This window comes from Arvicola amphibius, chromosome 9 (genome assembly GCF_903992535.2).
Source record: "Arvicola amphibius chromosome 9, mArvAmp1.2, whole genome shotgun sequence".
Taxonomy (NCBI): Eukaryota; Metazoa; Chordata; class Mammalia; order Rodentia; family Cricetidae; genus Arvicola; species Arvicola amphibius.
This window is the reverse complement of record NC_052055.2, coordinates 43,108,637-43,164,313: the sequence shown is the minus strand read 5'-3', so window position 1 is coordinate 43,164,313 and position 55,677 is coordinate 43,108,637. Positions and strand designations below refer to the sequence as shown.

Here is a 55,677-nt window from a genome sequence, read left to right as displayed (position 1 = left end):
GGACCCTTGAACTGTCAGGTAACCCATGGATTGTGACCAACGTACAGTGTGAGTCACAGGTCGGATGGCCTGTCACATAGAGACTCCTCTGGGCCCCTTGCCCACACATTCACATTCCCTTGAGGTCACATTGCACTATGGTTCAAAACAGCCACTCACCCTCACACATGTATTTCATTTCAGCCATAGGCTAGATCCATGATGGACCCAACAATCAGAACCACCAAATTCTCACTAAAAAGTTCTGGGTTCATTTAATTCCTGTGTCTTCTTACAGACAATAAGTTCATAGGACAAACAGGGACACAGATGCAACCCAGGCTGCAAGGCGGCATCTCCAACTTGAAGTGTCTCCCGCCAGTCAGGGGACACGGAGGCGCGGCAAGTATGGTGAGGCCCGGGGCGTGCCTGTCGGCGTGAATCCTTTGGTGACAGGACCAGCCTGTTCTACTTCCACGGTGTTCTGCGTGTGCTCCCTGGGGGCCTCCCGGGCACTGAAGACTTTGTCGTAGTACTCAATCAGCAGCTCCGTGAAGAGGTTCAGAGGCACCAGGGCGCTCAGGGAAGCCACCCCCTGAGATGGCCAGATCAAGTTCAGCCCGAACACACATGCCAGGTTTGAGCTGGTCATCTTGTTTGAAATGCTCTCCTGAGATACCTGAAAGAGGACACAAAGGAAATGAATGAGAAATGAATCCCCAGGCATCAGCAGCCTAGACTGTCCTCACCCTAAAGAAGACTAGTGTGGTAGGGAGAGTTCTCGAGGATTCTGTCCTCACCCCGAGGGGCTAGTGTGGTGGAAAGAGCTCTGGAGGCCAGAGGGAGCGGGCTGGGGAGACGGTTCAATTCATCTCGCCAAGTGCTCGCCACACCAGCCAGTTTGGTCCCCCGAATAATCTAGTGCACACGTGTAATCCCAGCACCAGGGAGGCAGTGACAGGTGGATCCCTGGGGCTCACTGGCCAGCCAGCCCAGCCTACTTGGTGAAGTCCAGGCCAGGGAGAGACCCTGTCTCAAAAAACAACAATGGAGCCAGTGACATGGCTCAGGGGGTAACGGTAGCTTCTGCGGAGCCTGGCAATCTGAGTTCAATCCCTGGGGCTGACACAGATGTCTGAGAGAACCTGTTCCCTGCAAACTGTCTTCCAACCTCCATGTGTGCATGCTGTAGCCTATGTACACATGTGTATGCATGCACACACACAAACAAACAAACAAACAAATAAATAATAAGCAAACAAAAGAGTTCTGGAATGGAGGCCGCAGGTAATGTCAAAATCCTATGTGGCCACTCCCCCACTTGAGACCTCAGTTTCACAGTTTTTTCCATCTGAAAGGTTCTGCCCTTGGTGCTGTGATGACCCTCTGACCTCCCCCCAGCCCACATTCTGACTTCCAGGATCTCAGGAGTACCCCATCAACTCCCCTTCCACTTTGGCAGACTCAGGGAGTGGGGACCCAGCACTATAGATCTTAGCCAGGTGCACTCTGACTTCTGTCATATGGTTTGATGAACTGAACTCAGACTTGTGGGTACGGGGGTGAAAACCAAGTGCTTTCTACTTGGTGGACAGGGACTCCCATCCTTCTGACATGGCTACCTGGATAAGTAGGATTCGGTACTCCCCATTTTGTAGATGAGGAAACTGAGCCCAGAGGGCACAGAAGACCTGCCTCTGAGCCCTTATGTAGGAGCGACAGAACAAAGACCAGCCCACACCAGTGCCTGAGGAGGAAGCCTAAGAAATCTGCTCTCCATAAGAGGGTCTGAACACATCCTCGCTCGAGTGAAAAGTCACCAGGCAACAGCAAGAGAGGCAGAATTGTTTGTAGTGGATGTGGGGTAGGGTAGAGGGCAGGTGGTGGGGGGGGGTGGCTCGGTAGCTGAAGATCTTGCCACAGGACCTGAGTTCAACTCCCAGTATCCACAAAAAAAAAAAAAAAAAAAGTGTGGCAGCCTATGCCTCCAATTCACACCCTGGGGTATGGGAGTATAAGACAGGACTATCTATCCCTGGATCGCACTGGCCAGCTAATAACGGCTGGCTGAATAAATGTGCTCTAGGTAAGAGTCTGTCTCAAAACATAAGAGTGACTGAGGAAGACCTCTAACATTGACATTTGTCCTCTGCACGTACATTCACACATATTCATGCACGCACACATGCATGAACATGTATATGAATATATACCATACACACAAAGCCAAGAATGTGACGTCATATGACAAGACTGTCCCCTCTGTCCCTCCTGGCTCCCATCCCTGGGCATCACATCAGACTGTCAAGCTTCTCAGAGGAGCCTGGCTGGACCTTGAGTGACATCCTTTGGTGGTTAGAGTGGAGTGGGCGTGACTTTGAACCTGGGAAAAAATAGTGTGGTTCTGTGCTGATGAGAGGCCCCAGGGCCAGTCCTGGGACTGGGCTTCCTCATCCTGAGAGGCAGCTAACTCTACTTACCTCATGCAGGAAGCCCATGAGGTAGCGGAGGACGGTGTAGTTGTGCTCCGGCAGGCTCTGCAGGATCAGGCGGCAGTGGGTCACACGCAGGCTGCTCTCCACACCTGCAATGGCATGAGGCTGCTGGCCCGGGCGGTACAGTCCTAACAGCAGTCTGGCCGTGTAACTCGCTAACACCCTACTACTTCTGCCAGGCTCCTTCCTCCTCTGTGTAATTGCCTCAGAAACGACTGATCGCTGGCAAGCAGGGCAGTGTGTCACTCTGCAAACAGGAAAAGGCTAGACCAGGGCCAGCAATTAACACAGACTGCAGCCCACATCTGGCCCAGCATGTTTCTTTGTCAATAAAGGCTTTATTTGTTCTCTCTACCTCCCAAGTGTTGGCATGAGAGGCGTGTACCACCATGTCAGCGATCAGCAATGTTTTACTTGAACACAATGTAACCGTGCGTTGACACATTGCCTGGGGTGGCTTGAGGCTTACAGCGAAGGGGCCAGCAGCTGCCATGGAGACTATGTGGCTGGGAAGGCTGAAACATTTACTCTCTGGCCTCCTCTAGAATAAATGCAACTTCCTATGAGTCTTAATACACAGATCACCACGCTTTGCTGTTCTTGGGGAAAGCCCCACATTCCGGGGTGGAGACAGGGGGCTGGATCTAACTGTTTTCACACATAGACCCTCAGTTCCCACCATTGCCCTCAATTTGAGTTTTGTTTTGAGACAAAGCCAGGCTGGCTTCAAACTTGTCGTATAGCTGAGGATACCCTTGAACTCCTGGTCCTCCTGCCTCCATTTCCCAAGTGCTAGGATTACAGGTGTATTCCTGGTTTATCTAGTGCTAGGGATGGAAGCCAGGTGCTCTACCAACCAATCTACACAATCAGACCCTCCACCCACAGACGTGTGCACAGCCCTGTTCCTGAGACCCCAGCCTCTGACACACCACTGTCCCCCTGCTAATCATGTGCAATGACTAGGAGACCCTGGAGCTGTACAAACACTCCTGCCGGGACCCAGGATTCCCGCCTATGAAGCCTGAGGGCTTTCTAATAAAAAAGGGAACCGAGCTGTGGTTGCTTAGTCATCTTGGTGGATGGTGGACAAGGAGTGTCCTTGCCATTCCCATTTCCAGGGAAACGAGTGGCGGCCAGCTCCAGGCTGTGGTGACACGGTCTCAAGCCCCTCTTCAGAGAACAATGGCCTCAGAGAGGACATGGGAGGAACATAAGCCACCTTGGCTATTATGGTGGTCCCCCTTACCCTTCCCGGGGAAGCAGGCAGAGCGGCAGAATGTCACAATAATGGCTCTGTGACAGCAGTCAGCTGAGTGTATTCTTACTTGTTCTGAGCCAAGGGTGACCTTGAGGTCCTGATCCTCCTGCCTCTGCCTTCCAGAGGAGGAGTTACATCTACACAGCACAGTGCCTACTTTATTTGGCACTGGGGTGGGATCTGGGGCTTCCTGCATGCAGGTGAGAGCTCTGTTCACTGAGCTGCATCCCTACCCCCTGCCGTGCTGTCAATCCTCAGAAAAGCCCCAGTGAATGCAGAGGGAAGTGAGAGCAGAGGGGCTGCAGGGCTTTCCCAGGTCACACAACTGGTGACAGTCAGCTCTGGACAGGGGCGACGATTCTCCTGACTCCTGGGCCACCAGTGTTCTTGTCTCTGGAGACTATGGCCATCAGGAAGCTTTCACAGGGCTCCCAGGAAGGGCCTGCATAGTTTACTTGAAGGAGAATTATTGCCACCTGAGTAGGGCCACCTGCAAGCTAGGGTCACTCTCCCAAACCCTAAGGACAATATGGCCTACTCAATGTCAGCAACAGCCTACAGCCTCACTGAATAGAGGGTGACCCCAAGTTCCCCTCTGCTGATCCACAGGGCGGGGCAGAAATGAGGCCAAGGTTAGGCAAACACTGCCTCAGCCGAGACAGAGGCCGGAGTTGGCTCAGGTACATACTGGTGATCCCGAGAATCTGCTCATAAGCTTGGAAGGTCAGCAGTGGCTGGGGCAGCTCGCGCAGGAAGGTCTTCAGGATCACGGCTGGGACATGTATGTCTCCGTAGTCATCAAAGTTCACCGGCTTCCCTGAACACAGGAGGGCACAGCTGAGCAGCTCACTCAGCCCACGGCTTGCGAGCTGGAGGGGGAGGTCACAGCCGTGTGTCCCAGGGAGGCCTCTGTCCCCACTGCCTCCCTCTTCTAGGGTGCCCATGGAGCCAGCCATTGGTTTCCTCCAGGTAAGATTTGGCTCTGCATGGAGATTGAAGCTCCAAGGTCAGGGCCTTGGCTCTGGGACTCCACACAGGACCAGGTTGGTGTCTAATGCCCAGTTCGGGACTGTGTGGACCTAGTATTTGATGACTGAATGTACAATTATAGGAACATGGCGGGCTCAAAGCAGGGCTGGGGGCAAGTGTTCCTGGGAGCAAGACAGCTACTTGCTTAGTGATATTTTGGGGGTACCCCCAGCTCAGATGCCAGTTCGGGGCTGCCTATGGAAAGCCATAACATGATTCCCCTACCTTGAAGTGTTAGTTCAAACCATGTGACCACGTGGTGTCAGTGGAGAAGGTACACGGGCAATAGGGGCTGGGGCAGCACCTTGCCTAGCAGACTGGTGTCTGGACACAGGATCCCCTTGCTCTACAGTGGGATGGTGGCTGGAGTTCCCAGGCAGCAGCCTTGCCCAGATCTGTCTCTAGGGTTAGGTGGGATATGGAATTACCGAGAACTGGGGAGTGGCAGTCGAGAATCAGGCAGGAGGGAGGGGTCTGGGGCATCACCTTGATCATACAGTCGCTGCACCTGGCGGACAGTCTGGGCGCTGGCTGATCTCCGGAACAGACCCTCCGTGTGCAGCCCTGCAGGAAGAAGAGACTAGACATCTCAGTTCCCAGAACTCCGGCCTGCCTGAGATTCTGCGAATCCCCTCTCTGCGGCATCAACCTCCCATGGCCACAGGTCAGGCTTTTCCTGATGTCCCACCTAATGGTCCTCTCTCCCTAAGAGGAAGGAGTGCAGAAACACACAAGCCTGAGCTCCAGTTGCCCCTGCCGCCTAGCAGCTTGTGACCCTGATTCTGCACCAACAGTTTCTACATCACCAGGCCCTGGCTGGCTTCACAACCAGGAGAGAAAGTGAGGCCCGAGCCTGCACTACATGGGGAACAGCACCCTAGAACACAACAGAACACTAGGCAGCAGCCTGGAAGCTAGAGTCCTTCTGGCCTCTCCTGCATCTCCTTCCTAGCTTTTCCACAGACCCACAGTGATGCACACATACCCAAGGAGGCTACATTGTACATGCAATGCTTCTTTCTGCCTTCAAGCCATGATCTCAGAAAGCTGTGAGGCCCAAGCCTTCCAAGTCAAAGGGTATACCCACCCATGGGCCATAGAGCCTGCAGACTCAGGCTCAGCCCAGTCAGTGAACCTACTGCTCACAGGGATGCACACACCCAAAACTCTGTGAGTCAGGCATTGGTATTAACCCCACTGGACAGACCAGGGGAAGGTGGCCCAGATAAGGTAAGCAGCTGGCTCAAGGTCATGCAGCAAGCACACAAAAGACAGACAGACAGACAGACAGACAGACACACACACACACACACACACGTGCACACACATACACACAGGTATTTAAAGTCAGATCATTTAAGGCCACACCTGGGGCCACTGTGCATCTCATGCTTGCTCAGGTCTCAGCTCCAGCAGTTTGTAGGGTGTTCAGGATCTGAAACAAAGCCCTTCTAGAAAGGCGCTGTTGAGTGACCTAGCCAAAGCTAGCTCCTTACCTTTCTCCCTCAGGTATGTCACTGTCCACCGCAGCACAGGCGGGATGAGTTCACCTTGATTTTTGTCTTTGAGGCTGAGGAGGAAAAGAGTACTGGCTTATTCCAGACCTTGATGGCAGGCACAGCCAGCAGAAGGCCCTTGGATTCCCCTTTCTGAGAAAATACAACATCAAGGATTGTCCAGGGAGAGACACAAGCTCAGGCTCCACAAACGGACATGAGAGTCCAAACATTTGGAAGGACAACACAATGCTGTAACTCAACCCAGAATAAACTGAGGAGAACCTCAGAGACTGGAGGCTTCCCAGAGGATACTTCAAGGCGGAGGTTTTGAGGGATGAGTAGGAGCTTGCCAGAGGGCAAAAGAGTGAAAGGGAAAAACAGCATTACAGACAAGAAGACACACAGAGAGACACAAGAAAGTCTGACTGTGACTGTGAGCATGGACCTAGGAGACCAGACTAGGTGTTCATCCAGTTTTAAAATGCACTTGCTGGGGATGGTGTCACACGCGTTTAATCCAAGCATGCGGGAGGCAGAGGCAGGCGGATGGATCCTGGTCTACATACATAGTGAGTTCCAGGACAGCCAAGACTACAGAGAGACTCTTCTCAAAAAAAAAAAAAAAAAAAAAAAAAAAAAAAAAAAAACAGAGAACAGGGAGGTGGAGTGTGCACAGGAGCCCTGATGCTGCCAGTCAAACCCAGCACTGACCTTGCTGAGCCGCTCCTTCCCCTTCTGTTGAGTGAGTGTGGTACGAGGCTTGTCTTGTGGGCTGGCTGTGAGATTAGCAGGGGACACATGAAACATCAACAAACCTGCTCTCTTCCCACGTGGGCGGTCCTTGGATGTAGGGATGAACCTATGTGGGTGGTCCTTGGATATTAGGGGTGAACCTATGTGGGCAGTCCTTGGATATTAGGGATGAACCTATGTGGGTGGTCCTTGGATATTAGGGGTGAACCTATGTGGGCAGTCCTTGGATATTAGGGATGAACCTATGTGGGCGGTCCTTGGATATTAGGAGTGAACCTTAAATGCTTGGCTCAGTTCAACCATGATGCCCATGTCACAGCAGTGATGGCTGCCACACACCCTGACTCTGTGCGTGGTTTGGTTTCATGGAAATCTTTCTCTCTGCTAAAACCACACGGGTAGGACCCTGGAGAGGCACCAAGTAGCCTCTCCAGAGATGTCCAGGAATGAATGGACCTTCCCAGCCTGTCCCATGTCAGCTTCCCCTTAGCCAGCTCTCAGGAAGGAGGTGATGTCCTGGGGATGGGGAGGAGGGACAGGGTGGCGCCTGCTGCAACACTACTTTCTAGGGAGCCAGATGGCCCATGCCAGGCCTTCCCAGAGCTATGCTACTGCTAACCAGATCCCTACCCTCCTGAGCCCCAGGATCCCTGGTTCTGGAAAGCAAGGGTACTGGGAGAACCTCTCCAGTAGGGATTGTTGTTAAGCAAAAAGTGGTGCTGGTGGCAGAAATCATCCTCATGCCAGGACTGAGTGGTGTCCCCAAGCAGAACACAAATAGCCCATGGCAGAAGGACACATTTGGACCCAGTAAACTGTGCTGACTGTCCAGCTCACACAGCAAATGATCAAGCTGGCCATCATTCTCAGAGAGTCCCGCTCAGCACGAGACAAGGCTGAGCCACTAAAGACCCCTCTGCCCGGTGCTTTGCTGCCCTTTGCTATTTAAAGCAGAACCTTCAGGGACCCGCAGTGCCTTCGGGACCATCCAACCAGGTCCCCAGGGGAGAGATTTTCCCCAGCCTCAGGCCCACTGGCCTGTGGATCTAAGGAGTGGCATTCTACCTCTGCCTATCAGGGCTTCCAGCAACTGGAGACCTGACCAGAAGTTGCTGCTACCTACAGGGCATCTCCAGTTCTGAATTTCTGCAAGTACCCCACAGTCCCATGCCATCTCTCACTCCTCCAGTCCCTACTTGCTGGCCCAGAGAATGACTTCCACCATGGACTCAGAGAGTCAGTGGCGAGAATAACAACTGCGTAGGAGAGCAGATGGACTCACTTTTTCCCCAGGCAGCTATGATCAAGGTAATGTGGAAATGTCACACCATGTCCCTCCTGAGCACCTCAATGGCACTGCCCAGGAACAGGTCTTTGTAAAGATTCTTGGGCACATTAAACCCATCCCCTGAGCTGAGGTTCCAAGAGGCACCTGCAGAAGCGGCGTGGAACACAGAGCAATGTCCAGGAGGATGGGGATACTTTGCTCATAAGCCTTGCTTGTCCCCTGGGAGAAGGGCTTGGCGTCAGTCAGAGCGAGGTTTTCCTGCTTTTGCATGCATTGTACACATTGAATGCATAAACAGGAGTGCAGGGTGGGGAGGGAAGAGCCGTCGCAATGAAGCGGGTTAGCAGGTTGCAAGCAGAGTGAGCACCTGGGTCTGTCCCAGGGTGCTGGCTTTCAGCCCTCCAAGACAGTCAGTGTCTTCTGAGCCTGCCCCAGACCTCTGAGATGGTCATTTAGTTCCCAAGATGGGAAGGATGGCTGCAACTCCCACTACCATAGAGCCCCTTGGCCACAGGGTCAGGGCCAGGGAGGTCCTGGGTGCCAAGGCAGCTGGACAGTGCCAATGGGTTGGTGGCAGCTGACTGCATCACACGTCTTTGTTGGTGACGTAAACGTAAAAGGGTAAATGATGTTAGTGGCATCATTCCTTGCCCATTTTGATGGAGGACAAGCTGAAGCTCAGAGAGGTAAATTATTTTTCTTGAAGTCACACTGCTTAGTGTGGGCTACAGCTAGGGTTGAAATCAGGCTAAGCGATGGCTCAGCAGTAAAATGTGGGCACTCTCCTTCCCAGGGGATCTGAGTTCAGTTCCCAACACCTATATACATATATGTGTGTCAGTTTGTAGCCCTTGGAGCCTGGAAAATAGCACCAGATATTATATACAAAAACAGACGTGTGTGTGTGTGTGTGCGCGCATGCATGTGTGTATTTTAAAAGGACTTTTCTGCATATCCCTGGCTGTGCTGAAACTCACTATATATACCAGGCTAGGCTGGCCTTGAATTCACAGATCTCCACCTGCTTCTGCCTCCTGAGTGCTGGGATTAAAAGCATGTACCACCATACCTGGCAACACACAAAATGCACAGACTACAGCTTGTTTATTGAGTTGGGGTCTGGAGGCTGTGGGGGTGCTAGGAGGTGACAGGACAGCAGGACTCAGAAATGCTGTGGCCTCACATCTATGGAGCCAGTCTTCTCTGGATGAGGAACTAGAAATGGCTGCACAATTGTCTTGAAACTCTGCTGCTGTGGAGGGCCCATTCCTACTTCTGTTGCTATAGCAAGAGGCCTGATGCTGTATCATTTACTAATAAAACATATTCCTTTCTTATAGTTCTGGAGGCAGGAAGTTTAAGTGGGGGGGGGGGGTCCTGCATCTGCCTGGCTCCTAGCCAGGGCTTCTCACAAATCATAATGTGGCAGAAGGGGGCTGAGCACAAGAGAGGAAAAAGCATGAGGGGCTCCTTACCTACCTTCCCGCAGGCAAACGCACTAGAGAGAACACCCAGGTCTACTCATGAGGGTGGAGCCTGTGTCTGGGTGCCTCTCGCTTTGTCTCATAGCTCTGCAGAGAACAGCAATTCCATCCAACAAACTGGCTTCCAGGGATGCTGATACCATAGCCTGGGGCCTCAGCAGGTTGAGCCAGCATGCAGAGCACAGAACCAGGGTCCAGGGCAGCCCACTCCCCACCACTAGGCCAGTCAGAAGGAACCAGGTCAGATACTCTCAGGACATCAACAAAGCATGACACAGGGCTGGGGATGAAGCACCCAAAGGCAAAGCTCCTGATGTGTAAGCCCTGGAACCTGGAACAAAAAGCCAGGCAAGTAGGATGTGTTTATAATCCCTGTGCCAGGGACACAGAAACAGGCAGATCTGTGGGCCTCACTGGATAGCCAGTCCAGTCCATAATCATTTGAGCCCCAGGCCAGTGAGAGATCTTGGCTTGAAAAATAAGGTGAGTGATACCCGAGGAACAACACCTGAGATTGTTCTCTGGCTTCCACATGCGCGCGCGCACACACACACACATGCACACACACACACACACACTCACACTCACACATCAAGACAATCTACAAAACAGGAGACTATATTTACAAAGCATATTTTATAACAATCCAGCATCCAGGGGCTGGAGAGGTGGATCAGTGATTAAGAGCATTAACTACTCTTTTAAAACATCTATCTGGTTTTGATTCCTGGATCAGAACCATCCTAACTCTGGTTCCAAGAAATCCAACACTTTCTTGCATCCTCCACAGGTGTAATGCATAGACATACATGCAAGCAAAACAACCCATACACATTTTTAAAAAAGGCAACTTGGCCGGGCGGTGGTGGTGCACGCCTTTAATCCCAGCACTCGGGAGGCAGAGGCAGGCGGATCTCTGAGCTTGAGGCCAGCCTGGTCTACAAGAGCTAGTTCCAGGACAGGCTCTAGAAACTACAGGGAAACCGTCTCGAAAAAACCAAAAAAAAAAAAAAAGGCAACTTTATTTTTTAAAAACCCTAGTATTTAGACTGTATTTTATATCTATCTATCTATCTATCTATCTATCTATCTATCTATCTATCTAGTGTCTAAGCATTTTGCCTGCATATATGTCTGTGCACTCTATGTGTGCAATGCCTGTGGAGGCCAGAAGAAGGCTCTAAAGCCCTTGGAACTGGAGTTACAGACAGTTGTGAGCTTCCATGTGAGTGCTGGGTACTGAACGTGGGTCCTCTGGGAGAGCAGCCAGGACTCTTAACCACTGAGGCATCTCTCCAGACCCCTAGAATATATATTTTTACAGCCTTTACAAAAATAAAAAAGACAAAAAGTCAAAGGATCCAAAAGACATCTCTCCAAAGAAGTGATGTGAGCAGCCATTTATATAAAGAGACACATGGCATTGCTGGTCACAAGAATGAAATGAGAGACTCAGTGGCCTTCCTTCCACACCCACCAGAAGGCCACAGTGAAGGAGGAAGACAATGATGAGTGTTAGCTGCTGATGTAGGAGCTGGAACTCAAACTGCTGGTGGGAATGGGAAGTATTGGGGCCACCTTGGAAAATGGCCTGATGGGCCCTCATGTGGATCATCTACTTTTCCCTGTGACACAATCCCTGAGAAAAAGCCACTAAACGGAGGGGTGGGGCATTTGGGCTCACACTTTGAGGAGACACAGTCCGTCATGGTGGAGAGACATGACCACAGGACCAGCTCACAGTGGCAGTGGGAGCCCACTGTGCCTGCTCACACCACCAGGGATCAGGAAACAACAGGGACCGGTAGTGGAGCTGGATTATAATCCTCAAGTCCCTCTCCCTGGTCACCTACTTCCTCCAGCAAGACTCCACCCCTGAGGGTTCCACAAACTCCCCAAACAGCACCACCAGCCAGGGACCAAATATCCAGCACAGAAGCCTGGGTAGGGGTGGAGGTGGGGTGCATTTCTCCTTAAAGCCATAACGTTATGCAACCCCGTGACTCGGCTCCTAGCTGTAGATCCAAGAGAACAGACACCCAGAAACTATAATCTTGTGTGTCAATTTTTAGAACACCATCATGCATAATAATGAAAACATGGAAACAACCAAAATATCCAGTAATTGCTGGAGAACCAACAGAATCTGCTACGGCTACATAATAAATATATCCAGGCTACACACTCTATGGACCTCGGATGTGACGCCAGGCCAGAGAACACAGCTAAAAGGGCCTACGCTTGGTGCGGTTCCATTTCATGTCTAGAATTTAGAGATGGAAAGTGGGCTTGTGTCTGTGAGGGGCTTGTGAGGGAGGAAGGGCAACAGATGTGGACAGAATGTTCTGGCATTAGACAAGGTAGCAGTACCCATGGCTGTAACAACCTCACCCATAGAACGGTATACTTAGAACAGAGAAAGCTTACCCAGTAATCCAGGCCTGGACAGTTCCTGGAAGTGCATGTAGGTCAGCCCTGCAATGGTCACAGTATCCTACTCTGAGAAGCAGGTGGGGGATGCGGGGTTTGTACATGCGTGTGTGAAGGGGAGGAGTCTATACATCCTATTTTGTGTGGAGCCAACAGGGAATGCTTCTAGAGGAGGGGATAGCGAAGGGACCATATTCGGCATGCTGTGTGGCAAGGCCCACGGTCACGAGGAGAGCAACAGTTCATCTCTGGACTTGTCCTCTTTCCTAGATTCACGGCTGCCCAGAGGGGACTCACATCTCTCTCCTCGGGAATGACAAGCCAGCCTTTATGTTTCTGCAGTGTCGGGGATGGAACCCATGGCTTTGCACATGCTAGACAAGCTGCTCTGAGCCCTGGCTCAGCCTGAGTGAGACCTCTGACTTCCTGACTCTGCCTTCCTCTGTTGGCTTAAGCTGCTCGTTCCAAGTGATGACTTTCTGTTGTGAACTTAAATCAGCGAATTAACATTGGCGAATAGGCTTTGGTTATGAATTTTAATGTCTTCCATTCATTCGCAGTCCAAACAAATTAGATATCTGGTGCTTTATTTAATACGTTTATTGCCATTTTATTATAGTCATTGGCAATGAGACAACATAAAATATTAATTTAAAGGAGCAATCACAGATTATCTCTTAAAGTGGCGTGTACGGAATGTATTCAAAGGCATCTGATGCTGCTTGCTGTTCCCTAAAGAGATAACGAAGTGGGCTTTTCTGCGTGGTGTTAGAGTGGATCGCGGTGGTAACGCAGACTAGGCAAGTGCTCACCACCAAGCTGCACCCCAGCTCTGTCTGTCTGATGGACCAATTGTCAAGAGCAGTAACTGGCCCTGGGACAGGCGTAACTAGCAGTGTGACAGTCCCAACAGTGTCCTGCGCACTGACTCTATGTCGGTACACCCGGCAGGTGCTCAGGTCACAAGACCAAAGGCGTCCCTGGTGACCTGGCTGTGTAGCTGTTTGCTTAGGAATGAAGCACCCCCTCCTGGAGAGGGGAGGAAGGGGGAGGAAGGAGGAAGGTTCCCAAAGCTCATGACATTCACTAGAAACTTACAAGTTTCTGTGGTTTGTGTAAGATTATGTAAACAGTGAACAAGGCTGGGAAGGGAACACTCTCGGAGATTTCTACAAAATCCCCAGGCGCTCCAAGGGATGTGGCCTGGGCCATCACCCATGCTGGCTGTGGGGCTTCTCAGTGATGCAGTTGCCTGAGTCATCCACGCTTCTCATGAGTGACCCCATTGACACATTGGTCTGCAGACTAGACTTGGACTGAACCTCCTCTTAGTCTGTCAACCCCTCCCATCTGAGGTGAACAAAAATAGGCTCCTCCAGAGCTGGAGGGACGGCTCAGCAGTTATGGGCATCGCCCGCTCTTCTAGAGGACCCAGGTTGGATTCCCATCACCCGCCTGCCATCTCACAACCATCTGCAACCCTGGCTCCAGGGGAACTGACACACTCTACTGGTCTCCATGGAGACCAGGCACATACATGGTGTACAAACACATGCTTACAGGCAAACCACCCCCCCACGCACTTGCAACCAAACACAAATCAAGTCTTCCCCCAGGAAGTCAGTAACACAGCAGAGTTGAGGGCGATGACAGCCACCAGCAGTTTCCTGTCTACGTCGCTCAGACGCACATTGTACAAAACTGTCCGTTACGCTTGTTTTTTTTTTTTCAAGCGGTTGCGTGTGCGCGTGTGTGCTTATGAGTGAGTGTGAGGTGTGGCTAAGGACAACCTGGGGTGTCATTCTTCACTTCACACGCCAATTAGACTGGGCCAGCTGGCCAGTGAACCCCAGGTATGTTTCTGCCTCCACAGTGTTGGGATCACAAGAGCACCATGGTATACGGTGAAATACAGCGTGCTCTGGCAATGGGGCAAGTGCTCCAGGCCCCAATTTTTTTGTTTTTGTTTTTGTAGATGAGGAGACAGAGGTGGCCCCGCTGGAGCCTCTACACTACACTAAGGAACTCTGAGTGGCAGAGCCACTGGGGACATCAGCAGCCGAACCATGGAGGAAGGATGGACACAGAGAGGCCCCAGAAACATTGTGAAAACTGTCACCAGATAGCCTGGGTCTCCCAGGGACATGCTCTCACTAGCGACACCTAGAGGGACTCATGTTTGCTGTGGGTACCTGCCTTGTCCTGCCACTGGGGTGGCAGCCAGGGGCATCTATAATGTGTGGACCACCAGGGAGCCACAGCAGCATGCATTCACAATCCATGACCAGGAAAGCACTCTTCAGTGGCGAGTTTGTGCTCCAGTTTGAGGGCCAACTATTTCACCATTTTCCTCTAAGAGCGTGTGTCTGGTGGGGAGGCACCGTGTGGTCCAGGAGAAGCAGTCGTGGATGCTATTCATACAGGATGTAGCCATGCACTCATTCCACCCGGACTGGGCTCAGCAGATTGTGCCCATCATGGCAGAAAGCACCATCGGACAAAGCTGATCCAGGGACACACACATAGGGAGTAACCATCCTCTTGGTAATATCCCAAGATGCTCCCCTTCTCCCCTGCAGGCTCACCCTCCTCTGTCCACTAGGGTCACCAGAGGCACCACTGCCTTGCTCAGGGAACACTGCTTTATCCTTGCTGACAGGTACAGAACCACGTTGACAGCCGCCCCACCACCGCCTATTGCTTCCCAGTGGCTGTGATGACTAATTAGCTTAAAACCACCCTCTGAACTGCCTTACAGTTCAAGTCTAGAATAGGTGTGGGGCTGGTACCTGGAGTCTCCAGGGACATACTCTGCTTTTCCATAGCCTCTTGTTTATAGAACCCAAGGGCTGTCCCAGGCTCACCAAGGTGGCCCAGGGAGCCACAACTCAAGTCTTTAATCACATCTGCAGAGTCCTTCTCAGAAGCCACATGCAGCCACTGGTTCTAGGGGTTAGGATGTGACATGCACTGGGCATACTTTGCCTTCCACGCATACCCTCTGCATCATAGACCAAGAGAGCATGCTGATGGGTCTTACCCCAGAGCCCACACGAGGACATGAGGAACTCCATCCTGATGATTCAGGAAGGGTAGAGGCAAATTTAAACCCCACCAGACTTCTTTTCAACTCTTCCCAAGGCTCCCAGCTCTTCATGGACCTTAAAGACAGCCAGTTTATGAAGTGGAACACACAGCAGGTCTCAGGCACCTGCAGTGCAGCAGGCCCAGTTCTTCCTGAGAGCACAGTGTGGGCGATCTGACCACCTGGAGGGGCTGGAGAGATGGCTCAGTGGTTCAGAGCACTGGCTGCTTTTCCAAAGGACCTGGGTTCAATTCCTAGCACCCACACGGCAGCTCACAACTATCTGTAACTCCAGTTCCAGGGGATCTGACACCTCCACAGACATACATGCAGGCAAAACCCCAATGTACAATAAATAAATACTTTTTTTAAAAAAATTGCCTTAGGTTTTCATTGGCAGGTCTACTAACAGGACAGGAGACCCAAAGAGGGACAAACTCCCAACCCAGAGGGTGAGGCATATAGGAACCTGGACTGGAGCTAGGCTAAGATGCCTATGTGGTTGGGAACCAGGGAAAGCTTCTGGAGGAGGGGTAAGGTAAGATGGCAGATCCACTAACTGTCAAAGTCCAGGAGCACATCTTACTTGGGAAGTGAGAGGAGGGGTCCTAGCCAGAGGCAGGGAACCAGAACCGATGGGTGACCAGAAAGCTCTCGCCTTCTGCCTACACACACACAGAGCAATGGGCAGTCAGCCTCAGGGAGCACTTGGCTCAATCTCTCCTGGAGAGTTAAGCTTAGCCACTGCGGGCAGAGGCTGGGGCAACCTCCCAGGACACAGAGGGGTGCTAGTGTTCAAGGAAGCAGAGCAGCCTCCACCCTCCACCACTTACTATTGTAGGCTGACTCCAAACTGCTGGGTGGGCAGAGGTGGCCGAGGGGGCGGAGTCTTGGTGGGAAGGGGCAACTGGCCTTTGTGCAGGTTTTGCAGCTTCTCGTCATACCTGTGGACACAATGAGAGAGTGTCACCTCACAAGGGGACAGCCTTTTGACCATGGAAGCTATCTCCAAGTGCCATGTGTGGATCAGGCTTTGATCGATATTAAAGGGAAACCCACATATCCTATGTCTCCTGTCTAAGTTTAGACATCCTGGGCAGGGAGGGTGCTGCACCCTCGGAGAGAAGGGAAGGGCTCAGAGTCAGACCAAGCTCAGGAGCCCCGCTGGAGCTGGCATGCCTGGCACAGGCCTGAAGCCAGGTCTGCTCTATCATTGAAACCCTGCTTGCCACAGACACTCAGTGAGACTTTCAACACTAGCTGTCTTCCGGAGTCCCTGCGCCTGCCACTCCTGGATCATTTCATTCTACACACGGCTCACCAACTCACCAGGGAATCCCTTTCATATCCGGCTCAGAAGCAGAACTGCAAACCTGTGCCCCGACGTGTTTTTAATCAGTTTTGCACCGGCAGTGAGAAGAGCCTCCCACCCACATGCACCCCTCACGGCTTGGTTTCCTGCGCATGTGTGTGGATAGTAGACCCCAGAGCCCCGCCTGGGGACGGCGAGGCACTCACCGTACTACTTCTGGGGGGATGAGCAGTTGGTCGCACTGAAGGTGCTCTCGGAGCTCACGCAGGCTGCTGCAGTAGGTGACCTTTTTCCCAAACTTGTGACTAAGGAAAGAGAAACAAGAGAATGAAATAATGAGATGAGTGAGAAAGGACTGTAGGGGTTGGGGTGCCGCACAGGAGACAGGCCATGCGCCGTGACCTGGGAGGGGCCCAAGGTACTGTATAAAATGATTATGGGTCGCATGTTGGAACTGGCTGTGAATTTACATAGAGCAGACAGCATAGTAGCCCCTTTCTGTGTGGAGTGGATGGACACGTCTTAGTTTCTTTCCCTGTCATGTGATAAATACTCAGACAGAAGCAACTGAAGGGAAGGTTTCTGTTAGCTCAAGTTCAAGGTCCAACCCATTGCAGCAGTGAAGTCAATGCAGCAGGAGTTCGAGCAGCCGCTCACAGCGTGTCCAGGCCAGAAGAGAATGCACACATACATGTGTGGTACTGCCCAGTTCCCCTCTCCCGGGATCCTCTGCCCAGGGAATGGTCCCATGTACAGGGGGCAGGTCATCCACATCAATTAATAAGATAATCCCTTACAGGCGTGTCCAGAGGCCATTCTCCTGTGTGATTCCACATCTTGACAAGCTGACCTTAATACTGTGTGTGGGGTTCAGAGGACCAGTGGACTGTGCTTGTCTGCCTGGAGACACCATGGTCCCGGGTAAACAGCGGTTTTGTGTTGAGCCTTCTTCTCTCCCCACCCCCACTCCTACCCTGCCCAGAGACAAGGCAGGGACCTTGGGAGAATCCCTAGGAGTGTCTCAGGAGGCTGTGGGGAGTCAGCACAGCTTCTGCCATTGATTTTATCCTCTGCCAGGAATCCAGGACAAGTCTCTTGACCTGCCAAGGCAAGGCCTAGGTCCCACTGATACAGACTCTGAGCTTGAGCCATTTTGCAGAACTGCAGTAACCAAAAATTGCAAGTTACATGAAAGTGCCAGTATTGTACCATTGGGGATATCCTGGCAGCCTGATCTTTGCTGTGGTTCATAGCTGGGCACAGTGGCAACACCAGTTGACAAGCCGGTGTGGATAGGAACGTTCCACAAGTTCCCAGCTCTAAATGAAGAGCTGAAGGTAAACAGCTCCTGAGAACGGGAGAATCAGTTTCTCCCATGGAGGAACTCGTGTATAGTTTGTCCATTCCCAAGCGGTCAGCCCCGGACATCTCTACATGGGAGCAATATATGCTTCCAAGTGTGGTTATCCATGTAGTGTGTCTTGGATATTATTGTGTTTAGAAGGCTTGATTTTGTGAATTGCTGTTCAGTCAATACTTTAAGTTGTTAAACTGAGTTTAATTTAAAAAATTTATTGAGCTTTGCTTGCAAGTAGGACAGGACTTCCAACAATTCCTGAAATATATGTAAGCGTGCATACGCCACTTTCACTGCGCATTTACTCAGTGAGCACTCTCGGCATTGACGATAAAGTCAAAGCACTGACCAACTCTGAGGAAATACTAGAGATGTTGCCTTATCAGACGCTCAGCTACGACTCAGTTCTCCGGGTAAAAACAAGGACGTCCATCTTACTAGTATGTGAACTTGCTTTTGTTTTTAATGAATTTGTATATATACAATTCTTGTGTGTGAGATATATATATATATATATATGTATATTTATATACATACACATACGCACACACACAAAGAACTGTTATAAATTTCTTTATGAATTAAAAAAAAGGCATGTTACATGCTCAGCAATGATGGTTCTGCTGTGGTTAGAACAGTCTGTGTTCTTCACAGTGTAGATAATGTAGAATTGAGATTATCCAACCTGGAAACAGAGGCAGAGACTTGTAGCTGAGTGCTGGGCTGAGCTCCCAGAGTGGGAGGAGTGAGAATATGAGCAAATAGGTTAAGACCTTGATAGGGACACCCACTGAAACAGTCTACCTGAGCTAATGGGAGCTCACCAACTCCAGCCAGACAGGATTTATCACTACTGCTTATACTGGCTTTTTGGGATCTTATTCTCTTTGGATGGATACCTTGCTCAGCCTAGATATAGTAGGGAGGGCCAAAGCAATGTGCCTATCCTCCCTAAGGAGTGGATAGGGGCGGGTAGGGAGGACAGGTGGAGGAAATGGGAGAGGGGAGGGAGTGGGAGCTGGGATTGGTATGTAAAATGAGAAAAAGTAGTTTTTAAAAATAAATAAATTATTATTATTATTTTTTTAAAAAGGTTCTCCAACTTTCCACTGCCCAAACAAAACAAGACCTCAGGGATCGTGATAGATGGTGCACCCTTGTGAGCAGAGTACAATTCTGGATCCTCTGCCAACTCTACCTTAAACCAGTTCCCAAGCCCCAAGGGAGGCCAAGGCCTGTGCACTGGCTCCCTCTCGTGGTCAAGAGTGGATCGGACCTGGAGGTCAGATTTCAGTCACAAGCAAGGTAGTTTCCCAGACTGCAAGGGTGCTATCAGGGACCCTGGACTGTAGAAGAGAGAAGGCTCTGGACCCTGGGGTAGGGCTTGGGGCAGGCCTTGTGGGATGTCCTAACTACCTGTGCATGCAGATAGCAGACAACTCAGGGACAGCCTAGCCTCTGCTCCGAGGACATTACAGGTTCCTCTGGGGGTATGAAGTGTTGTAAATGCTTGTTGTGTGACAAGAGGAGCCACTGAGCCGACTATGGGCCTGGCTATCACGTGGAATTGTCCAGACAGTAATGTCTGCTTCAGCACTGTGGGCTCCTCCCATGCCACTCCTGCCTACTCGGGAGTCACACACCACCTTTCTCTGTGCAGGTGCCCAATGACTCCTGCAAGGGAGTCACCCACTGGGCAAGTAGACACGACCCATCTGGCCTTCCACACTGGTGGAAGGGCCTTGGGCATCTCAGTTAGGAATCCCAGCACAGGCATGGGACAGGTTTCCATGAGAGACTTCAGCTTCCAGGGAAGACTGAGTCAGGATGATTCTCAGGATCCAGCTCGAGCCTGTGTGGGTCCACCCCTCTTCCTGTGTTATGGTTTCTTTCTGTTGTTGGATCCCAGTCCTGAGTCCTTTACTGGCTGTGTGACCTGGGGAAGCTGTATCACATCTCCAGGCACTAACCTCCCCTGTTTTAAAGTAGAGAAGGCATGGCTGATAACGTAAGATGGTTTTGGTGTGTTACATAAGGTGAATAGATGATTCAACCCCAAAAGGATAGCTTAAACCGTTCTAGAATCAATCAGGCAGGGTGGAGCATGCCACATTCCATAGAATACGAGGGCTGTGGGGAAGGAAGGCTGAGCTGCAGGGCAGCTGGAGTGAGGGATGAGGCTTGAGGTTGGAAGTGCTGCAGCTCTACCCAAGAGCCATTGATGATGATGATGATAATGTGTGGGTGTGTGTATGTGTGTGTGTAGGTATGTGTGTGTGCATTTGTGTGTGCACAAATGAGCAGGCACATGGGAGTGAGAATGCATGACGTAAGCATGTGTGTGCACACATAAATGCAGACAGACGTTAAATAGCATGTAGTGGGCCCTGGGGCCCTCACATATAGGTAGGTGGTCCACAGGTAGCTTTCAGGGACCCAGGGCAAATGAAACAGTTTAAAATGGCTCCAGTGTACCCACAACAGGTCCAGTCAGTGTGGAAGTCCAGCAGGGGATGAGGCTGCAGCCCCTTGATTCTTCCAGTTCCTAGAGGTGCCTGTGTCCCTTGTTGGGGGACGCCTGCCTCTATCCTCAAAGCCAGAAGTGCAGCATCTTTGAACTTCTTTCCCGACATTGCTGGGAAAGGCTGTCCGTTAAGGAGCCCAGGGGAACATCCCAAATGTCTTCTGTTCGAATCCCTTGCCTTAATCTCATCTGTATAGCTCCTGTACCATGGAACGTGACATAGTTGACATGCTGGGACCCAAGTGCAGAGACCTCTAGGGCCATACATCAACCAGTGGAAAAAGGTCTGCAGGGCGCAAAGACTGATGCCAACCGTGTCCTGAAGGCTGCGTGTGGTGACAGAGGCTCGAGGACACAGCAAGGTGAGATATACAGCTTAGGCCTCGAGGAGGCAGATAGGAGACGGGAATGCAGGAGAAATAGAGCTTTCCATGTAGTTGGTGGGTTGGGCTGCCTTCCTGAAGTCAGAGGGGAAACGGGAACATAGAGAGCAGATGCAATGCCTGACTCTGTCCTGCTCTCTCTCCTATACATAAGTCACAACGTGAACCTCCCGTGTGGCCATGGGCTTGAGAGAGTGAAGTGCGTTATTAGTAACAGGCCTCTGAGTCACTGTAGGGAGAATAGGTGGAAGGAGCTGAAAGGGACATATGGAGGAGGAGGAGGCAGCAAAGGATTTTGAGGGCCGTGTCCAACAAAGGGTGACAATCCCCCATGTGTGTGCCCTCCCTGCACTAAAATGCTCCATCTGAAAACCCTCCTGACTGATGAGGAAGGACACTGTCACCCCCATTCTGCATGTGCTACCTCACCTGAGTGTCACAACCTGCCCCATGCAAATACTGAGCCCTCATGAATGAAGGTCACCCACTCATCAATGCGACCGAGTGCGGCTTGTGCCTGATGCTTGCGGCTAAATGGAGAAGATGCCCATGGAGCGCTGGCAGAGCCAAGTCTTATGATCCCCTGGAACTCTCCCTAAGACTGCCCAGAGAAATCATTGTCCAGTGAGAAAGAGTTCAGACATCCTGGAAAGAGCTAACAGAAGTTCCCAAATTTCTGGGCTGTTTGCCCAGGTACAGGCAGTAAAAAGCTAGCTCGTGGGCTTGGGGCTCCCATCCTGAGCTTCCAGGAAAGTCTGTGCCTTCACTTGCTCCAGAGAGAAAGCCTGGAACATAACCATGAGCCAAATCACAGAGTTCGTACCAGCAGACAGTTGAGGCAGAACCTCACTGGGTGGTCTGTCTGCTCCCAGAGGGAGTGGCGAGCGAGTCGCTGAGGCCAGTCATACCCAGAGCGAATGGAGACAGAGTCACGGAGGCCAGCTGTGGAGTGTCCGCACCTACAGGACCAACCCTAAGAAAACCTCTGGGCACAGAACACGGCCAAGATTCCTCATCATGTCACATTCAGCTGCAGGGTCAGGCTATCCCAGATCATGTCCCAAAGACAGAAGAGGGGAGCCCATGTGCCTGTGTCCCAGGCTCTGCATCTACACAGTTATCCTGCTGGGTACACTAGAGCCCTTCCTTGATGGAGGAGGGTCATCTCAAAGTAACACATAGACAGATGACCCTCCTCCATCACTTCCTGGGCTTTGTGAACTTGACAGTGATCTTGGGGACCAAGATATAGAGGCAAAATGTATAGAGGCATTCGGGTCATGAGGTATTTAATGTCATCATTAAGTGTGACATCAATGTCATGGGCCAGTGTTCCTGTCCACAACCTCAGAGAGTCCCAGTGCTTGGCCTGGGTGGTCATGTGACCCCACGAGAACCCATGTATGCCTCAGAGACAGACCTGCATGGAGCCCTCCTCAGAGGTGTGCCTCAGAGTTGGTGGCCTGAGAGTCTACCAGGCGCATGCTCACCTGATGAGGGGCTTGAAGATGTTCCACAGGGCTTTGATGAAGTTGGTGGGGTGCACAACATAGAGCGCCTTCAGGTTCTTCTTATACCTGAGGAGGGAAAGGTGAGGTGATGTCAGTTCCCCCACCTCCAGCACATTCCACACTGAGTGCCTGCACAGCAGGCCCAAGCCCCAAAAACTCCATTCCTCAACAGGCTCAGCTAAAAAATGTAGATTAAAACCCAGAAAAAATTGTGGGGGCGGGGGTGCATGCCTTTAATTCCAGCGCTTGAAAGGCAGAGGCAGGTAGAGTTCTGTGAGTTTGAGGCCAGCTTGGTCTATGTAGAGAGTTCCAGGCCATCCAGGGCTACACAGTGAAACAAAACAAAATCAGAGACCGGAAGAGGAAGGGACTGGAGAGATGGTTGGTTCAGCTGGTAAAGTGCCTGGGAACCCCAGAACCCATGTAAGAAAAGTTGGGTGTGGTAGTAGGTGCTTGTAATCTCAGTGCTGGGGCGGCAGAGGCAAGAGGATCCTAGTCAGCCAGCCCAGCTACAGGGCAAGTTCTAAGCCAATGAGAGACCCCATCTCAACAACCGGGGTGGATGGTGCCTAAGAAAGAATGAGAGCTGAGGGTAACCTCTGGCTTGCACACATACACACGTGTGCACACACACATGTGCACGCACACACACCATAGAAGGTATTTAAATTCAGAACACTGATCCCTCCGCCCTGGCCCACCCACTGATAGTTAACCCAGCCTGTGTGTGAGGTGATGTGTATGGAATAGAGCCTGCAGCCATGAATGCTCTCACAGATGCTGGGTGGACGGCATGGAGCATAGTCTTAACCAAGGATGACCTGGCTTCAGCGTTCAGAATTATACCTGCCCAGAGGGCTCGTCAACAGTGACACCTTGTGGGTGGTGTGCATAAGGTCATGGGGGTGAGAGGAGGATTTACTCCAGAAAACAACATTATGAGGGGTTGTTAAACTGCAACAACCCTTCAGGAGGCCGGGACTGGCTGAGAGGTTGGGAGTGAGTGTGACTTAGGTCATTTGGAGTGGGGATCAAAGTTCAGACAAAGAAAGTATCTAAGTAGAGGGCTGAGGTGGCCTGGTATGGAGTACCAGAACAGAGTGGGTAAGGACATCTGGAGATGAGGGAGCCAGGCTGGAAGAGGAAAGTCTGGACCAGGGAGAGGTAAGATGGGAGCTGGAGAGAGTGTGCAGAGGAGAGGGTGCAGGGCTCCCGTGAACCCACACTGTCAACTCATGAGGCTGACCAGCAATGTGACAACTCAAAGGAGCAAAGGCAATAGGGCCTCTAAATACACAGACCTCAGAAAGGAGGCGGCATCCTGGGAGGAATGCCAGGTTCCAGGGCTGAGGTCAAAGGGGGAAGGAAGCCTGGAAAGAGTGAAGGGGTGAGACAGGACCCTTAGCCAGGCTGAGGGGCAACAGTGAAGGCAAATCGGTGTCACATGAGCAATAAATCCTAAAAGGAAGTCCCCACTCCAAAATGCAGTCGTAAGACAGGCCTCAAGAAATCTGCTGTGGTGGAATTCCAGAATGTGGTTCACCCCCACTATGTGTCCTGGAGCTCAGAGGTCACAGAAACAGGTCACTTGACTCATCTTTCCCTGCAGCCAGGAGGGTCAGAAGGTCACAAAAACAGACAGTCCAACTGATCTCCTACCTCACAGTTTCGAGAAACAGCTTATCAGGGCAAAAAAAAAAAAAAAAAACCAAAAAAAAACAAAACCCGCAGTTTCTGGGACTTGAAAAGTCAGCCCCAGCCCCAACTCTCTACAAAAACTGATTTTCGAGAAACCCTGTCTCAAAACAAAACAAAACACAAGTGATTCTCAGATCCTGTACAGTGCAGTCTCCTGTACCTTTGGAGACTAAACCACAGGCCTGAGGATGCCAGCCTCTCAGACCAGCAAATCAGATCTTGTTGTTTCGAGGCCCAAGTGTGTTCTGTCATTTTCCTCCCGCTGACTTTTTTCTTACACGTACCCCACTAAATGACACAAGTCGCATGTCCTGTTGATGTAAGCGGGAGGAGAGGAGAGGGCACATCCTACATGTCAGTGCAGACCCATGCTCCATCACCACCCAGCCCCTCTTCACGGAGAAGGAGTGAAGTCAAGCACAAAGGCTATCCGTGGCATCTGGAGATTTGATGCTACAGCCGCATGGCCTCAGGGGATCAGCCAAGAGCTTCTGATCGATCCTGCCTCAAAATCTCTGGCCATAAGGTAGAGGAGCCTGGAGCTACCCCACACCCACTAAGGAGGCAGCTGCTCTTCCTAGAAGCCTTGAACAAGACAAGCAGTCATGGAATCGGGTTGTAATGAACAGGTAGCAGGTGTGGCCTGGCCTGAGGGTAATACCCAAGAGGGGAAACGGGTGGGATTCCTCTAGGGTATATCAGAGGAAGTCTCTACCAGCACAAATCAGAGCTGGAATCCCAGTTGCAGGACAGAGGGCTCGCTACCCTCCACAAATCACTTTGTTGTATAGTTTTGGTGCCCCTTGTTTAGCCTCTATGGAACCAACATAGACAATCCTATCCCTGCCCCCACCACCTTTTCCTAGAGGGTGGGAAAATCTTTGCCAATTTGTTTTGTTTGGGTCTTATTTTTGAAACACGGTCAAATGTAGCCTAGTTGGACCTCAAACTCACATAGCCCAGGATGACCTTGAACTCTGGTCCTCCTGCTGCCACCTCTAGAGGGCTGGGATTACAAGCACCATAACCAGCTGAGAGTGGGAAAGAAAACACTAGAGTTCAGCTCCCCCAGTCTGAAGACCACAGCCATATCTTCCATCCACCCCTGTCTAGCATTACTGACCCAGGTTAAAAGAGCAGGAAACGGGCAGTCGGCAAGGACTTCGTCCCTGCTGGTACACAATTATACTGTCTCTTGCCCTTCAGCGTGAGTGTGAATGTCTGTTCATATTGGACATTGGTGGCCTCCAGCCTCTGTCGGCAGACATCACCATTCCAAAACCACTGGCCTGCTAGGCATGGTGGCTGGCACATTCCTTTAATTCCAGCTCTAGGGACATAGAGGCTTGGTTTACACAGAGCATTCCAGGCGGCGGGGCTATCCAGTGAGAAGCTGCTTTGAAAAACAAACATAAATCACCACCATTGGCTCAGATGCCAACCTCCCAGCTACATTATACACTTCTGCCTCCGGCAACAGGCCAGAAGTATTGCGATTCTGTAGCCTTCTCCCAGATGGACTCTCTCCATGACTAAATGAGACACCAGCATCTGTCCCGGCCCACTGCAGAGCCCATGACCCCTCCACCATTCAGTCCTCGTGTACAGCCCACCTCTGTGCTTCCTTCCCCCTCAAAGGTGTTTTGTACGCACTTGCGGTCAAACTCCTTGTAGGCGTTCTGGAGCCAGCCCAGGGATGGTTTGTTCTGGCTGCTGAGGCCGTAGTGGAAGTAGACAATGGTATAGTCATTCTCCACATGCTGGTCCAGCGTGTACTTCAGATACCTGAGGGGCACAAGACACAGGGTTCCTTCAGGATAGTCACTCGCTCTACACTGAGTTACTGACGTCCATGAAACAGAAGCCATGGTCAGTCAGCAGGTGCCAGGAACAGGCCATGCTCAGGTCATATCAAGCAAGAACCATGTGGAGACTTTATGTCCTTGTTCCTTAGGTGACACCTGAGGTTCAGAGGCAGGATCTCACTGACCCAAGGTCATACAGCAAGGAGATATGACATCGCCCCAAAGAAATCCTCAGGAAAGCCTCAGAAACTGTGACTACCCCATGTTTGGAAGAAAGGTACTTGTGGATGAATCTGGGATATTAAGAGAAGGGTGGATGTTGGACCTGCTAGGATGACTTTTAGGAAAACTCTTAGAGATGCAAATTCTGGCCTAAGCCCCTACATGGGTCCCTGGTGAAGATCCTTGGAGAGACAACCTCCATGCACCCAGGTCAGGGGACCATTCCCAGCCTCAAAGGTCAGTGCCCACAGCTCAGTTGGCTAAGAGGGAATCAAGCCAACGTCCACCATTCTACCGCTGCTGGTGAAGCCATGGTAGTTGTGGTGGGGGGAACCTCCCCAGATGGCTCTGGAGTGGATTCAGAAGATCCTGAACTTAGCGTGTTTCCAAACCCACACAGGAAATCAAGACCAAGATGACCACAAGATGGCCACACTGGGGGGCAGCCGCATGGGCAGAGTGTAGGGGGGCACTTACTCCAGCAGGCGCTGGTGGTTGAGCTGGTGCGAGGGTGGCAAGCGGCAGCAGCTGAAGGTGAAGATTCGCCTCCCCTGGCGGTCATCCCCTGGAGGGACAGAAAGAGGTGTGAGCTAGGAGTTAGGATGCTTGAGGCTGGGGCTTGGCAGCTGACATCCAAGGGAGGTATGTGATACGCCCATTTTCTGAGAAAACCTTTCGACCGTCCATCACTCCATTCATCAGATGGAGTACTGGGGTTGCCAGGTTACCTCATCAGTGCCAGGTCCCATCAGCTGGCAGCTCGTAGGTTTAACTTTAGCTTCATTTGACTCCAAGTACAGGATCTAGCTGCCTCCTCACTGTGCCCCTCAATGTTTTCCTAGGACTCTGAGTCTTGGAGAAGGCCAGAGAGTACAGGGGACAGTTGCCTCTGGTCAGGACAGGACCACACCTCAGTACAGGAGAGTGCATAAATGTTCCTGTGTGTGTGTTGTAGGGTGTACATATTCTTCTGTGTGTGTGTGCATGTTGTAGAGTGTATACATATTCCTGTGTGTGCAGGTAGAGTCTGAAAGTTAATGTCAGGCATCTTGCTATTTCTTGCATTGTGGAGGCCAAGTCACCCTGTGCTATGACCAGTTCTCCATATACAAGACAGCCATGAGGCCTCAAGGACAAAGGCATCCTGAGGACCGGCGACGGCCACTGGATCTAGAGCTCTGGCCTCCAGGACAGGAAACAGTCTTCGGCTTCAGAGAGAGAGAGAGTACACACAGCTCTATTAGCTAGGAGGAAGAAAGCTGGTCCCAGCATACAAATGGTGCTGGTGGCAGCCATGGTAGCCTTGGTGACATGAGCCTTTTCAGATGACTGTCAAGTGGACTTGAAGGCCAGTCCCTGAGCCCAGACACAGGCCAGGCACATGGTAGCACTTGGTGATCACACAGCCTCTCTCCAGAGGACAGGTAGCTGGTGGGGTCCCAAATACTGCATCTGCCACTTCTCAGGCCACGGCTGGACCTTCCTTCTCTCTATATGGAACCAGGAGTACACAGTGGAAGGCAGGATCGGGACTAGCAACATGCTATACTGAGAAACAGCAGCCTGGAGTCACAGCCCCTGCCCACTGGATCCTCGGGGCTTTATCCACAGCTCTGCCTTAGAGACATAGGAAGAAATAATGGGCATAGCCAGCTCTGGCCTTCAGACTGTGTTACAGGTAAACACAGGGCACAGGTGAGCACAATTGGGACATGTGCTGAGGACAACATGTGACAGTTGGTTCTTTCCTTCCACGAATGTGGAACCCACAAACTCTGCCTTGATGCTAGGCACCTTGTCCCACTGATCCATCTTAACAGTACCCACCCTCCCCTTGAAACAAGGCCTGAATATGTAGCCCAGGCTGGCCTGGAATGGGAGATCCTCCTGAGTCAGGATAAAAAGAAAAAAATATAGGAGACAGAGGAAGGGACAGATGATCTCAGCCTGGAATCCTGCTTGTCCTTCTTGATGACTCTTGGCTCAACACAGACAAAAGGGCTGATCATGCAAATATGTGTTTTCTAAAGGCTTCTTAAAACACAGACCAGAAATCAACGGGCTGCGCTTACTTAAGAAAAAAACGCTGTGGCCTTGAGTTTCGCTGAGTCAGCACTCCTCTCTCATCCCTAAACTTAAGCCATGCAGCTCATAAATCCACCTCACAACGGCATTCACAAAAGAAATGAAAAGAAATAAGGTAACAAGGTTATTAAAACAAACTGAATTAGTTTATGTTATGTGTACGGGTGTTTGTCTGCATGTATGTCTGTATGTCATGTGTCACGCAGGCCAGAAGAGGTCATCAGATCCTCTGGAAATGGAGTTACAAATGATTGTGAGCTGCCATGTGTGTGCTGAGAATCAAACTCCCGACCTCTGCAGGAGTGGACAGTGCTTTTCCATTGAGTGAGTCATCTTTCCAGGCCCTAAAAATTTACATTTTAAAACTTCAATAGTTAAGCTTCCCATATCTTTGTGGGTGTATAGAGTGTGTACACAGTTCTGTGTATGTTGTAGAGTGTATACATATTTCTGTGTGTTATAGAGTGTGTACATAATCCTCTGTGTGTGTGTATCATAGAGTGTACATATTCTTCTGTGTGTGTATATTATAGTGTGTACATAATCCTGTGTGTGTGTGTTTGTGTGTGTGTGTGTGTGTGTGTGTGTGCTGTAGAGCGTGTACATATTCCTGTGTGTGCAGGTAGAGGCTGAGTTGATGTCAGCATCTTCCTCAGTCTCCAGCTTGTTTTTTTTAAAATATTTATTTATTTTGTGTACAGCATTCCTTCCATGTGTGCCCGCAAGCCAGAAGGGGGCACCAGGCCTCATTATAGATGGCTGTGAGCCACCATGTGGTTGCTGGGAATTGAACTCAGGACCTCTGGAAGAGCAGTCAATGCTCTTAACCACTGAGCCATCTCTCCAGCCCTCCAGCTTGTTTCTTTTTTTTTTTTTCCCGCTTGTTTCTTGAGACAGGCTGTGTCACTAAACCTGGAGCTCATTGATTCCACAGGAACAGCTGGTAGGGAGCCCCAGGGATCCTTGTCTGCACCGGCCCAGTGCTGGGATTACAGGAGCGTGTCTATCTGCCCGGCTTTTTACAGGGGCTCTGGGGGAATGACCTCGGGTGCTCCAGCTTGTGTGGTAAGACCTTTCCCATCTCCATGCTCCTTTAACTTTGCCTAACCTTTCAACCTCGTTGTGTGTGACATTATTTGAACAATGTAGCTTCTAAGGGCACAGAATCACAAACACAACCACTGAACCTAGAGAGATGGTTCAGCAGATAGGAGCGCCTACTGCTCTTGTAGAGGACCCTGACTTGATTCCCAGCACATGAATCAGGTAGCTCAAAATTGCCTGTATTTCCAGTTCCAGGATCCTATGCCCTCTGGCTTCTGTAGGCACCCGCATGCATGTGGTGCACATACAGACAACCATTGTAAAGACGCATCAGTGACTCAGGTGTGTGCTGCCCTTTCCTGCGAGCCTTTCCCTACATGCTTAATAGACTTGCTACCTTGAGGGCTGGAGAGATGGCAGCTTCTGAATGGGACCCAGGCTCGATCCCCAGAACCCACACAATGGCTCACAATCATCTATAACTCCAGTTCTGGAAGATCCGACACCCTCTTCTGGCCTCCATAGCACCTGGCAAGCATGTGATTAACAGACATACATGCAGACAAAACACCCACACACATAACACACATACATAACAAAACCTTGCTAACTTGATTAATTCTGAATTGTTCTTTTTTTTTTTCGGGCAAGGGGGTTCAACATAAGGTTTCTCTATGTAACAGCCCTGGCTGGCCTGGAACTAACAGAGATTCACTTGCTTGTGCCTCCTGAGTGCTAGGATTAAAGGCATATGCCACCACAGCCTGGCTTGAATTGTTCTTAAATTTTTATTTTTTTATTCTTTTTCTTATTTACATCCTGAAATTCTTTTCTGCAGTGCAGTCAAGGACCCAGTTTAGCTGAGTGTAGTGGTGAATCCTTTAATTCCAGCAGTTGGGAGGCAGAGGCAGGTGGATCTCTGAGTCTAAAGCCAGCCTGATCTACTGAGTGAGTTCCAAGACAACCAGAGCTACATAGAGAGTCACTGTCTTGAGAAAACAAAACAACAAAACAAAAAAAGACCAGCTTTACCGCAGCAGAGGTTCCAAAGAGAAGAAATCTGGCAGTGCTGGGCTGCATCTCTCTGGAACCGCTGACCCGCAGACCTGAGTCTCCAAACACTAGAACTGCAAACATGGCCACCACATCTGACTTTCATTCCATAGAAGGCATCCTCCTGCCCCAGCCCTGGATGTCACCCCTCCTGATTCCCCCAACATCCAAACTCACCTGTCCTTTTAATCAAGCTGTTGCCTCCTGATCCCCACACTGTGCCCATATCTGTGAACACACCACCCCAGGCACACAGAAAGAAGACAGACGGTTGTAGATTTATTATTTTAAGGTGTGTGACATTTGCTTATGCTCTGGAACAGTTGTTTAACAATGTAAAAGATGCGTAGCTTTTGTCTGTGCTGCATTTGTTTAACTCTGTGAAGCTGTAATTCTTTGCCTGTCTAAAACACCTGATGGTCTAATTAATAAAGAGCTGACCGGCCAATAGCAAGCCAGGAGAACGGGTAGGCGGGGCTGCCAGGTAGAGTGTATAAATAGGAAGAGAGTGAGGAGGGAGGAGCAAGATAGAACAAGGAGAGGAGGCCATCAGAGGCCAGATACCCAGCTACTCAGCCGAGCATGGAGTAAGAATGAAAGTTAAGGTATACAGAAGTAAGAAAAGGAAAAAGCCCAGAGGCAGAAGGTAGTCAGGGATAATTTATAGTTAAGAAAAGCTGACTATAAACAAGCCAAGCAAAGGCAGGGTGTTTACAATTAAGATTAAGCCTCTGTGAGTGATTTATTTGGGAGCTGGGTGGTGGACCCCCCCCCCAAAAAAAAACAAAGAGCCAGGAAAAAAAAAGAGTAGGAAAAAAAAAACCAAAAAACAACATTTTGGCACCCAATGTGGGACCAGAGTGAAAGAAAACCCAGCAACGACAGGCGGTGTATCGTGGAGTCATGGTGTGTGAAAGGCTGCTGGCTGCCATGGGCATCTGGTACCCTTGGATACTGGCCACACACGCTGTAGTCTCAGTAGTGACACGTGGTGAGGAGCAACCATCTTGGATTGAGTGGACATGGCACTTCCATCACACTGGGCAGTGCTGCCCTTGAGTGGACATTGGGGTAGACTTCAGGGAAAGTAGCTATGGAGGCAGCTCTGGGTTGAATACTGTTCCTTTCCTCCCAAAGCAACGTGTGACTTCCTAGAGTCGTCATTTAATTAAGTTAAAGTTCAAAACGGGGCCACCCCGGATTTAGAACAAAGAGGAGACACTGATCTAGGAAAGAACACAGCCATGGGCCAAGGGAGGTGGGGAGTGCAGTGATAGTCAAAGGTCAAGGGGTCAAAGGAATGCCGGAACCCCAGATGCTGGGGAGACTGGGGTGAATTTTCCCAGAGCCTCCAGGAGTAAGTAGGCCACCCACACCTTGGATTCTCATTTCTGAACCCCAGAATCGTGAGAGCGAATGTCTGCTGTCTGAAACTCTGTTCCAGCAGCTCTAGTGTTGTTTCCTGGCGCTCGGATCCATCATAACCTTACTTAGTCTCTCTGTATTCCAGAGAGTCTTAGGAAACAGAATTTGGTGGATTGGAAATGGATTCATTTATAGTCTGCACAGACCACGAAGAGAAATAATACAATTTATTGCATCTGTGACCGTCTTCCAATGTATAGGAATCCATGGGATAGAGGCCAGAGCTATGCAAACGAGCTATGACGTGGCTTAGCTGTCCTCTCCTGGGGGAACCCACTGCCCCTCGAGCTGCCTCCATATCCGTTCTCAGAATGAAGGGCACACGTGTCTCTATTTAGAACTGAGGTCTTCTATCCCACAGCCTCTCTCATCTATAGCAGGTACCATGGCTTACCAGACCTCAGCAAAGTCTGCAAGTCTCACACACAAGCCTGGGTCACACAGAACAGCCGCCATCTGTGGCTCCTGCCATCTCCTTTGCTTGCCTTGTATGGGAGACCTGCTGCCCTTTCTCCTCCCTGCATCCCCACGCCACCACCTGTGATGTCCAGGCTCCTCAGCGCCACCTTTTTTTCTTGTTTGTGGCCTTTTCTTCCTCCCACCTTTGCCTGGCCCCATCCCACAGGCCTCTGGGGGCTCCGGCAGGCTGGATGTCCACAGTCCTCGTTCATCCCTGACAAGTCTGAAGAGACCCCTCCAGCACCCTTGAGGGATCCCGCCTTTTCTGCAGGTCCAATCATGGTTGGCTGCTTGTCTGACGAACAGGACCCAGAAGACAACAACACTCTCTTTGTCTTGAACTCACTTGTGCTGTAAAGAAGTGTTTACAGCCATGCTCAGGGCTCCCTCCCCTGCTCCCCGAAACGCGATGCAGAGACAGAAGGATGCATGCCTGGAAAGGGAATGAACCAGAATGTGCTGGAATCACGCACGCTGACTGCATGGGCCTGGGTGGGCTCCTAATTCTCACCTCTGCAGCTGGGAAGCTCTTTGGTATGTATAACACCACACCATACTTCCTCTGCGAAGCTCCAGAGTCTGGGATGTTTAAGATTCTAGGACAATCTATTTGTAAATACAGCACCCATTCATCTTCCTGTCCTTAAGAACTTTGGCCAGGCTGCTGCTCGTTTAGAGCTCTGTATTCTAACCCACCACATAGTCCCCTCCCTTGTCCAGCAGAGGCTCTGGGCACAACACTAGAAAACAGCGAGGTTTCCAAACTGGGTCCTCTTGCCTGGGCCAATGGCTTCCAAAGGCAACTGCAGCCTGTGTGTGAGGGCCACCGATTCCTCAGTTCTGTTACAGTACGGCTGCTCGAAAAGACACAGCGATTAAATGGTGAAAGAGAAAGTTAAGTTGGCCCAGCAAGGTCAGAAATCCAAGGGGCATTCCCCAAGCCTGAGTCAGACCAGATCATCCAGGCCACAGCAGCACTGCAGGTCTCTCCACACACACAAAGCCTGGGTCCTACAGAAGAGCAGCCACCTGTGGCTCCCACCATCCTCTGCTTCCCTCTGTCCTCTCTCTCCTGCAGCCCCCATGCCGTCATCCGTAAGGTCCAGGATCCTCAGCGCCATCTTCTTATTTGTGGCCTCTTCCTCCTTCCCCCTTTGCCCAATCCAAAGATCAGTTAGCCACTGCTCACTGAGGGCTACAGCATCTCAGGGCAGAAGCCAGGAGATTTTATTCCTGCAGGCAGGGGATGGGGCATCTCTGCCCGGCCCCAGCAGCCATAGAGGGCTGTCCCCCGCTGCTCCAAATGGGTTTCCACACTCCTCAGAAGGCAGGAGACACCCCAGAGCAGACACACTGCCCTCCTCTCCTTCTCCCTCCCTGCCTCTCTCTACCTCTTAAGCCATACACCGCCTTATGAGGCTGTTAGTGTCGCATCTGCATTCACAACACCAGTCACTACGAGAAACGTCCCTTCCAACAACACGGACTGGAGCATCTCACTGGCTTCAAAATGAGATCAGCAGCAGGAGATGAACACTATCCGTGAATGCACATTCCACAGGCCTGAGACTCAACCCCTGCCAGCGACTCCCCCTCAGCGTCACTAGCTGCCTCCCCATCTCCAGGTCAGAGGAGCCTCATCAGGTGCCCAAAGGAAGGTTTCCCAGAGCTGTCACTCAGAGCAGGTACAACGTGTTCATCATCTTGTCCAGTAAATAAAGCAGAGGGTCTGGGGGCTCTACTTCAAGGGGTGTGGGAGTTGGTCCATTTGGGGTTTTGTGTTTAGCATTGCTAAGGGTTCCCTTAAAATTGGAGGTGGATGGGAAAACTTGCAAGAGTCTATCTGTCCTGCAGGAAAGCCCAGAAGGCTGTGGTGTGCTGAATGGAAAGATAGTGACACCTGTCGTCCCAAATACCAGGTCTGGCATATTCTTCTCTTCCCTCCACGGCTCCAAGAGCCTGCCTCCCGCCTCCTTTCTCTGGTATTTAGGTCCAGAACCTTCCGTCTCCCATTCTGTTCCTCCCCAAATGAGCTCTACTGAGCCCCGCCCCGTAGGCCACATCCTCAGACCCCAAAACATCACTCATTCCATTTGACCACTTAGTGTGCTGAAGTCCCCATGGCTTCTACGGTGCCTTGACTCAGGTGTCATGCCCTTCTTTAGTTACCTTTATCAAGTCTCCAGATTTGGCCGTAGGGCCCTGGAAAGGCTGTACTACTATTCCTTGGTGAGACCATATCTGGCTACACCTGGAGGATGTAACTGACTCCTAAGAAGGAGTCTTGGAGGGAAGGTGGCCGCTGGCCCAGAACTGCCCTTCAGCCCACTGAAAACTCAGGAGCAAGAGTCAAAGACAGGAGTCAATACTGAATGCTGAATGAGGCCCTGGGAGGGGAAGAGGTGACCTCCTTTGTGGCAAGAATGACCCCAGTGGGAGACTGCCCAATGTGTCCTGCACTAAGTGATCACTGGAAACAGCCATGGAAACTGAGAGGCCCACCATCCTGCAAGACCTAGAAGACTGTACTGCCCGATCCAGGGACCAGTCGCATGGTTCACCTACCTGCCACCTGCAGGATGCCATGTCTGGCCACGTCATAGAATGGGTGATTCGTGCTCAGCGTCGGGTCCTGGCCAGCCATGGACACCACCGAGGGCCCTCCTGTGGCTCCCAGTGTGGCTGTGGCTTCCTTGTCTCTCTGTAGCTCTGCTGGGGATACAGGTTAAAGGGAGTCAGGAGGCAAGCTAGATTAGGGGGACCTATAGCTAAGCATTGACGAATCACTATTAGATGCTATTGATACACCATTCATAGTCAGCCTTTAGTGTAACCATCCTTTCCAGGGGTATTTTTCTTATAAACTGAGATGTTGAGAATCAGATGAAAGCTTTTAGATCCTTCCCTGGTACCCTTGCTGTTTGAGTGAATGATTATTCTCCAAGCAGCCAGCCACGCATGGCTGCTCTGAACGCTGCACCGGGCCCCGAGGAAGCCCCATGGCAACTACAGCTGCTTGCTGTGGAAGCACAGTCCTGTCTCCTAACGCTCTGTTTGGCCACTCCCACTTCAACACCCAGCCTTGGACTTCTGCCACAGTTTGGTCTCCTGTCTAGCCACACCCACTCCAACACCCAGCCATCAGCCTCCGTGCACTCTGCGTGACCCAGTAGCCATTTCTACCCAGATCTGAGGGAGACCCAGCAAAAGGTTGGGACTGGCAGAGTCCCTCGTTTGAATGAAGGCCTGCCACAGTTGTTAAAGATGCCCCAGCCAGGCTCCCACAGCCATTGTTCCCGTCTATCTCTACGAGTAGGCTATGTGAATGTAGCCCTTTATGAGTCAGAGGAAGGCAGTTTCCTGTGTTGCCCCCTGGGCCCATTAAAGGCTTCTCTCTGGAGTACATTTCTTGCTCATTTCTGACTACTTTTTCCTCTTCATTTTTATTAGTTCTTTCATACAATGTGCTTTGATCACGATTCCCCTCCCCCCAACTACTCCAAGATCCAATTCTGCTTCTCTCCCCACCCAACTTGTGTCTTCTGTTTCTTTCTCTAAAGATTCCCCTCCCCCCAACTACTCCAAGATCCAATTCTGCTTCTCTCCCCACCCAACTTGTGTCTTCTGTTTCTTTCTCTAAAGCCATGAAAGTCAAAGTTGCCCATCTATTCTTATATTAGTGGCCGTCCACTGGAGGCCACAGTGGAAGTGTGTTCACTTCCAAGGGCTACATTCTGTTTTCTTTTTGTTTTGTTTTTAAAGACTTATCTATTATATATACAGTGTTCTGCCTGAGTGGATGCCTACAGGCCATAAGAGGGTAACAGATCTCATTACAGATGGTTGTGAATCTACATGTGGTTGCTGGGAATTGAACTCAGGACCTCTGGAAGAGCAGCCAGAGCTCTTAACCACTGAGCCATCTCTCCAGTCCCAGGAGTTACATTCTTAAAAACAAAAACAAACAAACAAACAAACCCAGACCCTCCCTCTCCTAGTAACTACCAATTCCCAACAGCTCCTTAACTAGGGATAGGACTTCATGCCTACCTCCGTTCTCCATACCGGGGTCTTTTCTGACTTGGGTTATAGGTAGAGTAGACTGAGCAGGTAACAGGAAGAAGGGGAGGTGATGGCAACAGCAGCCATAGAGACAGGAGAATCAATAAGAGGGTGTCTGAGCTGTGTGTGGTGACTCCTGCCTTTACCTCAGTACTTAGGTGAAGAGGCAGACAGATGCCTATGAATTCAAGGCCAGCCTGATCTACACAGCAAGTTCCAGGCTGGCCAAGGCTATATGTAAGATGCTTTCTCAAAATAAGACAACAAACAAATCAAGAGTACAGATGAAGATTTCCAGAGACTGCCAAGGCGGAAGCCGTGAAGAACAAATGTGGCCGAGACAGGAGCTGCACAGGTCCGAAGAAGTTGAGGGCTCTGGCTGCTAGGAGAGCACCACAGAGCTGTCTCAAATCTCAGAGTTTCAGACCCCCCCACCCCCCCACCTGAGAGCTGTCACACCAGTCACTGTGGAGGGCTGGGATCCTGGCACCCAGGCTTAAGAGCTGTCCCACCAGTAACTGCCACCTGCTGCTGCTGGATGCTGTCTGCTGTCACCACTGGCTGGTGTTAGATGCCAAGTTTTACAACTGCTGCCAAGTTCTGGGGCCCCATGAGGGCTGACCGCCATGGAGAAGCGCATAGAGAAGTCCCTCAGACATGTGCAAGCAGAACTTGTCAAGAGCCAAGGGAGATGCTCTAGTTATACCCCCAAGAAGACTGTGAGGGGAGAAATAACCACACCCACTAGAGGCTAGCATCGGGCAGGTGGACCCTTGCCATCTCCATGGAATTATAAGCTGAGGCCAGTGTGTGTGGGTCTTAAGACACATGTCTGAGAAATAGGGAGACTCGGTGTTCTCTATCCTCAGTTTATGCAGACTGCTTGAAGAGACCCAGCCTCTTAGAATTTCTGTTTTTAAGTAGCTCTTCCAAATGATGAGGAAAGAGCTAAAAAGAAAATAGTAGGGTCCATAGATGATTCAGGTAGCCATTAAGTCTGACAACCCCAGTTCCATCCCCAGAACCCACGGTGGAAGGACAGAACTTACAAGTTGTCCTCTGATCTCCACGTGCAGGTCGTGGCATACCTATGAGTGTTCCCACACACCCAAAAATATCTAAGTAAATAAATGTACTTAAAACTTCTAACAACAATAATTTAAACCATTCTACAGGGTCTGGAAGGATTCCTTGGTGGTTAAGAACACTGGCTGCTGTTGTAGAGGACCTGGGTTCAGTTCCAGCAGACACCTGTATGTAATTCCAGTTCCGGGGGCATCAGAACCCTCTTCCATCCTATAAGGGCACTAGATGCATATGGTACACACATATACATGCAGGCAAAATACTCATGTTTATGAAATTAAAATAAGTAATTTTTTCTTTATTTTTACATTTCTTTGTTTTTGTTTTGTTGTTGTTGTTGTTTTGTTTTGTTTTTGTTTTGAGACAGGGATTCTCTATGTTGTCCTGGAACTTACTCTATAGACTAGCTGGCCTCGAACTCACAGATATCTGCTTGCCTCTGCCTCCTGAGTACTGGGGTTGAAGTTGGTCATTGCCACTACCCAGCTGTTTTAACAAGTCCCAGGCCACTCTTGCATCACAAAACTCTGTCCTGTTTTTAAACTCTGTTCTTAAGTCTGTTCTAAACTCTGTTTTTAAACTCTGTTTTTAAAGCTCTGGTTGACACTTAGAATAATTAGTAAAAAAAAAAAAAAACTAGCTTTAGGGATGGCACAAGATAGTATTCCTGTCTATACCAAAGAACTTCAGGGCTGAGGATATGGCTTGATATATGCATGAGGACCTGAACTCAGATCCTCCAGAAGCCAAGTTTATTAGCAGAACACACCTACAAGCCCAACAACCAGGGAGATGGTACAGGAGAGGCCCTGGGGCTCATTGGCCAGCTAGTCTAGTGGAATCAACAAGATCTAAGTCTCAAAAAATAAGGTGAAGAGTGACCAAGGAGGACACTGGACATTGACGGACACAGACACACAAGGGGGTGGGGTGTGGGAGGGAGAGAATCAAACTTCAGTGCTGTGACTAAAACACAGCAGAGTATCCATCTTCAAATACAGATGGGAAACTAAAACTGTAACTAGGAGACATCACTACAGACACCACAGCAGCTCTGCACGCAGATAAGCAGGGAGGTTAGACCTCTCTAGGCTAAGGTATGAAACGTGCTGGAACTCATGATACTGACCAGTAAGGGTGAGGCCAGTGTGGGTTGCACAGCAAGACTCTGTCTCAAAACAACCTACACACACAATCTTCAGGCTACAGAAATACTTAAGAGCAGGAAGCAGAGACTGAGGGGAAGCACCTTCTCAACCACAGTGCCCTGGGGAGAAGCTCTGTCCTGCTTCAGTGCAGACACCAGCCCAGGGTCACACATAGGTCAGTGCCCAGGGCAGGAAGCCCAGACTCTTGGCTCTGTGCTTTTGCAAGTTCTCCACCAGGTGAGGAGATATAAGTGAGCTCTCGCTGCTGAAGCCCCCCCGCCCCCCCCCCACCGCATGGGTGTTGTTAAACTGGTCGCCTTTAGCAGGAGAGGAGGCCATCAGGAGGAATTGCTGCAGCTTCTCTTGTGTCAACAGTGACATTTCTAGATTCCTTGTCCAGTTGCCACACACCCTTCCCCCTCACCATGCTGTTCCTCTACCCTCCCTAAAGTCCTCAGCCATCTGTGCCACAGGTCAGGACTCTGCCGTCATGCTGCTGTGTGGCTTTGGCCTGGAGCTTTGCTCCATCTGGGTGGGTGGGCGGATAGGCAGGGCGGTTGCTAACTTATTGCCAAGTCCCTGGGGCTGCCAGGGCAGTGCTGGCAGGAGATCCTGAAAGAAAGGCATTCAGAATGGGGGAGGAACAGAGAGGGCAAAGGTCCCGGGAGAGAGAGAGCGCCCATGTATGATACTCAGAGGAGACAAGCAGGGAGAGGGAGAGGTCTTGTGTCTCCCATGTATCCCTTCTACAGACCTGCAGCAGCCATAGAGACACACGAATCCTGATTAGAGAACACCTGTAATTCAGGCCACCTACCTCTCAATCCTTCCCTGTGACATTCCTTCCTACACTAATGTGACAGCTGAGACACCTCAGCCCTCCCATACTTCAAACAAGAGACTTGACCTGTGGCCTCCCCACAGTCTCCCCAAGCCTGCACCGTGTCACCTAACACTGGATGCTGTGGCCCTGAGCTTGGGGAGTCACTGGCCCAGGCCTCAGATGCATACTCGGGATCAGGTTTGCTTCCTGGCAGGGCGCAGGACATCAGTGCCAGGCTCCATCAGCTCACCTTCTCTCCAGCACTCCTCAAGTCCAAAATTATCCACTCTGGAGAGCGGCTCACTGGGGACCTCGCTGGTATGGGATGATCCCCAGGCTGGGACCCTGCGTCCACACCTTGCAAGGAAAACCTACTACAAAAGTCAGCAAAAGAACTTGGCCCTCAGAGCCCACAGCCCAGGGCACATGTTGCCTGAGGCAGCTGGCCAGGAACCAGTAATGGCTGAGAGGCCAGCCCTCACACTATCCACTGGGTCAAGTAGCTGCACAGAGCCCACAGCCAAGGTCTCTGCAGCAATGATGGCTCCCTTTTCCTCTGTCCTCTGCGTTAGCCAACCAGTATGCAGATCCTTTTGTACAAGAGCAAGCACTTGATCCCCTGGCACAGCCTGGATGCTTTGTTCTAAAGTTTGCATGGTCAGCCCTGCTGTACCATTGGCAGGAAGGGGTTTGTGCCCCCTCCCGCTGCAGCCATCGCTTGGGAATTAAACCAAGGCTCTTCCAGAATCTTGCACTGCTCTCAGCCTCGCCTGACTCTTGGTGCTGTGCACAGTGAGAGGGAGGACAGAGGAAGAAGTCTGAAGAGATCCAAGAAGAAAGCTGGACCATACTACCTCTGAGAGGTCTAGAAGGTTGTGAGGATACCCATATCCTGTCCCCATTAGGTACCACATGGCTATCCTGTATCCTGTCCCCATCAGGTACCACATGGCTATTCTGTATCTTGTCTCCATCAGGTACTACATGGCTATCCTGTATCCTGTCCCCATCAGGTACCACATAGCTATCTGGCCTTCTCCAAGCCTAGGAGTCACTGGTGATGCTACCTGATAGAGGTCCCTAAGGAGTGACTGTTCCAAGGTGAGGCTGTACACACAGGGCCATGACAGGGTCCCTTGCATGTGTCAACTGGTTGGGCCACCAGTGCCCAGGTGTTTGTTCAAACACTAGTCTCTGCTGTGAATTTGTGGGTGATGTTGGCATCTAAGTCATATGACCCTCTTTAACATAGGCAGGTGCTATCTAACCCTCCAGCTCCAGCTCAGGCTGGTTCCTCAGACCTAGGCTCCATTCTGAAGCTAAGCTGGAACTATTTTGAGTCACCTCATTAACATAAACTCATCTGTAGCTTAAAGAGCTCAGTACATATAGCAAATGGTGCTCATTTTACACACACACATCCAGTCCTAGCATATGCCAGGCAATTGCTCTTCCACTGAGTCACACTACTTCCAATCTCCATACTCCATATATATCTGGCATGTGGTGCGTGTGTGTGTATATGTGTGTGTGTGTGTGTGTGTGTGTGTGTGTGCGCACGCGCGCATGCACACACGACTGCACGTACGGGCAAACACAGAGGTCAGAGGAAGACATTAGGTATCCTACCAGTCTCTGCCTTATTCCCTAGAGACACAATCTCATTGAACCCAAAGCTAGGTTGGCAGTTAGCAAACCCCAGAGGTCCTCCTGTCTCTGGCCACCTGTGCAGGGCTGGGGTTACAGGTGCATGCCCACACCCAGCTTCTTACAAGGGTGCTTGCTGGTGATCTGAACGCAGAACTGCATGCTTGTCCTGCAAGCGCTCTTACTCCCTGAGCCATCTCGGCCCACTTGCGCCAATGTATATTTTAAAGCTCCTGTCCCAGCCTGGCTGCAGGCGTGGTCTGACCTCTATCTACCATCCTCACTCTGGAGGGGAATTCTCCATTTCCCGCTGGAGTGTCAACCCTCTTGGCGACAGCCCCCACATGATGATCAGAAACCCATAACTCTCTGGCTTTCTGGGTCTCCCTAGGTGGAGTAAAGTTGCACAGGGACTCAAGACGCCCCACGTGACCACGCAGGACCAGCATAGTCAAAGCCCCTCATAAATGCCAGAGTGACAGGTCACACTGCAAACAGATCTTCGGCACTGCTCAGTGTTTCTGAGCCTCAGCCCTGTCCCCCAGCCTGCCTGGCTCTGCCTGTGTCCACTGCCTCTACTTGCTCCCTTTGCAGACCAGCGGACTCCAGGAGTCTTCCCCCACGTGGGGGCTTGTTCTTGGGGGAGCATTAGGCATCTGTGAGGCTGGGAGAGCTTCGGTCCTCATTGGCGCCCAAGACTAGAACAGGCGGCGATCCAGCAGCAGGCGTGCTATGCAAAACAGACTCCAAACCACCCAAGGGGTCTATTTATATTCACAGCAAAATGGTTTGTTGCTGTCAAAATGTGTTTGCATATTACACAAACAGACCCTCGCTGCAATTATCTTAATGCTGTCGCTACAAATGAACACCTACTTACCTCAGGCAAATTAATGCCGGATTTACCTTAAACAGCACAGCCCATGGGGGGTGGGGCACACAGATAAAGAACTCCGTGGATGTGCCCACCTCCAGCGTCTCGCCCCACACCACCCTTCCTAACCCTCTAAAGCTCAGAAAAAAAAAGAGGCATGCGCTGGTCAGATCTGCCTCAGACACCACAGCAGTCTCGGCCACACTAGTGGCCACAAGTCCTCCTCCACTGCCCACTCCTTACCACCAAGGCCATGAGGTCCCTGGTGCTGGCAAGGGGCACACACACAGACCTTACTCACTTGTCCAGAGGGAGAGATAGGGGATCTAGGTGAGACACCAGGGGGTAGGAAGGGCAACAGTGGTGAGTGAAGTCCTTGTAGCTAACTGGCAGGAGGCTGGAGTTCAAAGCCCCTCCCATCTAACCCACCCTCACAGCCTGGAGCCCCTCCTATCACCATCTGGGCACAGCTGGTACCTCTATCACAGTTTCCACCACCCATGCTCAGTGCTGGCCTGGGGCCCTCCCTGGCCTTCTACTCTCTCCAAAAGATGCTGAAATCTTAGTCCCAATCATCCCTGTCTTAGTGGTTTTTTGTTTTTTTTGTTTTTGTTTTTGTTTTTTTTTGTTACTGTGATAAAAAAACAAAACAAAAAAAAAAACTTTGATCAAAAGCAACTTTGAGGAGGAAAGGGCTTATTTCATCCTACCCTTCCAGGTCCCAGTTGAGCATTGAGGGAAATAAGGCAGGAACTGAAGCAGGACCCAAGGAGGAATGCTCTTTACTGGTTTGCTCCCTGGTCCAAGCTTGGTTAGTTTGCTGAAATAGCTCAGGCCCACCCACCTATGGATGTGCTGCCCATACTGGGCTAGACCCCCCCACACACATCCATCATCAATTAAGACCTCACAAACATGACAACACAGGCCAATCTGAGCTGGGTGATTCCTCAATTGAGGTTCCCTCTTCCCAGGTAATTCTAGGTATGTTAAGGAAGAATAAAAAGCAAACAGAACACTCCCCAAGCACTAGACATGACCATCTGATGCCTGCTCAGTGCCTGGCCAATGCCTCCTGTTTCAAGTCTGATCCCAGCAGAAGCGTCCTGAAGTCCCCATCCCCCACCCAAATGCTCCAGGAAACAAGACGGACCACTTCTACCACATGCCTCTTGCTTTAGCCACATGGTCCTCAGGTGCTCTTCACACACCACACTGCGGCCACCTCAGAGCCTCTGCACACACTGTTCTTGCTACCTGGAACACACAGCCCCACGCACGACAAATGATCCATACAGCGTCAACTGCCGGCACTGGCTGGAGCCCAAGTCCTAGTCCAGTCTGGGTCCAGCATTCCTACCTCCACCTCTGTGCTTCCTCACAGGAGTTAAAAATGATTCACAAAACCAGATCCCCCCTCCCCAGTACCAGATCCAGGGGACTCTGACGCCCTCTTCTGGCCTCTGGGTCACTGCACACACAGACATATATGTAGGCAAAACACCCATACACATAAAATAAAAATAAGTAAGTAAATCTTGGGGTACAGAACGAGAGGAGAGGAGGGAGGGAAAAATGCGATAGGTATGTAAAATAAATGAAAGAAATGTTATTAAAATAAAATAAAATACAAATAAGTAAATAAATCTTTAGCAGATGAAAAGGAGCTGGAGAGATAGTTCAGTAGTTAGGAACACTTACTGCTCTTCTAGAGGACTGAAGTTCACAGCCATCTGCAACTCCTGTTCCAGGGGATCCAAACCCCCTCTGGCCTCCCTGGGAGCCTGCACTCATGCGCACACCCATACAGACACATGGGCACACACATATATGCATAATGAAAAAAATAACTTTTGGCGAAATTAATAAATTGGTGGCTGGAGAGATGGTTCGGTAGTTGGGAGTTCCCACTTTTCCGGAGGTTCTGAGCTCCGTTCCCAGCACCCACATCAGTTGGCTCACAACTGCCTGGGACTCCAATGCTAGGGATGGGATGCCCTATTTTGGCCTCTGAGGGTACTGACCAACAGATGCATGCGCACACACACACACACACACACACACACACACACACACACCTGCGCAGCCTGAGAGATGGGGGCACAGCTGGGACTGTAGAGTTCGTATCTCCTGCAGACCACAAACCCAGGAAAACCCAGCCCAGGCATCCGTCCCTGCTGCATTGACAGGGTAGAGTTTAATTTTAAGGAAGGTGGAGAAAAGGCAATGGTGGCTCCTAGAAGTCTCCAGAATCCAGACCTGTCAAACCAGTTCCTTCTGAGAGTCCCTGGCTCCTGCTTCCTCCAACTGAAAGGTCGATTCTTGCTCCCAAGTTGGAGCTGGCTGGCCTTCAGCAGGGAAGGGACAGCGGCACACAAACAACACCTAGGCTTGCTCTGCAAGGCCACAGACAGACTAATGCTAACAAATGTGATCTCTCACGAAACTGTGGGGCCTGCTTGGGACACTCTGTGTAAATCAACTCAGTCTGACCCCTCCGTAACTCTGGAGTTTGGAATTTCCCAGAAAAACAAGGCTAACAATTGACTGAAGGTCACACAGCCTGTGGCCCGGGTATGGGGACCCATCCCCAGCTGTTAACCGCTGCACAGCCTCCACTGAACACACACACATCCTCCTCCAAGCTTTAACCTCTTAGGATGCCTGTGAGAGGAGATGGGGACCCAAAGCAGTGGCTTAGGAAGAGCCATTCACCCAAACCCGCTTCAAGGAACCCAGAAACTTGGACAAATGGGCTATAAGGAGTTCCACACAGTACCCCAGATCCGAGTCTGTGCCCACCCACAGCAGCCACCCAAGAAGATTCCAGATACCTGTGGGACACCAAATTCAACCAAATAGTGGGGGAAGATAAGAGGCGGAAAACTTCTTATTTCTACCCCTGTGCTAACATCTGTGACGCGGAATAGAAAGACATGGAAAATAACGGTAGCGTGGAAAAGGAAAAGAGCCCTCGCCCAGAAGTCTGCTTGAAGCTTCTCCCTAGATGAGAAGCAGAATTCTGGCACATTCAACACCTCTTAAGGTCTTTCTCCATTCCTAGCTCTAAACCTGCAATTTTCTAGGACTTTCACCCAAAACCCCACTTACAGTAAAAGACATCCCAAGACCCTTGTGCAATCTTAGAGGCTCTTGGTTTAACTTTCCAGAGACACCCCGTTATTTTACCTAGCAAAGAGGGGGCAAGGAGGGGAGGTTCTTAGCAACCTTTTGAGACATAACTTGAAAGCCATGAAAATGGTCTATATGGCTGATGCTAAGACTCTTATTGGTTCTCCCATGAGAAGCCCATACCCACACTTGGTATGGGCTTAACCTTTCCTTGAGTGCTAATCTTTCTTTAAACCCCAGTGCTTCAAATTTATGTCAAAATATCTTTTAGTGGATAATCGTGGTGGCATGGTGCACACCTTTAATCCCAGCATTCAGGCAAAGACAGCAGGATCTCTGTGAGTTGGAGGTTAGCCTGGTCTACAGAGTAAGTTCCAGGACAGACGGATACACAGAGAGACCTTGTGTCAAAACAACAACAAATGCCTTTTAGAGGCTGGAGAGATGGCTCAGGCTCAGCAGTTAAGAGCATGCACTGCTCTTGCAAAGGACTCAAGTTCAATTCCCGGCACCCACATCAGGTAGCTCACAACCGCTAGCTCCAGGGGATCTGAAACCCTCTATGGTCTTCACGGGAACCTGCCTTCCTGTACACATACCCACTCCCTCCTCACACACATAATTTAACAAAAAAAAAAATTTTTTTTTGGAAAGCTCAGAAGATTTCGCATCCACTGGAACTGAAGTTACAGGTGGTTGTGAGCCACTACATGGATGCTAGATCATCTCTCCAGCCCTTGAAAGTTCCTTTAATAAACCACGACTCTTCATTGTGAGGCCTCCTCTTGTGTGTTTCTCTTTTCCTGAGCACCTTGCTTTCTACTTTTAACTAAACTTCAACTGTTTTGCACTGCCTATTCGTTAACTTCCACTTTCCGTGGAAGCCAACAATAGCTTCCTCAGATCATTGAGGGCCAAAGTATGGAGGTGCATGTCTGCCTCTCACTGCAGACATCTGGAAGGGCGGGCGCTTGCCAGAGGGCTTCCAAAATCTCCAAATTACACCAGCCTGCTCCCACAGAGACAGATTCCAAGCCTGGTTTTCCAATTATCAGCCCTAGGGCCTATGACTCTCGTGCCTGGGTTTCCTCTTCTGTACAAGTGGGCGTTGCCACTACCATCTCACGAGGCTGGTTTGAGTGAGGAATGAGGCCGTCGGCAGGCATGGGTGACTTGACCTCTGCTGGGAGCTTTGCAGATGTTGAGGCTGCTCCCCGCAGCGACGTGGCCAGCTCAAAATCCACTAATTAGGCTAGGTGTACTAGTTCATTTTTGTAATGTCAGCATTTGGAAGATTGAGGCAGGAGGATTACCTCAAGTTTAAAGCCAGCCTGAGCTAAACAGTGAGACCTGTCTCCAAACAAAATAAAATAATCAAGCTCTCCCAAATCCTATTGAAGTTTTATCTGAATCATGTGACCAGTGCCTCAGTTTCCCCATTAATGAAATGAGGGTGATTTAGGATTGGGATAGGTTTCTAGTGTGGTCAGGCACCTCCAGGTGACAGCTCTTAACTATCCTATATTTTAGTTTATTATTAGAGACAGGGTCTCACCACCCAGGCTGGCTTCAAACTCAATATGTAGTCAAGGGTGGCTTTTTATCCTCACTTTGATAAGTGCTGAGATTACAACCTCAGGCCACCACACATCTGGTTTATGTGTCACAGGGAAGCAAACCCAGGGCTTTGTGTATGTTAGGCAGTTCTATTAACTTAGCTACATCCCAAACCCTGCCGTCCTCTTTAACTGAAGCCACCTCTCTGTCCATTATTGACAGGATACGCCAAACCTGCACTCATAAACACCAGGACTCATAGGGTGATTAGCCAGGGAGCCCCCAACTTTACGCAGATCTCTGAAGTTGCTCTTTACCGTGAGCTGATCCAAGCACACAGCCTGGGCACGCTGGTCTCAACCATTCCTGGACCTCCCAACAACCTAAGGGCCACACCCCACCTACCTATCTCCCACTCATCTTCCAGTTCAACTGCAGCTACTCCAGGAAAGCATCCACACCCCCTGGCTTTGATCACAGAGAGCCGATTCTGGGCTCCTGAGATCTGGGAGCCCGCTGGAGGCTGACCCGACCTCTGGGAGTAGCTGAGCTCAGACTTCCAGTCCCCTGTCCCCTCCCCCATCCTCTCGCTGACTGTGGGGAGGGTTTGTCAGGGCATTCCACAGGGAACTCCCAAGCATATCCTGAACAACAGAGGCCATTGAAGGTTGCTTACTTTCCAAACTGTTGAGTCGAACTGAGTTTTCACCTGGACTTAAATTCGCCCTGACTCTCGCTGACAGTGTGCCCAAGTAAGCAGAATCTGCTCGTCTCAGAGCAGACCTGTCTGCAGCCTGGCACTGGCCAGGCCCTTTCCCCACCCCAGCAAACAGGACGAAGGAATGCACCCCTCCCCCCTGGTGGCCTCCGCAGTTTCCCAGCAGAGCCCCAGCGGCCAGCAACACTCTTGGGAGACCTTTGCCAGATTTGGGAAAGCGAAAGAAGTCCGCGCAGGCTGCCCTGCCCCAGTGGGAATTTCCGAAGCTCGCGGCCTATAAAACTGGGAGTTGCACCCAGTGACAAAATGACCAGATAGACCCCAGCCGCGGGGCCCCACGTGCATCCTCAGCACCCGCCCCGGCCTCAGTATTCCCACGTGTGAAACGGGAATGATGCTACCATGATGCGCTCAGGTTTGGTGCGGGACCTGACGAGTGCTGACCCCGGTGATCCAAAGGGGACCAAATCCAAACCCGTGTCAGAAGGAAGCGAGGGACAGAGTGGGAAGTGGAGGGACAGCCAAGGGAAGGTGGAGTGGGAAGAGGCCGGGGTCAGAGGCACAGGAGCCGCGATTCCCCAGCTACACAGTTCTCCCAGGGTACTCACCCGACGACCACAGCACTTTTCACTTGGTGTCTGCAACTCCAAGCCGCTTACCTGGCCAGGCTCCGGCAGGTTCCTCTCCGACAGGCCCCGCCCAACGTCAGAAAGCGCGCAGCCGGGAGACCTCAGGGTGGGCGGGACCAGGGCAGGTGGTTCTAGCTCGTAGCTGGAGACAGCTGAGGAATACTGGCCCTCTGTCACCTCCACACTCACTACCAGCCCGCAGATTTACCCTCATTCGTGATGCGCTGGATGAGACGGGAAACCGGAGATCTGTGCTGAGTTAGGAAACTGAGCCCGCATCCCGGATCGTCTGACCCGCAGTCTGCCGGTACAAGGCTCTCTAGGCACTCCAAGCTTTGCCTCTGCCCTCGGTGTACCGCTGTCTCTGCCCAAGGCCAGAGGAGACCGGGCTGGAGACTCAGAACCACTCCCACACTCCTGTGACTTGCCTCTAGGCACAAGAAGTTCTCGACGTCCTAAAGAGAAACAGACCAGTGGAGGAGGGAGGCACGAAAGTGGCTTTACCAGAGTGTGTACTTCTGCCTCCGAGTAGCCGCTTCCTCCACTTCCTGATGTCCTGCTGGGCCAGCATGTCTTTCCACACACACCTCATCTCTAGTATCCACTTACTATCCACCAACCTACACCTCTGATGACCTCCAGCTCTCACCCCAATCCCAAACTCGGGCCCCTAGCCCTCGGCTGGATAGCCAGCCTCTAGAGCGACGTGCTCACCTCCCCAACTCCTCCCCATCCCATTTTTCCAAGGGTAGGGTCCAAACTGTTGAGTCCTCACATCTTCCGTGTGGTCCACTCTCAAGCTCTGATGGCTCCTTCAAAGTATGTCACAGTATCACCATTTCCCAGTGAGTCAAATTACTGGTCTCCCAAGCTCCTGTCCATCCGCCCCCACACAGGGTCCCCGGGGTCCCTTTCTGGGGATTCCCACACCAACTCCACTTGAAGCTTCTCTTCTCCACTAGATGAAACTGCTCCACAGACCAGCTGCCCTCTATGGAAGGGACATGGTCTTGAGGAACCTTGGTAGGGCAGCTAAAAGAGGGCGGTATTGACACCACCCACCTCTAGAGGGTGTAGTGACCTCAGGGGACAGTCAGTCGTTTTCCCCACTACCTCCTGTTTATAGAAGCGACTGGATCACAGGCCTTCATGGAGGGCAAACTCCTCCAGCGGATCTGTTGGAATTTGCCGGATGGCGGGAAAGAGAAAAATATGATTTGCTGTATCTACCACTGCACCCTAGTAGGGAAGCTTGGCTCACTGCGGGTGTAGGGAGAGTCAAAACATCTCCGCCTTCCTTTGCTGAGCTCATAACTGAAGCCCCTTTAAACAGAAGACTGCTTACCAAGTGGGCAGCATGCATAATTATCTCATGGAAGAGTTTAATTCTTTTTTACTTTTTTAAAGATTTATTTATTAATTATGTATACAGTGTTCTGCCTGCATGTATCCCTGCCCGCCAGAAGAAGGCACCAGATCTCATTACAGATGGTTATGAGCCATCAAGTGGATGCTGGGAATTGAACTCAGAATCTCTTGAAGAACAGCCAGTGCTCTTAACCTTTGAGCCATCTCTCCAGCCCGAGTTTGAATTTTTTTAATTTATTTTTATTTCATGTGTGTGGGTGTTTTGCCTTCACACATATTTATATGCCACGTGCATTAAGTGCCCATGGAGGTCAGGAGAGGGCATCAGATCCCCTGGAAATGGAGTTACCAGGGTTGTGAGCTGCCATGTGGATGATGGGAACTGATTCTAGGTCTCTTTGCACGAGCAGCCAATGTTCTTAAACAATGAGCCACCTCTCCAGTCCCATTTCATGTAAGTTTTGCAGGACATGGGAAACCTCATAAAGAAAGTAAGACCCAGAGAAATAGGTACATTGTGTATTTTCATACTTGTGTTTGAGGAAGGGCATTAGTCAGGGAGGAACAAGATTGGCAGGCTAAAGGTCATGGCCTAATGGTAATAAGCTAGGGGGAGTTAACCCCTCCACTGTGTCCCCATGTCTCTGGGTGTAATGAGGCACCTCTCATGGGACCTTGTGACCTGGTCAGGGGAGAAAGGAAAGGGGAGAATGTAAGCCCTGTGTCAGTTAGTCCCTTGTCTTGTTGCTGTGATAACATGCCCATAACAGAATCAGCTTAAGGCTCGAAGGGTTCATATTGGCTCACAGTTTACAGGGACAGCAGGGTGGCAGTGGTGAGAGACACACTGGTGCTTGTTCTCGTTCTTTTCTTTTATATTTAGTGTGTGTGCGCGTGTGTGCGTGTGTGTATTGAGGTACCATCAGGGACCAGAAGAAGGTGATGGATCCCTGGGAACTAGAGTTACAGCCAATGTAGGCCACCCAGTCTTGGTCCTGGGAATGGGACTCAAGTCCTCTGCAAGAACAGGAAGCTCGCCGGGCGGTGGTGGCGCACGCCTTTAATCCCAGCACTCGGGAGGCAGAGGCAGGCAGATCTCTGTGAGTTCGAGGCCAGCCTGGTCTACAAGAGCTAGTTCCAGGACAGGCTCTAGAAACTACAGGGAAACCCTGTCTCGAAAACCAAAAAAAAAAAAAAAAAAAAAAAAAAAAAAAGAACAGGAAGCTCTCTTAAAGGCAGAGCCATCTCTCCTGTTCCTTGTTTCACTTTGGGACTCCAGCCCATAGGATTGTGGCATCCACATTCAAGGTGGGTCCTCTCTCCTAAGTTTTTGGCATCACCCTCATAGTCATGTCCAGATGCGTCTCCTAGGTTGAACTTAATCCTTCTAACCGACTTTCCCAAGAGCCATGTATGGGGGCATCGTGTTCTGAACCCACATCACTAGCCATCTGGTCACCAGGGTGGGATCTAGGCTTAGGATGAGGTGGACTTGGCAAGGACCTGAGTTTGTGGTAATACTGCACATCTCCTGGGTCAGACCTGCCCCAAGGCCTTCTTACTTTAGCCCCATGCACCCACACCAACTATTAGCGTTTGAGCTCGAGTGTTTCATTCCACAGGAGTCAAAGCATCCTGATGGGAAAGCAGACTTTTTGTTTCCTCCTGGCAATACGAGGGATTGAATCTGGTATCTCGCACTTGCCAGGGAAGGTTTTCTGTCACTGCTCTGGCTTTTTATCCAAGTGGCCAAGTTGTCTCTCGGACAAAGCTAGCAGCAGGGGAAAAATTATCCCAGGAGGGGCCTCTAACCAGCTGAGTCGAAGAAACACTGTATTAGCGAGGGTTCTCTAGAGGAACAGAACTGATAGAATGCAAAGGGGATTTACTATTAGAATAGCTTACAGTCTGTGGCCCAGCCTGTCCAACAATGGCAGTTACCAACAGAAGTTCCAGGAGTCCAGTAGTCCACCAGGCTGGTATCTCAGATGGTCTTCAGTACACACTGGAATCCCAAAGAAGCAGGCTCTAAAGCCAGTGAAGGAATGGACTTACCACCAATAGCAAGCAGGCAAAGAGAGAAAGCTTCCTTCTGCCAGCAGAAAGTGAGGCCAAGATTGAAGGTGGAACTTCCCACCTCAAAAGATTCAGATTAAAAGTGGATCTTCCCACTTCAATGATTTAATTAAGAAAAAAAAATCCCTCATGGGTGTGCCCAACCACTTGGGTTTTAGGGTTTTACTTATTTCCAGATGTAATCTAGTTGATAACCAAGAATAACAATCACACACCACACACACACACACATACCACACACATCACACCACACACACATCACAACATATACACATCACAACACACACACGGGTCATAGAAGACTGGTCCCTGGTTTTGCTGAAGACAACCATGAAATCACTAACTATGTGGTAGGAGGAAGGGACGACAGTGACCTGTCTAAGCAGAGGCCAGGGTAAGGTTATTTGCTCACTGCTCCAGCACATAGTAGGACGGCCTCTGCACAGGAGGGTGGTAGAGCAGTGTTCTCCACATTCCCTCAGTGCCCTCACAGCTGCTTCCTCCTGTGAAGACATTTCAATCATCCTGGCACGTGGGCCCGTAAACCAACACAGCACAGCCTGGATACGATTACCTAACATCTTCCTCCCTGCAGAGGACACGAGGTGACAGGAAGCAAAGAACCTGGGCTGAATTTTTTCTACTTCTTATTATATTTATTAGTTTATTTGGGGGTGAAACGGTGGCACACGTGAGCCAGGGCGTGTGTAGAGGTCAGAGGACAAGCATTGGGAGTTAGTTCTCTACTTCTACCATGTGCGTTTGCACACACACACAGACACACACACACACACACACACACACACACACACACACACACACACATTAAAACCCACACAGTAAACCAACCATCTATAGTGACTGTATGGCCAGGAGCACAGATGTGCCTGTACAACCAGTGACGCGAAAGGGCAGATTTCCCGAAAGGAACTGCACGCAGGCACCCTCCCTTTCTTTCTTCTGCGGTAATCAGGCAGTTGGGGTTTTCCCTTCTGTTTCTACAACAATAACTTTGATTTCAAAGGCTCTGCAATAAAAAAAAAAAAAAACCCAAAAAAAAAACCAAAAAACGAAGGATGATAACCCGAATGAAGAGTTACCACCAAATGGTGTTGCTGCCGGCTTTATTCAATTTGATCTCACACGTTTATGAAGTCGGAAGTCCCTTCTTTCCCAAGCAGCAAATTCTAAGTTAATGAGCATGCTGGGGTGGAGCACAGGAGACAGGAGGAAAAAAAAAAAAAAAAAACGGGCCACCAGCCTGGGTCCTAGATTTCCTGTTTGTACTCTCCCCAGCGGCTGGCCCAGCCAGCTGCAGGGAGCTGCAATCTTCTTAGAGTCAGGAAACCTGCGTTTCCTGCTGCTGACACAAGGGGACAGACGGGCAGAAAGGAATCTGGACGTCTTCCAGTCACTCCCTCTGCTGGCCAAGGCACTGGAACCTACCGGTTATGGGCCTGCTTTCTGTTGGAAGCCTAGTGCAGCGATGCTGCCATGCTCTGTTTCCCAGCAGAGACAAGTGCTGATGGCACAAGGGGTCAACCTTGGTGCACGTTCCATGGTGTTCTCCGGGACCCTGGGACCCAGGATGGAAACCTTTACATCTCCAGCCAGCAGCCTCTGCTCTGGATACCCTAACTCCAGAAACCAGCTACTACCTCCAGGGGAATGCGTGTTTACTCTAGAAGCAAATATGAGTGAGGTCACTGGGGTATGGTTGCATGAAGTTCTTACAGCAACAGAATAAAGAAAGTCATAAATCAGCTCACTTTGCAAATACAATGGTAGGAGCATTGGGTAAGCAAGTTCCACAAAGCCGGACTGTCGCTGCTGCCCTGACCTCAGACCTGTCTGATGACCTTCTTAAGCGTTAGGGTTGAGGAGAGGATAAGGGTCCTGTTGTTAGCACATCTCCAAAGATCTCACCCTTGGGACAGTCACAAGGACACAGAGGAGGACAATGGATGGCTGGCTATTAAGATAGCGTGAGATAACTTGGCTCTGAATCTGCAACATTCCAACCTCTCCACGACAGGTGTTGTGTCTTCTCAGATCTTCAGTTCATTCCTGTTTGACAGGGGTGTGGCCACTGGTATCCTAGGCCGCTACCCCAGCTCTTCAAAGGCCTGTGTTATCAAAGGAGTCTCACTTCACAGGCCTCTGTCTTAGTTAAGTTTCTGTTGCTGTGATAAAGACCATGACCAAAAGCAACTTGGGGAGGCTTTGTTTCAGGGTATATATCCTGACCACAGTCCATCAGGGAAACCAGGGCAGGGATTTGAGGCAGAAACTGAAGCAGAAGCCTTGGAGGAAACTGCTTACTGACAGGCTGGCTCCTCATGGCTTGCTCAGTTTGTTTGAGTTTGATTGATTGATTGATTTGTTGGTGGTGGTGGTGAGTGTTCGAGATAGGGTTTCTCTGTGTAGCCCTGACTGCCTGGCTGTCCTAGAACTTGATCTGTTGACTGACCAGGCTGGCCTCGAACTCAGAGATCTGCCTGCCTCTGCTCCTGGGATGTTGCGATTAAAAATGTGCACCACCACTGCCAGCACAATTCACTTTCCTATGGCTCCCTGGATCACCTCTCCAGAGATGACACCACCCACAGTTGCCTGGGCCTCCCACACCAATCATCAATTAAGAAAATGTTCTTGGCCGGGCGGTGGTGGCGCACGCCTTTAATCCCAGCACTCGGGAGGCAGAGGCAGGCAGATCTCTGTGAGTTCGAGACCAGCCTGGTCTACAAGAGCTAGTTCCAGGACAGGCTCCAAAGCCACAGAGAAACCCTGTCTCGAAAAAAACAAAAACAAAAAACAAAAAAAAAAAACAAAAAAAAAAAAAAAAAAAAAAAAAAAAAAAAAAAAAAAGAAAATGTTCTTGCCTACAGTTTGACCTAAAGGGGCATTTCCCAACTGAGGTTCCCTCTTCGATGACACCAGCTTATGTCCAGTTGACATAAACTAACCAGATAGTCCCATTGATGGAAAGTGACCTAACAATTAGTTAACCCATGCCTCTTTGCCACCAGGGCATGAACAGTGACAGGCTCCACCATAACGAAGTACACTCTAAAGGAGGGGGCTGACTGGGAACACACCGTGTTACCAGGACCACTCCGTCCAGCCTGGGTGTGTGTGTGCAGCAGGCACGGAGGCCCTTGTGCTCACAGATAAGCACGAAGGAAACCAGAAATGTTAAACACACAGGGTTGTCTCTTCAAGGGGAGAGATGTACAACCTGTTTTCTGTCCAGAAGGCTGGGAGCAAACATGTTTAATAGCCTGGTGACCTTTGCACTGTCTGTGTGGCTGAGCTTTCCTCCCCCAGACGCTTATCTTGAGCTTTTTCTCGGTTAATATGAAGAGCCTATCTTTACAGAAGATGCCACTTTACAAAGAGTTTTGACATGGTCAGTCATGTCTTTTTATATTTATTTATTTATTATGTATACAATATTCTGTTTGTGTGTCTGCCTGCAGGCCAGAAGAGGGTACCAGACCCCATTACGGATAGTTGTGAGCCACCATGTGGTTGCTGGGAATTGAACTCAGGACCTTTGGAAGAGCAGGCAATGCTCTTAACCTCTGAGCCATCTCTCCAGCCCTGTCAGTCATGTCTTAAACTTTGCTGGGCACACTGAGTTCATTATTACTAGGAAACTTTCATCAAATTGTGCTGTGCTTCTGGATGGTGGTGGTGGTGCCTGCCTTTAATCCCAGCACTCGGGAGGCAGAGGCAGGTGGATATCTGGGAGTCTGAGGCCAACTTGGCCTACAGAGAGAGTTCCAGGACAGCCAGGGCTACACAGAGAAACCCAGTCTCAAAAAACAAACAAACAAACAAATTTGCTCTGCTTAAATATACCTGAAATAAACTATCCAAGGTCAGACAGTCAACGCTTGAACCAACACCAGTGACTGAATCATGTTGAACCCACTGCCTTCTTGCCTGTCTGCTGGCCGCGGTGTTGGCAAAGACCTCTGCAATGGGGTGGGGTTAGGTGGTATGTAAAGTGGCTACAGGCTGAGGACCTGGGACCTTCTGGGTATGGCTACTGTGTCTGTTGATTTCGGATCAGTGCAACTGGAGTCTCCTGTGGGGTGGAGTCTCCTATGGATGGAATCTTCTGTGGGGTGGAGTCTCCTGTGAGTGGAGTCTCCAGTTGGGTGGAGTCTCCTGTGAGTGGAGTCTCCAGTTGGGTGGAGTCTCCTGTGGGTGGAGTCTCCTGTGAGTGAAGCCTCCTGTAGGGTGGATCCTCCTGTGGGTAGAGTCTCCTGTGGGTGAAGCCTCCTGTAGAGTGGATCCTCCTGTGAGTGGAGCATCCTATAGGGTGGAGTCTCCCGTGGGTGGAGCCTCCAGTGGGACAGTGGGTGGAG

At 50.6% G+C, this 55,677-nt stretch overlaps 1 protein-coding gene across 4 annotated transcripts; it reads right to left on the bottom strand.

The window, feature by feature from the left end:
- Positions 1 to 228: 228 nt before the first annotated feature.
- Positions 229 to 48,246, bottom strand: Arhgap8 (Rho GTPase activating protein 8). 4 transcript variants are annotated; one of them, XM_038341601.2, is made up of 12 exons: positions 47,888 to 48,246; positions 34,747 to 34,893; positions 26,593 to 26,680; positions 25,742 to 25,873; positions 22,370 to 22,456; positions 16,822 to 16,920; positions 16,137 to 16,247; positions 6,261 to 6,334; positions 5,251 to 5,328; positions 4,424 to 4,552; positions 2,460 to 2,563; positions 229 to 658 (listed from the first exon to the last, which is right to left on the bottom strand). In XM_038341601.2, the coding sequence occupies exons 2-12, from the start codon at positions 34,823 to 34,825 to the stop codon at positions 362 to 364; spliced, it is 1,278 nt and encodes a 425-aa protein (XP_038197529.1). In that variant the 5' UTR covers positions 34,826 to 34,893; positions 47,888 to 48,246; the 3' UTR covers positions 229 to 361. The 4 variants fall into 4 exon arrangements, with proteins under 4 accessions (XP_038197529.1, XP_038197528.1, XP_038197527.1 ...); XM_038341600.1 differs by having other exon boundaries at positions 34,747 to 34,890; positions 47,837 to 47,955; XM_038341599.1 differs by having other exon boundaries at positions 47,837 to 47,942.
- Positions 48,247 to 55,677: the final 7,431 nt, after the last annotated feature.

Bases quoted from the DNA above. Each gene is read 5' to 3' on its own strand.
- Arhgap8 (XM_038341601.2), bottom strand. From the start codon at position 34,825: ATGGCTGGCCAGGACCCGACGCTGAGCACGAATCACCCATTCTATGAC. The intron at 22,457-25,741 runs GTGCGTACAAAA...TTCCCTCCTCAG, and splicing joins TACAAGGAGTTTGACCGCAA to GTATAAGAAGAACCTGAAGG. The intron at 16,248-16,821 runs GTGAGTGCCTCG...TTGTGTCCACAG, and splicing joins ATCCCCCCAGAAGTAGTACG to GTATGACGAGAAGCTGCAAA.